The 72,089-nt window shown below is 32.6% G+C and overlaps 2 protein-coding genes and 1 pseudogene across 2 annotated transcripts; 1 reads left to right on the forward strand and 2 right to left on the reverse strand.

Moving 5' to 3' along the window:
• The first annotated feature begins 17,003 nt into the window (after positions 1–17,003).
• LOC139891700 (GABA transporter 1-like) lies at positions 17,004–25,805 on the forward strand (annotated as a pseudogene).
• A 2-nt stretch (positions 25,806–25,807) lies between these two features.
• Positions 25,808–40,554, reverse strand: LOC139866999 (DNA repair protein RAD5A). The gene is made up of 20 exons (XM_071855311.1): positions 39,838–40,554; positions 38,873–39,006; positions 38,650–38,785; positions 38,495–38,548; positions 38,266–38,412; positions 38,017–38,171; positions 37,215–37,299; positions 36,850–37,122; positions 36,432–36,578; positions 36,200–36,355; positions 35,311–35,378; positions 35,119–35,241; positions 34,880–34,979; positions 34,528–34,640; positions 34,150–34,428; positions 26,731–26,931; positions 26,549–26,642; positions 26,373–26,444; positions 26,182–26,280; positions 25,808–26,080 (listed from the first exon to the last, which is right to left on the reverse strand). Exons 1-20 carry the CDS (start codon positions 40,426–40,428, stop codon positions 25,958–25,960), a joined length of 3,150 nt encoding a protein of 1,049 aa, XP_071711412.1. The 5' UTR covers positions 40,429–40,554; the 3' UTR covers positions 25,808–25,957.
• A 2,955-nt stretch (positions 40,555–43,509) lies between these two features.
• Positions 43,510–54,675, reverse strand: LOC139886518 (AP-2 complex subunit alpha-1-like). Its single transcript, XM_071870353.1, has 28 exons — positions 54,659–54,675; positions 54,323–54,533; positions 51,063–51,194; positions 50,849–50,974; positions 50,698–50,760; positions 50,518–50,615; positions 49,881–50,088; positions 49,708–49,779; positions 49,533–49,625; positions 49,349–49,450; positions 49,123–49,220; positions 48,552–48,633; positions 48,355–48,443; positions 48,149–48,254; positions 47,993–48,058; positions 47,515–47,621; positions 47,322–47,426; positions 47,117–47,237; positions 46,455–46,634; positions 46,096–46,350; positions 45,761–45,841; positions 45,500–45,664; positions 45,316–45,402; positions 45,113–45,235; positions 44,856–44,936; positions 44,678–44,749; positions 44,458–44,537; positions 43,510–44,103 (listed from the first exon to the last, which is right to left on the reverse strand). The coding sequence occupies exons 2-28, from the start codon at positions 54,452–54,454 to the stop codon at positions 43,980–43,982; spliced, it is 3,048 nt and encodes a 1,015-aa protein (XP_071726454.1). The 5' UTR covers positions 54,455–54,533; positions 54,659–54,675; the 3' UTR covers positions 43,510–43,979.
• Positions 54,676–72,089: the final 17,414 nt, after the last annotated feature.

Below are 72,089 nucleotides of genomic sequence, written 5' to 3' on the forward strand. Positions count from 1 at the left end.
ATTTCGATAATTCAACCATAGAATGTAGTTTCACGTACTTGTGTCTATTTTGTAAATCATTTATAAAACCTGCATGTATTCTCATCCCAAAAATATTAGATTTTAAAAGTGGGACTATAACTCACTTTCACAGATTTTTACTTCGTCGGGAAGTAAGACTTGGCCACTGGTTGATTCACGAACCTATAACAATATATACATATATATCAAAGTATGTTCAAAATATATTTACAACACTTTTAATATATTTTGATGTTTTAAGTTTATTAAGTTAGCTGTCCTCGTTAGTAACCTACAACTAGTTGTCCACAGTTAGATGTACAGAAATAAATCGATAAATATTATCTTGAATCAATCCACGACCCAGTGTATACGTATCTCAGTATTGATCACAACTCAAACTATATATATTTTGGAATCAACCTCAACCCTGTATAGCTAACTCCAACATTCACATATAGAGTGTCTATGGTTGTTCCGAAATATATATAGATGTGTCGACATGATAGGTCGAAACATTGTATACGTGTCTATGGTATCTCAAGATTACATAATATATAATACAAGTTGATTAAGTTATGGTTGGAATAGATTTGTTACCAATTTTCACGTAGCTAAAATGAGAAAAATTATCCAATCTTGTTTTACCCATAACTTCTTCATTTTAAATCCGTTTTGAGTGAATCAAATTGCTATGGTTTCATATTGAACTCTATTTTATGAATCTAAACAAAAAAAGTATAGGTTTCTAGTCGGAAAAATAAGTTACAAGTCGTTTTTGTAAAGGTAGTCATTTCAGTCGAAAGAACGACGTCTAGATGACCATTTTAGAAAACATACTTCCACTTTGAGTTTAACCATAATTTTTGGATATAGTTTCATGTTCATAATAAAAATCATTTTCTCAGAATAACAACTTTTAAATCAAAGTTTATCATAGTTTTTAATTAACTAACCCAAAACAGCCCGCGGTGTTACTACAACGTCGTAAATCCGGTTTTACGGTGTTTTTCGTGTTTCCAGGTTTTAAATCATTAAGTTAGCATATCATATAGATATAGAACATGTGTTTAGTTGATTTTAAAAGTCAAGTTAGAAGGATTAACTTTTGTTTGCGAACAAGTTTAGAATTAACTAAACTATGTTCTAGTGATTACAAGTTTAAACCTTCGAAAAAGATAGCTTTATATGTATGAATCGAATGATGTTATGAACATCATTACTACCTTAAGTTCCTTGGATGAACCTACTGGAAAATAGAAAAATGGATCTAGCTTCAATGGATCCTTGGATGGCTCAAAGTTCTTGAAGCAAAATCATGACACGAAAACAAGTTCAAGTAAGATCATCACTTGAAATAAGATTGTTATAGTTATAGAAATTGAACCAAAGTTTGAATATGATTATTACCTTGTATTAGAATGATAACCTACTGTAAGAAACAAAGATTTCTTGAGGTTGGATGATCACCTTACAAGATTGGAAGTGAGCTAGCAAACTTGAAAGTATTCTTGATTTTATGAAACTAGAACTTTTGGAATTTATGAAGAACACTTAGAACTTGAAGATAGAACTTGAGAGAGTTCAATTAGATGAAGAAAATTGAAGAATGAAAGTGTTTGTAGGTGTTTTTGGTCGTTGGTGTATGGATTAGATATAAAGGATATGTAATTTTGTTTTCATGTAAATAAGTCATGAATGATTACTCATATTTTTGTAATCTTATGAGATATTTCATGCTAGTTGCCAAATGATGGTTCCCACATGTGTTAGGTGACTCACATGGGCTGCTAAGAGCTAATCATTGGAGTGTATATACCAATAGTACATACATCTAAAAGTTGTGTATTGTACGAGTACGAATACGGGTGCATACGAGTAGAATTGTTGATGAAACTGAACGAGAATGTAATTGTAAGCATTTTTGTTAAGTAGAAGTATTTTTATAAGTGTATTGAAGTCTTTCAAAAGTGTATAAATACATATTAAAACACTACATGTATATACATTTTAACTGAGTCGTTAAGTCATCGTTAGTCGTTACATGTAAGTGTTGTTTTGAAACCTTTAGGTTAACGATCTTGTTAAATGTTGTTAAACCAATGTTTATAATATCAAAAGAGATTTTAAATTATTATATTATCATGATATTATTATGTACGAATATCTCTTAATATGATATATATACATTAAATGTCGTTACAACGATAAACGTTACATATATGTCTCGTTTCAAAATCATTAAGTTAGTAGTCTTGTTTTTACATATGTAGTTCATTGTTAATATAATTAATGATATGTTTACTTATCATAATATCATGTTAACTATATATATAACCATATATATGTCATCATATAGTTTTTTTACAAGTTTTAACGTTCGTGAATCACCGGTCAACTTGGGTGGTCAATTATCTATATGAAACCTATTTCAATTAATCAAGTCTTAACAAGTTTGATTGCTTAACATGTTGGAAACATTTAATCATGTAAACATCAATCTCAATTAATATATATAAACATGGAAAAGTTCGGGTCACTACAGTACCTACCCGTTAAATAAATTTCGTCCCGAAATTTTAAGCTGTTGAAGGTGTTGACGAATCTTCTGGAAATAGATGTGGGTATTTCTTCTTCATCTGATCTTCATGCTCCCAGGTGAACTCGGGTCCTCTACGAGCATTCCATCGAACCTTAACAATTGGTATCTTGTTTTGCTTAAGTCTTTTAACCTCACGATCCATTATTTCGACGGGTTCTTCGATGAATTGGAGTTTTTCGTTGATTTGGATTTCATCTAACGGAATAGTGAGATCTTCTTTAGCAAAACATTTCTTCAAATTCGAGACATGGAAAGTGTTATGTACAGCCGCGAGTTGTTGAGGTAACTCAAGTCGGTAAGTTACTGGTCCGACACGATCAATAATCTTGAATGGTCCAATATACCTTGGATTTAATTTCCCTCGTTTACCAAATCGAACAACGCCTTTCCAAGGTGAAACTTTAAGCATGACCATCTCTCCAATTTCAAATTCTATATCTTTTCTTTTAATGTCAGCGTAGCTCTTTTGTCGACTTTGGGCGGTTTTCAACCGTTGTTGAATTTGAATGATCTTCTCGGTAGTTTCTTGTATAATCTCCGGACCCGTAATCTGTCTATCCCCCACCTCACTCCAACAAATCGGAGACCTGCACTTTCTACCATAAAGTGCTTCAAACGGCGCCATCTCAATGCTTGAATGGTAGCTGTTGTTGTAGGAAAATTCTGCTAACGGTAGATGTCGATCCCAACTGTTTCCGAAATCAATAACACATGCTCGTAGCATGTCTTCAAGCGTTTGTATCGTCCTTTCGCTCTGCCCATCAGTTTGTGGATGATAGGCAGTACTCATGTCTAGACGAGTTCCTAATGCTTGCTGTAATGTCTGCCAGAATCTTGAAATAAATCTGCCATCCCTATCAGAGATAATAGAGATTGGTATTCCATGTCTGGAGACGACTTCCTTCAAATACAGTCGTGCTAACTTCTCCATCTTGTCATCTTCTCTTATTGGTAGGAAGTGTGCTGATTTGGTGAGACGATCAACTATTACCCAAATAGTATCAAAACCACTTGCAGTCTTTGGCAATTTAGTGATGAAATCCATGGTAATGTTTTCCCATTTCCATTCCGGGATTTCGGGTTGTTGAAGTAGACCTGATGGTTTCTGATGCTCAGCTTTGACCTTAGAACACGTCAAACATTCTCCTACGTATTTAGCAACATCGGCTTTCATACCCGGCCACCAAAAATGTTTCTTGAGATCCTTGTACATCTTCCCCGTTCCAGGATGTATTGAGTATCTGGTTTTATGAGCTTCTCTAAGTACTATTTCTCTCATATCTCCAAATTTTGGTACCCAAATCCTTTCAGCCCTATACCGGGTTCCGTCTTCCCGAATATTAAGATGCTTCTCCGATCCTTTGGGTATTTCATCCTTTAAATTTCCCTCTTTTAAAACTCCTTGTTGCGCCTCCTTTATTTGAGTAGTAATGTTATTATGAATCATTATATTCATAGATTTTACTCGAATGGGTTCTCTATCCTTCCTGCTCAAGGCATCGGCTACCACATTTGCCTTCCCCGGGTGGTAACGAATCTCAAAATCTTAATCATTCAATAATTCAATCCACCTACGCTGCCTCATATTCAGTTGTTTCTGATTAAATATGTGTTGAAGACTTTTGTGGTCGGTATATATAATACTTTTGACCCCATATAAGTAGTGCCTCCAAGTCTTTAATGCAAAAACAACCGCGCCTAATTCCAAATCATGCGTCGTATAATTTTGTTCGTGAATCTTCAATTGTCTAGACGCATAAGCAATCACCTTCGTTCGTTGCATTAATACACAACCGAGACCTTGCTTTGATGCGTCACAATAAATCACAAAATCATCATTCCCTTCAGGCAATGACAATATAGGTGCCGTAGTTAGCTTTTTCTTCAATAACTGAAACGCTTTCTCTTGTTCATCATTCCATTCAAATTTCTTCCCTTTATGCGTTAATGCAGTCAAGGGTTTTGCTATTCTGGAAAAGTCTTGGATGAACCTTCTGTAGTAACCAGCTAGTCCTAAAAACTGGCGTATGTGTTTCGGAGTTTTCGGGGTTTCCCACTTTTCAACAGTTTCTATCTTTGCCGGATCCACCTTAATACCTTCTTTGTTCACTATGTGACCGAGGAATTGAACTTCTTCCAACCAAAATGCACACTTTGAAAACTTAGCGTACAATTCTTCCTTCCTCAATACTTCTAACACCTTTCTCAAATGTTCACCGTGTTCTTGGTCATTCTTTGAGTAAATAAGTATGTCATCAATGAAAACAATGACAAACTTGTCAAGGTATGGTCCACACACTCGGTTCATAAGGTCCATGAACACAGCTGGTGCATTAGTTAAACCAAACGGCATGACCATAAACTCGTAATGACCGTAACGTGTTCTGAAAGCAGTCTTTGGAATATCATCTTCTTTCACCCGCATTTGATGATACCCGGAACATAAGTCAATCTTTGAATAAACAGACGAGCCTTGTAGTTGATCAAATAAGTCGTCGATTCTCGGTAGTGGGTAGCGGTTCTTGATGGTAAGTTTGTTCAACTCTCGGTAGTCGATACACAACCTGAATGTACCATCTTTCTTCTTGACAAACAAAACAGGAGCTCCCCACGGTGATGTGCTTGATCGAATGAAACCACGCTCTAAAAGTTCTTGTAATTGGCTTTGCAGTTCTTTCATCTCGCTGGGTGCGAGTCTGTAAGGAGCACGAGCTATTGGTGCAGCTCCTGGTACAAGATCTATTTGAAATTCAACGGATCGATGTGGGGGTAATCCCGGTAATTCTTTCGGAAATACATCGGGAAATTCTTTTGCAATGGGAACATCATTGATGCTCTTTTCTTCAGTTTGTACTTTCTCGACGTGTGCTAGAACAGCATAGCAACCTTTTCTTATTAGTTTTTGTGCCTTCAAATTACTAATAAGATGTAGCTTCGTGTTGCCCTTTTCTCCGTACACCATTAAGGGTTTTCCTTTTTCTCGTATAATGCGAATTGCATTTTTGTAACAAACGATCTCCGCTTTCACTTCTTTCAACCAGTCCATACCGATTATCACATCAAAACTCCCTAACTCTACTGGTATCAAATCAATCTTAAATGTTTCGCTAACCAGTTTAATTTCTCGATTCCGACATATATTATCTGCTGAAATTAATTTACCATTTGCTAATTCGAGTAAAAATTTACTATCCAAAGGCGTCAATGGACAACTTAATTTAGCACAAAAATCTCTACTCATATAGCTTCTATCCGCACCCGAATCAAATAAAACGTAAGCAGATTTATTGTCAATAAGAAACGTACCCGTAACAAGCTCCGGGTCTTCCTGTGCCTCTACCGCATTAATATTGAAAACTCTTCCACGGCCTTGTCCATTCGTGTTCTCCTGGTTCGGGCAATTTCTAATAATGTGGCCTGGTTTTCCACATTTATAACAAACTACATTGGCATAACTTGCTCCGACACTACTTGCTCCGCCATTACTCGTTCCGACACCATTTGTTCCTTTCGTTCTATTAACCCCTGGTCCGTAGACCTCACACTTCGCCGCGCTATGACCATTTCTTTTACACTTGTTGCAAAATTTGGTGCAGAACCCCGAGTGATTCTTTTCACACCTTTGGCATAGTTGCTTCTGATTGTTGTTGTTGTTGCGGTTATTATTGTTGTTGGAATGATTGTTGTAGTTGCTGTTGTTGTTGTTGTTGTTGTTGTTGTTGTTGTTGGGCCGTTTGTTGTAGTTGCGATTGATGTTGCGATTGTTGGGATAATTGTTGCGATTATTGTTGTAATTGCTGTTGTTGTTGTATTGGTGATTCTTATCACCGTTTTCCTCCCACTTTCTTTTGACTTGCTTCACATTGGCCTCTTCAGCAGTCTGTTCTTTAATTCTTTCTTCAATCTGGTTCACTAGTTTGTGAGCCATTCTACATGCCTGTTGTATGGAGGCGGGCTCGTGTGAACTTATATCTTCTTGGATTCTTTCCGGTAATCCTTTCACAAACGCGTCGATCTTCTCTTCTTCATCTTCGAATGCTCCCGGACACAATAGGCACAATTCTGTGAATCGTCTTTCGTACGTGGTAATATCAAATCCTTGGGTTCGTAACCCTCTAAGTTCTGTCTTGAGCTTATTGACCTCGGTTCTGGGACGGTACTTCTCGTTCATCAAGTGCTTGAATGCTGACCACGGTAGTGCGTACGCATCATCTTGTCCCACTTGCTCTAGATAGGTATTCCACCATGTTAACGCAGAACCTGTGAAGGTATGCGTAGCGTACTTCACTTTGTCCTCTTCAGTACACTTACTTATGGCAAACACCGATTCAACCTTCTCGGTCCACCGTTTCAATCCGATCGGTCCTTCGGTTCCATCAAATTCCAAAGGTTTGCAGGCAGTGAATTCTTTGTAGGTGCATCCTACACGATTTCCTGTACTGCTAGATCCAAGGTTATTGTTGGTATGTAGCGCAGCCTGTACTGCGGCTATGTTTGAAGCTAGAAAAGTACGGAATTCCTCTTCATTCATATTCACGGTGTGTCGAGTAGTCGGTGCCATTTCCTTCAAAATAGTTAAATGGAACAAGTTAATCATACAGAATATTAAGAGTAGTTAATAGTATTTCGTAGCATAATATGAACTCATTTATAAAAGCTTTTTCTTCATATTAGCGTTTTATAAGTTTAAATTCGGGTAGTACCTACCCGTTAAGTTCATACTTAGTAGCTAATATACAATTCAACTACTACAATTCCATATGAAAAACTGATTATAATAATATTTCGCGTTCAAACTTTTATACAATATTTTACAAACTTACAATACCGCTTATTTTACATAAAGCATGAAATATAGCACATAATAACTTTGATACAAGATAGTTGTGAAGACAATTCTAGCTAGTACACAAGTCGTTCAGCAAAGGCAATAAAGACACGTAATTCATACGTCCAGAAACAAGTCATGCATTCTGGTTTTACTAGGACTACTTCCCATCCTTGGTCTTGTGCAACATAACCGTTATGGCCGTTGATAAGACAGCGTGTTGTAACGTCATCAAAGGGACGAGGGTTACGTAATGTCCAACAGTCCCGTAATAATCTAAAAACCTCATTTCTTACCCCAATTACAGACTCCGTCACTTGTGGAAACGTTTTGTTTAATAGTTGTAGCCCGATGTTCTTGTTCTCACTTTGGTGAGAAGCGAACATTACTAATCCGTAAGCATAACATGCTTCTTTATGTTGCATGTTAGCCGCTTTTTCTAAATCACGAAGTCCAATATTCGGATATATTGAGTCAAAATAATTTCTTAACCCGTTGCGTAAAATAGCATTTGGGTTCCCCGCAATATATGCGTCAAAGTAAACACATCGTAACTTATGGGTTTCCCAATGTGATATCCCCCATCTTTCAAACGAAAGTCTCTTATAAACCAAGACATTCTTGGAACGTTCTTCGAATGTCTTACAAACTGATCTCGCCTTAAATAGTTGTGCCGAAGAATTCTGGCCGACTCTAGACAAGATTTCATCAATCATGTCTCCGGGTAGGTCTCTTAAAATATTGGGTTGTCTATCCATTTTGTGTTTTTAAACTGTAAAATAGACAAGAGTTAGATTCATAAAAAAAAATACTTATTAATACAAGCAATTTTTACATATATCATAAAGCATAAGAACACTATATTCCATATATTACACCACACGAATACAACTATCTTATTCCGACTCGCTCGTTTCTTCTTCTTCGGTTTTGGTTCGTTTTGCCAAGTTTCTAGGGATATATGATGTTCCCCTAATACGAGCCGTCGTTGTCCACATTGGTTTAGAAAAACCTGGTGGTTTAGAGGTTCCCGGGTCATTGTTACAACTTAAGGACTTCGGGGGTTGACGATACATATAAAGTTCATCGGGGTTGGAATTAGATTTCTCTATTTTTATGCCCTTTCCCTTATTATTTTCTTTTGCCTTTTTAAATTCAGTTGGGGTAATTTCTATAACATCATCGGAATTCTCGTCGGAATCCGATTCATCGGAGAATTGGTAATCCTCCCAATATTTTGCTTCCTTGGCGGAAACACCATTGACCATAATTAACTTTGGTCGGTTGGTTGAGGATTTTCTTTTACTTAACCGTTTTATTATTTCCCCCACTGGTTCTATTTTTTCATCCGGTTCCGATTCTTCTTCCGGTTCCGATTCTTCTTCCGGTTCTGACTCTTCTTCCGGTTCCTCTTCGGGAACTTGTGAATCAGTCCACAAATTATTCCAATTTACATTTGACTCTTCATTATTATTAGGTGAGTCAATGGGACTTGTTCTAGAGGTAGACATCTATCACATAATATCAAACACGTTAAGAGATTAATATATCACATAATATTCATATGTTAAAAATATATAGTTTCCAACAAAAATGTTAAGCAATCATTTTTAAAGAAAACACGGTCGAAGTCCAGACTCACTAATCCATCCTAACAAACTCGATAAGACACACTAATGCAAATTTTCTGGTTCTCTAAGACCAACGCTCGGATACCAACTGAAATGTCCCGTTCTTATTGATTAAAAACGTTCCATATTAATTGATTTCGTTGCGAGGTTTTGACCTCTATATGAGACGTTTTTCAAAGACTGCATTCATTTTTAAACAAACCATAACCTTTATTTCATCAATAAAGGTTTAAAAAGCTTTACGTAGATTATCAAATAATGATAATCTAAAATATCCTGTTTACACACGACCATTACATAATGGTTTACAATACAAATATGTTACAACAAAATAAGTTTCTTGAATGCAGTTTTTACACAATATCATACAAGCATGGACTCCAAATCTTGTCCTTATTTAAGTATGCGACAGCGGAAGCTCTTAATAATCACCTGAGAATAAACATGCTTAAAACGTCAACAAAAATGTTGGTGAGTTATAGGTTTAACCTATATATATCAAATCGTAACAATAGACCACAAGATTTCATATTTCAATACACATCCCATACATAGAGATAAAAATCATTCATATGGTGAACACCTGGTAACCGACAATAACAAGATGCATATATAAGAATATCCCCATCATTCCGGGACACCCTTCGGATATGATATAAATTTCGAAGTACTAAAGCATCCGGTACTTTGGATGGGGTTTGTTAGGCCCAATAGATCTATCTTTAGGATTCGCGTCAATTAGGGTGTCTGTTCCCTAATTCTTAGATTACCAGACTTAATAAAAAGGGGCATATTCGATTTCGATAATTCAACCATAGAATGTAGTTTCACGTACTTGTGTCTATTTTGTAAATCATTTATAAAACCTGCATGTATTCTCATCCCAAAAATATTAGATTTTAAAAGTGGGACTATAACTCACTTTCACAGATTTTTACTTCGTCGGGAAGTAAGACTTGGCCACTGGTTGATTCACGAACCTATAACAATATATACATATATATCAAAGTATGTTCAAAATATATTTACAACACTTTTAATATATTTTGATGTTTTAAGTTTATTAAGTTAGCTGTCCTCGTTAGTAACCTACAACTAGTTGTCCACAGTTAGATGTACAGAAATAAATCGATAAATATTATCTTGAATCAATCCACGACCCAGTGTATACGTATCTCAGTATTGATCACAACTCAAACTATATATATTTTGGAATCAACCTCAACCCTGTATAGCTAACTCCAACATTCACATATAGAGTGTCTATGGTTGTTCCGAAATATATATAGATGTGTCGACATGATAGGTCGAAACATTGTATACGTGTCTATGGTATCTCAAGATTACATAATATATAATACAAGTTGATTAAGTTATGGTTGGAATAGATTTGTTACCAATTTTCACGTAGCTAAAATGAGAAAAATTATCCAATCTTGTTTTACCCATAACTTCTTCATTTTAAATCCGTTTTGAGTGAATCAAATTGCTATGGTTTCATATTGAACTCTATTTTATGAATCTAAACAAAAAAAGTATAGGTTTCTAGTCGGAAAAATAAGTTACAAGTCGTTTTTGTAAAGGTAGTCATTTCAGTCGAAAGAACGACGTCTAGATGACCATTTTAGAAAACATACTTCCACTTTGAGTTTAACCATAATTTTTGGATATAGTTTCATGTTCATAATAAAAATCATTTTCTCAGAATAACAACTTTTAAATCAAAGTTTATCATAGTTTTTAATTAACTAACCCAAAACAGCCCGCGGTGTTACTACGACGGCGTAAATCCGGTTTTACGGTGTTTTTCGTGTTTCCAGGTTTTAAATCATTAAGTTAGCATATCATATAGATATAGAACATGTGTTTAGTTGATTTTAAAAGTCAAGTTAGAAGGATTAACTTTTGTTTGCGAACAAGTTTAGAATTAACTAAACTATGTTCTAGTGATTACAAGTTTAAACCTTCGAAAAAGATAGCTTTATATGTATGAATCGAATGATGTTATGAACATCATTACTACCTTAAGTTCCTTGGATGAACCTACTGGAAAAGAGAAAAATGGATCTAGCTTCAATGGATCCTTGGATGGCTCAAAGTTCTTGAAGCAAAATCATGACACGAAAACAAGTTCAAGTAAGATCATCACTTGAAATAAGATTGTTATAGTTATAGAAATTGAACCAAAGTTTGAATATGATTATTACCTTGTATTAGAATGATAACCTACTGTAAGAAACAAAGATTTCTTGAGGTTGGATGATCACCTTACAAGATTGGAAGTGAGCTAGCAAACTTGAAAGTATTCTTGATTTTATGAAACTAGAACTTTTGGAATTTATGAAGAACACTTAGAACTTGAAGATAGAACTTGAGAGAGTTCAATTAGATGAAGAAAATTGAAGAATGAAAGTGTTTGTAGGTGTTTTTGGTCGTTGGTGTATGGATTAGATATAAAGGATATGTAATTTTGTTTTCATGTAAATAAGTCATGAATGATTACTCATATTTTTGTAATCTTATGAGATATTTCATGCTAGTTGCCAAATGATGGTTCCCACATGTGTTAGGTGACTCACATGGTCTGCTAAGAGCTGATCATTGGAGTGTATATACCAATAGTACATACATCTAAAAGTTGTGTATTGTACGAGTACGAATACGGGTGCATACGAGTAGAATTGTTGATGAAACTGAACGAGAATGTAATTGTAAGCATTTTTGTTAAGTAGAAGTATTTTGATAAGTGTATTGAAGTCTTTCAAAAGTGTATAAATACATATTAAAACACTACATGTATATACATTTTAACTGAGTCGTTAAGTCATCGTTAGTCGTTACATGTAAGTGTTGTTTTGAAACCTTTAGGTTAACGATCTTGTTAAATGTTGTTAAACCAATGTTTATAATATCAAAAGAGATTTTAAATTATTATATTATCATGATATTATTATGTACGAATATCTCTTAATATGATATATATACATTAAATGTCGTTACAACGATAAACGTTACATATATGTCTCGTTTCAAAATCATTAAGTTAGTAGTCTTGTTTTTACATATGTAGTTCATTGTTAATATAATTAATGATATGTTTACTTATCATAATATCATGTTAACTATATATATAACCATATATATGTCATCATATAGTTTTTTTACAAGTTTTAACGTTCGTGAATCACCGGTCAACTTGGGTGGTCAATTGTCTATATGAAACCTATTTCAATTAATCAAGTCTTAACAAGTTTGATTGCTTAACATGTTGGAAACATTTAATCATGTAAACATCAATCTCAATTAATATATATAAACATGGAAAAGTTCGGGTCACTACACAAACCATGTATATCAATGCGTATAGCAATATAAAGACACGGGAGAACTAAAAACACAATAAAACCAAGAGCATAGTAGAAGTAAACTGACTCTTCCGGCGACAAATGAAAAAGAAGCACGATAGATATAAAAGTCAGGACTATATCCAGAATTAGAACTGGATGAAGCATATTGACAAATCTTTTGAAAGTATGAATTGAGGAAGAAAGTATAGAAGTGGTGAAGATAATGAAATGGAAGAAGCTAATTTATAGCGCAATTCCAGACACGACAATCAAGACAATTCACCGCATTTAATCAAAGAAAATCCTAATTTTCTTAATTACCGGAGAATCAAATATTATAAAGATTATAAAGATTTCCTTTATTTCCTTGAATTCCGGAAATCAATCGTGACTACAACAAAAGTTAAGGCGAACATTTAATTTTCTCATTCACTCTTTTACGATAGCTTCGTTTATACTCTTCCTGTAACCGAATAGTTTTATCCATATTATTCAATAGTGATAAAACTTTATTTTTCAACTTATATTCATCATTAAAATATTCTTGTTGTAAACCATGATGATCTCTATCAAATTTCATGACTGTGATTCTCACGAACTCCTCTCTATTTTGTCTACCCTAATATTGTGGCATAAACGTTCGAGGTTTAAATAAACTCACTATTATTCATAACACATTTCATGTGTATTGAAATGCTTGTATAGCGTCATCATCTCTTTTAAGAAAAACCTAATCAATGACACTCGTGTTATTCCTTTAGATAACCTCCGCATTAATGATAAAAAGCACTTCATAGAAGAACCTGTAGAATTTAAGGCTCGTATGATTTAAAACGCTCAAAACAAAACAATATTCTATCCGTTGAAATTCATGCAAGGCCCCGAGTATACCTGGGAACGTGAAAACCAAATAAAACGAAAAATATCCTCACTGTTTACAAACAACGCCGACTAATGGTAACAACTAAAATTTCGGGACAAAATTTCTTTTAACGGGTAGGTACTATAACAACCCGAAAATTTCCGACAAAATTTAAACATAACTTTTATGTAATTTCAACGATTCACGAACAATTATTTGGAAATAATTATGTATTTGTATTATTATTAATATTGTTTTAAACAATATTATCATTAATTATTTTATATCATTTGCAATTATTATTATCAGTAATATAATTTTAATTAGTATGAGTATTAATACTTAACATTAATATTAGAATAATGAAATATCATTATGATTATTATTAATATTATTATTATCAAAATTATTGTTATTATCATTTATCATTTATTATCAATAATATTATTATTAACATAATTATTAATAAATATCATTATTCTTGTTATTTATATTAGTATTCTTATATTAAAAGCATTATTATTATTATTATTAATACAATTATTACTATTATTAATAATATAATTATTATTATTAATAATTATTATTAATTTGTATTATTATTAATATAATTATTAATTATTAAGCTTAATTAAATAAAATACCTAAATTAGGTAATATCACTATATTTTTTTATGAATCAGCAATTTTTTTTTATTTCTTTTCCCATGATCTATTTTTATTTATTTTGTATATATTTTATAAAATAATTAGGTATTCAGCTTATTTTTATATTTTTATAATCTGCTTTTTATTTTTTTATGTGATCGTATCTGTTTTATTTATTTATTTCTTGATCGTGATTCTTAATAGACTTCCATTACTGCATTGTACAGTCAACTAACATTATCAATATCATTTATATAATGATGTTTGATTTCTGCAAATCAGAAAACAAAAACAGCAAATCAGATAATATAAAAAACCCAATACATCTCTGTTCTAGATCCATTTTTACAAAATTCAAAATCGATTTCCATTTTAAAATTCTTAAACGCAGTTTTGTTAGAAATCCCTTAGTGAAACTATGTGCAAAATCTCAGGTTCCAATTTCCATTATCAAATTCAAATTTTCGAGTCAAAGATTTAATATAAAAAGTCAAACGAACCTTCTTTGAAGAAATTCAAGTTACATGTTATGATTCAGGTAAAATTGATATTTTCTAAAGTTTCAATGAATGTTTTCTAACATATTTCATGTTATAATGTTTATCTAAAACGATCTAGAAATTGAGATTGAGTTTTGAGTTCTTTATTTTATTTTTTTCGAACATCAGCAGCTTCTTTATTCATTATTTTTGTTTTTTGTTTTTTTGTTTTCTGTTAATCACCCAAGTCATTTCTGTTTAATTGCAAGTTTTAAAACAAATGGAGAATTCGTTTTTGGATTAAACTCTGGTCGACTTTGAAATTTAGAAGAAGAAGAAGAAACATAAATATGGGTTTAATATAATTAATTTAATATGGGAATTAAATCAGAAAAACAAGCATTGGTGTAATGGTTAAGGGGTGTTAACGGGCTAGCGTGAGGTCGCGGGTTCGAGTCCCATCTTGGGCATTTTTTTTAAGAAAAGCTTTTTAAGGTAGTTTTCCCATTTCTAAATTATTATTATTATTATTATTATTATTATCTTTATTATTATTACTAATGTTATTATAATTATTGTTATTATAATTATTACTAGTATTAAAAGTACTATTAGTATTACTAGTATTATCATTATAATTATTATAGTATTATCATTATAATTATTATTATTATTTATATCATGATTATTATTATTATTGTTATTATTATCAAAAATTATTATTTTCATTATCATTATTATTAAACCTTTCATTTTATTTAAACACTACTAATATCATTATTACTATTACTATTGGAAATATTACAAAAATTATTAATATCATTAGTATTAATATCATTATTATTGTATTATTATTGATATCTTTAATTATTATGATTTAGATTATGGTTATGTTAAGTATTGTTATCAAAAATTATAATTTTTATTATTATTATTATTATTAAACTTTTCATTTTTATTAAAAACTGTTATCATTATTATTATTGTTGTAAGTATTATTATTATTAATATCATTATTATTACCATTAATGAAATCATAAACATTATTATCATTATTGAGTATTATTATTAATATCATTACAAATATTATTTTAGTATTATTATAATTACTATTTTAACAAACAAATGATATATATATAAATATATTTACATATAACATAATAAAATTTATATTTTTATCTATTTAGAATATATAAAATAAATATAAGAAACTTACATGTTATTAATATAAAAATAACATAACTAATAAATTTATATATATAAACTTATTCGATTACGAGTATATGTGTTAATATATATACTTGATATAGGTTCGTGAATCCAAGGACAACTCTACACTTGTTCAGTACCATCATACGCATATTTACTACAAACTATCGTATCGTATCGTGAGTTTATAGCTCCTTTTTTATATATATTTTTGGGCTGAGAATACATGCGCAACTTTTATAACTGTTTTACGTTTAGACACAAGTACTCAAACTTTTATGCTATATACATGCTTTGTCATGCTAAATCCCTGCAGTAATATCGTTAATTGCTGAGGTATAAGATGCAAACTTAGTTATTGTGAGTAGCGCTACTTAGAGTGACGTCTCTAGTCAGTTGACCGTTGGTCTTTGACTACATAATAATGATTCAACGACATGAATAACAAGTGTCACGGGGTAACTTTTGTCTAGTAGCGATATTACAAACAGCAACTCTTTCGATTAATATATTTGGTATTAATCAACTTTAAACTGAAATCTTGTGGTCTAATGCTATATTGAACTATTGATTTATGGTAAACCTATGAACTCACTCAACCTCGTGTTGACTTTTTAAGCATGTTTATTCTCAGGCCCTACATAATGCTTCCGCTGTGTATTTGCTAATTGAAAGCAACACTTCAACAAGTCATTCATGGATAATTTGAAAGACTTACACTTGCTAAATTGATGATGATTGCTTGTTATGCTTGGAGTCTTCATTACATATCATATCAATTAAAGACATTTAATGCGTTGTTCATTATATACAATGTAATCTATTTATCTTCCGCTGCAAAACTCAATATAACGTCTCATATAGAGTCGTTCTCGTTTATACAACTGTGATTTGATATAATTAGTCACAAATAACCCAGGCCCTATTTGGGGGTGTGACAAAGATAGGGCCCGTTATAAATTCTTGGGGAATTAGTTTATTTTATTTTAATAAAATTATATGTTTACACTTTATACCCCTGAAAAAGTGTAAACTTGAAGGGTTGTTGTGTAAATTAAGTCGAATTTGAGGGACTGATTGTAGTGTGAACGGAAAGTCAAAACTACAATTCAAATGAACTTAAACTTTACATTTGGGCATGTGTTTACATTTGGGCATGTGTTTTAGTACATAGGAGTTAATAATTAATGGTAATGTTGCTTTTCAAAAAAAAAAAAAAAAAAAAAAAAAAAAAAAAAAAAAAAAAGATAATTGAAGTCATAATTAACTCTTATATTAGCATATAATCGATGTTTAATATAAGTCCAAACCATTACATAAACGTAGGTCTACAAAGTATTGAAGCTCTCACCACGCTGATCCCATATTACCCTGTATAAATGCGGCTAAGATAATTTATGTTGATTTTGGCACAAATCCCTTCATTTCATTCCCTTCACCATATCAACCTCATCTCTAGTTCTATCTCTTCTCTATAGTACTTGTGCCACTTCTGCTTCTATTTACACTAGTAAAATTATAGTAATAACTTTATACCAAAAACTCGGTAATAAATATCAGACGATATGTTTAGGGATGATAGGTTTAGGTCGTTGTCTAAGTAGACTATCCTAAACCTACGGGCTACGGCCTGATAAAAACAAAGTCATAAATATTATTATTTTTTCCGTTTTAGGAAATTCTACCAAGGGACCGCATAAGGACTACTTGATAGACCCCATAACGTCGATCATGCAAAAGAATTAAACATTAGCTTAGTGCGGAAACGAAGAACAAAAGAAGTTTCTCAAAGTTTAACATTTTATTGAATAAATGAAGAACATAAACAATGAAAAACAGAGGATAGACGATCTCAAAGTATGAGATCGGTTCTTGCTGCAGGCAAAGACAACTAATCTCACCCCAAGACCTCTTTATTTATAGAGTCTTGGGGATAAGAATTAGAAAACTAAATCACCTAGATAAATGCAAATCCCACTAATTAAGGAATTTATACAAACTACAGATTTTATCCAATCAATTCTAATAAATAGGAAATATTTTCCTAACAATAGGAAATCTTTTCCTAACAATCTCACCCTAATTGATTAGGATAAAACAATCGGTTACAAGATGTAAATATAGACTAAAAATAAATCTAATCTTTGTCTTCAAAGCTTTAACCATCTTGTATGATCTTCATAACCCTTGATAAACTGATCTTTCTTTAATCTTGATTCTCCTCCTCTTTATTTATCATTGTTGTACACATAGCCTCAACATCTCATCAGCACTTATGTATCCCGAAGACAAATCATCAACTAACATGAACATAATCATGACAAAACTGCATTTGAAAATATGCATGAAAAACCGCGTTCACCACCGCTTAACCACTTGCGTATAAATGTTGAACATATTTGTTGAATCTTCATCTTCATAAATGTTGATTATGTTGAGCTAACATCCGGTCTTCTTATTGAGGAATAACCACTTCAAAATCTGAGTTCAAATAAGATGAACTCAAATGGGTCTGACCTGATTTGAGTCTGGAGTCCTAGAGTCTGAAGTATTTTGAGTCTGACCTCGTGTAAGTCTGACTTCTACTAAGTATAAGTTCACGCGAAACTGAAGTCTGAATCTGATCTTTATAATCTGTGCTTGAGTCTGATCTTGAGTCTGCATTTGAGTCAAACTCTTAAGTCCGAAATCCAGACTCATATCTCAATCAGAGTCTTGAGTCTGAGTTTCCAGACTCAGAATTACAGCAGAACTAAAAATACATATCTTTTAATATAATTATCAGATCAAGCTAAAAAATTTACACGAGATAGATCTATATGCCGTTAACCTCATATCCGAAAATCATGACGATCCAACGGCCAACGAATCTAAAACAATCGTTTTACATAGACTGCGCATAGCATGACGAATCTGAAAACGATTTTTCTTTTGTATCTTCAATAAGACATCTTTTGCTCGAAAATGACCGGATCATCAACAAGATATGTTAATCCTGCTCTGATACCAATTGATAGACCCCATAACGTCGATCATGCAAAAGAATTAAACATTAGCTTAGTGCGGAAACGAAGAACAAAAGAAGTTTCTCAAAGTTTAACATTTTATTGAATAAATGAAGAACATAAACAATGAAAAACAGAGGATAGACGATCTCAAAGTTATGAGATCGGTTCTTGCTGCAGGCAAAGACAACTAATCTCACCCCAAGACCTCTTTATTTATAGAGTCTTGGGGATAAGAATTAGGAAACTAAATCCCCTAGATAAATGCAAATCCCACTAATTAAGGAATTTATACAAACTACAGATTTTATCCAATCAATTCTAATAAATAGGAAATATTTTCCTAACAATAGGAAATCTTTTCCTAACAATCTCACCCTAATTGATTAGGATAAAACAATCGGTTACAAGATGTAAATATAGACTAAAAATAAATCTAATCTTTGTCTTCAAAGCTTTAACCATCTTGTATGATCTTCATAACCCTTGATAAACTGATATTTCTTTAATCTTGATTCTCCTCCTCTTTATTTATCATTGTTGTACACATAGCCTCAACATCTCATCAGCACTTATGTATCCCGAAGACAAATCATCAACTAACATGAACATAATCATGACAAAACTGCATTTGAAAATATGCATGAAAAACCGCGTTCACCACCGCTTAACCACTTGCGTATAAATGTTGAACATATTTGTTGAATCTTCATCTTCATAAATGTTGATTATGTTGAGCTAACATCCGGTCTTCTTATTGAGGAATAACCACTTCAAAATCTGAGTTCAAATAAGATGAACTCAAATGGGTCTGACCTGATTTGAGTCTGGAGTCCTAGAGTCTGAAGTATTTTGAGTCTGACCTCGTGTAAGTCTGACTTCTACTAAGTATAAGTTCACGCGAAACTGAAGTCTGAATCTGATCTTTATAATCTGTGCTTGAGTCTGATCTTGAGTCTGCATTTGAGTCAAACTCTTAAGTCCAAAATCCAGACTCATATCTCAATCAGAGTCTTGAGTCTGAGTTTCCAGACTCAGAATTACAGCAGAACTAAAAATACATATCTTTTAATATAATTATCAGATCAAGCTAAAAAATTTACACGAGATAGATCTATATGCCGTTAACCTCATATCCGAAAATCATGACGATCCAACGGCCAACGAATCTAAAACAATCGTTTTACATAGACTGCGCATAGCATGACGAATCTGAAAACGATTTTTCTTTTGTATCTTCAATAAGACATCTTTTGCTCGAAAATGACCGGATCATCAACAAGATATGTTAATCCGGCTCTGATACCAATTGATAGACCCCATAACGTCAATCATGCAAAAGAATTAAACATTAGCTTAGTGCGAAAACGAAGAACAAAAGAAGTTTCTCAAAGTTTAACATTTTATTGAATAAATGAAGAACATAAACAATGAAAAACAGAGGATAGACGATCTCAAAGTTATGAGATCGATTCTTGCTGCAGGCAAAGACAACTAATCTCACCCCAAGACCTCTTTATTTATAGAGTCTTGGGGATAAGAATTAGGAAACTAAATCCCCTAGATAAATGTAAATCCCACTAATTAAGGAATTTATACAAACTACAGATTTTATCCAATCAATTCTAATAAATAGGAAATATTTTCCTAACAATAGGAAATCTTTTCCTAACAATCTCACCCTAATTGATTAGGATAAAACAATCGGTTACAAGATGTAAATATAGACTAAAAATAAATCTAATCTTTGTCTTCAAAGCTTTAACCATCTTGTATGATCTTCATAACCCTTGATAAACTGATCTTTCTTTAATCTTGATTCTCCTCCTCTTTATTTATCATTGTTGTACACATAGCCTCAACATCTCATCTGCACTTATGTATCCCGAAGACAAATCATCAACTAACATGAACATAATCATGACAAAACTGCATTTGAAAATATGCATGAAAAACCGCGTTCACCACCGCTTAACCACTTGCGTATAAATGTTGAACATATTTGTTGAATCTTCATCTTCATAAATGTTGATTATGTTGAGCTAACATCCGGTCTTCTTATTGAGGAATAACCACTTCAAAATCTGAGTTCAAATAAGATGAACTCAAATGGGTCTGACCTGATTTGAGTCTGGAGTCCTAGAGTCTGAAGTATTTTGAGTCTGACCTCGTGTAAGTCTGACTTCTACTAAGTATAAGTTCACGCGAAACTGAAGTCTGAATCTGATCTTTATAATCTGTGCTTGAGTCTGATCTTGAGTCTGCATTTGAGTCAAACTCTTAAGTCCGAAATCCAGACTCATATCTCAATCAGAGTCTTGAGTCTGAGTTTCCAGACTCAGAATTACAGCAGAACTAAAAATACATATCTTTTAATATAATTATCAGATCAAGCTAAAAAATTTACACGAGATAGATCTATATGCCGTTAACCTCATATCCGAAAATCATGACGATCCAACGGCCAACGAATCTAAAACAATCGTTTTACATAGACTGCGCATAGCATGACGAATCTGAAAACGATTTTTCTTTTGTATCTTCAATAAGACATCTTTTGCTCGAAAATGACCGGATCATCAACAAGATATGTTAATCCTGCTCTGATACCAATTGATAGACCCCATAACGTCGATCATGCAAAAGAATTAAACATTAGCTTAGTGCGGAAACGAAGAACAAAAGAAGTTTCTCAAAGTTTAACATTTTATTGAATAAATGAAGAACATAAACAATGAAAAACAGAGGATAGACGATCTCAAAGTTATGAGATCGGTTCTTGCTGCAGGCAAAGACAACTAATCTCACCCCAAGACCTCTTTATTTATAGAGTCTTGGGGATAAGAATTAGGAAACTAAATCTCCTAGATAAATGCAAATCCCACTAATTAAGGGATTTATACAAACTACCGATTTTATCCAATCAATTCTAATAAATAGGAAATATTTTCCTAACAATAGGAAATCTTTTCCTAACACTACTCTTTGAGTAATAACCAAGAAACTCGGATTTTTGGGATCTTCAACGCAATGGCGATTATTACCACCACTTATGGAAATGGAATCATTCCAGAAATACAAGTAAACTATCTTTAACTACTAAAATAATCGAGCCTGGGTGCACGAGGTCACCAGACCTGGTGTGCACCCAGGCGTTTGCATTTTGTATTTCGACTAATATTTTTTGTTCATGTGTGTAGGCGGCACTTGCGCCGCCTGTCAAGGGGAAGATGTTTAAGGGGTTGTGTGTTTGCTACCCGGTGGTCACAATAACATTTTTTAGTGTTGCGGTTTCTGGATATTGGGCATTTGGTAACCAATCCGCGGCCTTGTTTTAAGTAACTTTCTTGATGATAATGATAACCCATTGGTTCCAATATGGTTCATTATGTTGACTAATATCTTCACCATACTCCAACTTTCAGCTGTTGCAGTAGTGCGTTCATTTCGCCAACCGATATTATTGAAATGTCCCGTTCTTATTGATTAAAAACGTTCCATATTAATTGATTTCGTTGCGAGGTTTTGACCTCTATATGAGACGTTTTTTAAAGACTGCATTCATTTTAAAACAAACCATAACCTTTATTTCATCAATAAAGGTTTAAAAAGCTTTACGTAGATTATCAAATAATGATAATCTAAAATATCCTGTTTACACACGACCATTACATAATGGTTTACAATACAAATATGTTACAACAAAATAAGTTTCTTGAATGCAGTTTTTACACAATATCATACAAGCATGGACTCCAAATCTCGTCCTTATTTAAGTATGCGACAGCGGAAGCTCTTAATAATCACCTGAGAATAAACATGCTTAAAACGTCAACAAAAATGTTGGTGAGTTATAGGTTTAACCTATATATATCAAATCATAATAATAGACCACAAGATTTCATATTTCAATACACATCCCATACATAGAGATAAAAATCATTCATATGGTGAACACCTGGTAACCGACATTAACAAGATGCATATATAAGAATATCCCCATCATTCCGGGACACCCTTCGGATATGATATAAATTTCGAAGTACTAAAGCATCCGGTACTTTGGATGGGGCTTGTTGGGCCCGATAGATCTATCTTTAGGATTCGCTTCAATTAGGGTGTCTGTTCCCTAATTCTTAGATTACCAGACTTAATAAAAAGGGGCATATTCGATTTCGATAATTCAACCATAGAATGTAGTTTCACGTACTTGTGTCTATTTTGTAAATCATTTATAAAACCTGCATGTATTCTCATCCAAAAAATACTAGATTTTAAAAGTGGGACTATAACTCACTTTCACAGATTTTTACTTCGTCGGGAAGTAAGACTTGACCACTGGTTGATTCACGAACCTATAACAATATATACATATATATCAAAGTATGTTCAAAATATATTTACAACACTTTTAATATATTTTGATGTTTTAAGTTTATTAAGTCAGCTGTCCTCGTTAGTAACCTACAACTAGTTGTCCACAGTTAGATGTACAGAAATAAATCGATAAATATTATCTTGAATCAATCCACGACCCAGTGTATACGTATCTCAGTATTGACCACAACTCAAACTATATATATTTTGGAATCAACCTCAACCCTGTATAGCTAACTCCAACATTCACATATAGAGTGTCTATGGTTGTTCCGAAATATATATAGATGTGTCGACATGATAGGTCGAAACATTGTATACGTGTCTATGGTATCTCAAGATTACATAATATACAATACAAGTTGATTAAGTTATGGTTGGAATAGATTTGTTACCAATTTTCACGTAGCTAAAATGAGAAAAATTATCCAATCTTGTTTTACCCATAACTTCTTCATTTTAAATCCGTTTTGAGTGAATCAAATTGCTATGGTTTCATATTGAACCCTATTTTATGAATCTAAACAGAAAAAGTATAGGTTTATAGTCGAAAAAATAAGTTACAATTCGTTTTTGTAAAGGTAGTCATTTCAGTCGAAAGAACGACATCTAGATGACCATTTTAGAAAACATACTTCCACTTTGAGTTTAACCATAATTTTTGGATATAGTTTCATGTTCATAATAAAAATCATTTTCTCAGAATAACAACTTTTAAATCAAAGTTTATCATAGTTTTTAATTAACTAACCCCAAAACAGCCCGCGGTGTTACTACGACGGCGTAAATCCGGTTTTACGGTGTTTTTCGTGTTTTCAGGTTTTAAATCATTAAGTTAGCATATCATATAGATATAGAACATGTGTTTAGTTTATTTTAAAAGTCAAGTTAGAAGGATTAACTTTTGTTTGCGAACAAGTTTAGAATTAACTAAACTATGTTCTAGTGATTACAAGTTTAAACCTTCGAATAAGATAGCTTTATATGTATGAATCGAATGATGTTATGAACATCATTACTACCTTAAGTTCCTTGGATAAACCTACTGGAAAAGAGAAAAATGGATCTAGCTTCAATGGATCCTTGGATGGCTCGAAGTTCTTGAAGCAGAATCATGACACGAAAACAAGTTCAAGTAAGATCATCACTTGAAATAAGATTGTTATAGTTATAGAAATTGAACCAAAGTTTGAATATGATTATTACCTTGTATTAGAATGATAACCTACTGTAAGAAACAAATATTTCTTGAGGTTGGATGATCACCTTACAAGATTGGAAGTGAGCTAGCAAACTTGAAAGTATTCTTGATTTTATGAAACTAGAACTTTTGGAATTTATGAAGAACACTTAGAACTTGAAGATAGAACTTGAGAGAGATCAATTAGATGAAGAAAATTGAAGAATGAAAGTGTTTGTAGGTGTTTTTGGTCGTTGGTGTATGGATTAGATATAAAGGATATGTTATTTTGTTTTCATGTAAATAAGTCATGAATGATTACTCATATTTTTGTAATTTTATGAGATATTTCATGCTAGTTGCCAAATGATGGTTCCCACATGTGTTAGGTGACTCACATGGGCTGCTAAGAGCTGATCATTGGAGTGTATATACCAATAGTACATACATCTAAAAGCTGTGTATTGTACGAGTACGAATACGGGTGCATACGAGTAGAATTGTTGATGAAACTGAACGAGGATGTAATTGTAAGCATTTTTGTTAAGTAGAAGTATTTTGATAAGTGTATTGAAGTCTTTCAAAAGTGTATAAATACATATTAAAACACTACATGTATATACATTTTAACTGAGTCGTTAAGTCATCGTTAGTCGTTACATGTAAATGTTGTTTTGAAACCTTTAGGTTAACGATCTTGTTAAATGTTGTTAACCCAATGTTTATAATATCAAAAGAGATTTTAAATTATTATATTATCATGATATTATGATGTACGAATATCTCTTAATATGATATATATATACATTAAATGTCGTTACAACGATAATCGTTACATATATGTCTCGTTTCAAAATCATTAAGTTAGTAGTCTTGTTTTTACATATGTAGTTCATTGTTAATATAATTAATGATATGTTTACTTATCATAATATCATGTTAACTATATATATAACCATATATATGTCATCATATAGTTTTTACAAGTTTTAACGTTCGTGAATCACCGGTCAACTTGGGTGGTCAATTGTCTATATGAAACCTATTTCAATTAATCAAGTCTTAACAAGTTTGATTGCTTAACATGTTGAAAACATTTAATCATCTAAATATCAATCTTAATTAATATATATAAACATGGAAAAGTTCGGGTCACTACAATTATCATATATACTTATGATATCATAAACTATAAAAGTCATTTTTATGCAATTAACCATCTTTATTTACAGGTTTATTTGCAGCCGACAAATGAAGTTTCAGAAAAAACATTTTCAGACCCAACAAGTGGTGAATTTTCAGCAAGAAATGTGATTCCAAGGATGATTTCCAGATCAATATCTGTGATTTTGGCTACAACAATAGCAGCAATGCTTCCGGTTTTTGGTGATATAAATGCGATGATTGGAGCATTTGGGTTCTTACCGTTAGACTTTGTGTTACCGGTTGTGTTTTATAAAGTGACGTATAAACCATCGAAACGAAGCTCTGTTTTTTGGTTAAATTCAACAATAGCAGTGGTTTTCTCTTTGGTTGGAGTTATTGCAGCAGTAAGACAAATAAGTCTTGACGCCAAGACTTATAAATTATTTACAAATGTATATGATCTAATCATCTTTTTAACTCGAATGTTGTAGGATTGCAAGTCGAATATTTAGCTTGGTAGTACTAAATACTAGGAAAGTAAATATATGTTTTGTAAACGTTCAACAAAATATGAATTGAAATGTGTGATTACCAATTGAAACTATTTGAAAAACACAATTTTAATTGAAATTTGAAAACTATATCAAGTGAAAAGCATCTTAAGCTCTTCAATTCGTGCAGTGCGAACCTCTTGGTCTGTTAAAGCACCAGAAATCATCCGTTGTTTACGTGCTTGTACTGCCACCATTCTTTCCTCAACTGTACCCTACACAGTTGACCAAGTTTTAATAAGTCAACAATACTAGTTTCGATGTGCAATTTGGAGATCATAAAAATAAAGCAAACAAAAAATGAACCAAAGTATACCTTCACTATAAAACGTTTGATATGAACACTTTTGGTTTGTCCAATTCTGTGAATGCGCATAACTGCTTGTTCCTCCACAGCAGGATTCCACCAAGGATCCTAAAAAGATAAAACCAAACAAAAATAAAATTATCATTTTTTTTTTAATCATTTTGGCAGAATAAAAATGTAACTGAAAAATTCATAAGTACCATGACAAATGCATTAGATGCTGCTGTAAGGTTAATTCCAACTCCTCCTGCTTTCAGTGACATTAATAATACCTGTATAATAATAATACAAACATATTATTATTACAAGACTTATGACAATTTTTCATATATTCTAATGATTTCAAATATATAATAAAGGTTTAACAGCAACACACCATAATGTCACGTTCTTCTGAAAACTGTTTAATGACTTTCTCACGCTGTTGCTGGTTTAAAGTCCCATCCAGACGAACAAATGATATATTATTCCTGTACACATATTATATAATAATTATAATCACCAAAACTTATTCATAAACTAACTCCACATATGAGCACACGTTAATCAATAAGTTACCTAGAAAAAGGAATCTGTAAAAGGTCCAAAAAGGCTGTCCACTGACTAAAAACAATGCTTTTAGAGCCTGATGAGCGAAAATTTTCTAGTTCACGTAACAATGCAGACACTTTTGATGATTCAGTCCAGTTCTTGTCAACATCAACACGAAACCGACTGTCAGTTGGTGCTGTAATAAGTTCTTGCTTGCTCACACTCTTTCTGCCAAACAGATATATATTACCATCTTAAATAACAAACACCACAAAACAAATTGTTGGGTTTATATTTAAGTTTTCAAATATGAGGAATACTTAGCCCAAATGTCAAAGCCCAACAAATTAGGCCCAAAAATGCTTGTTGACTTGGTCAAGCATTCTAGGCATTTTGAACTCCAAGTGTAGATCCATTTTTCATTAAGAGATAGATCAGAGAGTTTTAAGAAAAAGGGATTAAGAAAAAGGGAGAAAACCCCAATTTCCGTTTTTAGCTACAGCAGTCCATAAAATCGACGATCCCCGGAGATCCGACCGTTGAATCTTCTCAATTTTTGGGGCTGTGTCTTCCTGACATCAGTGCCAACATTTTCAACCGTTGAATTCGTCTAATAAGGTCTGTAGGTCGTGATTTTTCTGCTGGAACAGAGAGCAGATTATTGGGTGATTCATTCATCTTTTGTCTTTAATTTCTCCATATACTTGTTGATTATTGTTGTTCAAGAGTATGATGATGTTGTATGCCTCTAGTTGATCTAGAGAAGGATTATTGTATTGCTCTCCTTGTTGATGATAGTGAAGTTTAAGTGGCTTACGAGTCCCGTGGTTTTTTACTCTCGATTTTGAGAGGTTTTTCACGTAAAAAGTCTCGTGTGTATTGTGTGTGCTTGATTATATTTATTTGCTGATTTGCTACTGATTTGGGGACATATTTGGGTTGGTTTTGGTATAGCTTATTTGTTAGCATCCTCACGGTTTCATACGGGTCGGGAAATGCTTGTCAAACGGGTTTGTTTCCGCTTTGTAGTTTAACCGTTGTGACCATTTTCCCATCAAATTGGTATCAAGAGCCAGGTTATTTGATTTGACTTGTGTGAAAGATGGAAGCTAATACAAGTAAAATGATTAGTTTAAATGGTTCAAATTATCATGTTTGGAAAGGTAAAATGGAGGATCTTCTTTATGTGAAAGATTATTATTTACCTGTTTTTTTAATCCTGTCTAACTTGAATTTTCAAGTTCCGCGGTGTCAAAATGTTTTGACTTATTCATGAAGTCGCCATTTTTATTTTTCGTTATCATCATATTGTATAGAAATTATAGGGCATGTAATTTTCCATTATATAAATAAATTTTCTTGCTTTTCAAAAAAAAAAAAAAAAAAAAAAAAATTATTTACCTGTTTTTACTGAGGGTATGCCTGATGGTAAGTCTGAAGCTCAATGGAAAATTTTGCATAGACAGGTATGTGGGTATATTCGGCAGTGGGTTGATGATAATGTTGTGAACCATATTAGCGGGGAGAATGATGCTAAAGCCTTATGGAAAAAGCTTGAGCAGTTATATGAACGAAAGACTGGGAATAACAAGTTGTTCTTAATTAAGCAGATGATGGCTTTGAAGTATCATGATGGGACTCCTATTACAGATCACCTAAATGCATATCAGGGTATTATTAATCAGCTTGCAGGAATGGGTATCAAGTTTGAGGATGAGGTTCAAGGTCTCTGGTTACTTGGTACATTACCGGACTCTTGGGAGATTTTTAGGACATCTTTGTCCAACTCTGCACCGAATGGTATTATCACCATGGAATTGGCTAAGGGTAGTATTTTGAATGAAGAGATGAGAAGAAAGTCACAAGGTTCCTCTTCACAGTAAGATATCTTGGTCACAGAAATGCGGGGGAGAAGTCATAGTAGAGGTCATGGTAAAAGAGGCAAGAATCGTAGTAGCTCAAGAAAAGGAAAGTTTTCTAATGTTGAGTGTTATCATTGTCGTGAAAAAGGGCACACAAAGTGGTATTGTCCACAGTTAAAAAATGAGAAGAAAAAGGCATATGACAAGAATAAACAAAAGAAAAGTGATGGTGGTGATGATGATAAGGTTGAAGTTAACGCTATCACGGATGAGTTCTTTGTTTGTATTGATTATGATATGATCAATCTTACTCATGATGACACGAGTTGGATTGTTGATAGTGGTGCTACATGTCATGTTGCAATATGTAGAGATCACTTCTCATCTTACACTCCAGGTGACTATGGATTTGCTAGGATGGGTAATTCTGGGTTATCAAAGATCGTTGGTATTGGAGATGTTTGTTTGAAATTTGACACGGGAATGGAGTTAGTTTTGCATAATGTAAAACATGTTCCGGATATGAGACTTAATGTTATTTCAACAGGCATTCTTGATGATGATGGTTATTATAACGGTTTTGGTAATGGTATTTGGAAACTAACTCTTGGTTCTATGATAGTGGGAAGAGGCAAGAAAGACTCAAGATTATACATAACGCGTCCGAAGATCATCCAGAACATTGTTAACGCAGTGGACAATGTTGATTCTACCGAGTTGTGGCATAAAAGACTTGGCCACATGAGTGAAAAAGGAATGTCTATCTTATTTAAGAAGAATGTATTGTCGGGTGTTAGTGATATTAATTTGAGTAAGTGTTCTCACTGTTTGGCAGGGAAACAGACCAGAGTTGTGTTTAAGAGTCATTCTCCTTTTCGAATAGAGAACGTACTTGATCTAGTACATTCGGATGTGTGTGGGCCCATGAAGACTAGGACACTTGGTGGATGTTCCTACTTTGTTACATTCATCGATGATCATTCCAGGAAGGTATGGGTTTATACCTTAAAGTCAAAGGATCAAGTATTTGAAAAGTTTAAGGAATTTCATGCACTAGTTGAAAGGCAAACGGGGAAGAAGCTCAAGTGTATTCGGACTGATAATGGCGGTGAATACATTGGGAGCTTTGATGCTTATTGTAAAGAGAATGGTATTCGGCATCAAAAGACTCCACCAAAGACACCTCAGTTGAATGGCTTAGCAGAGAGGATGAACAGAACTTTGGTTGAGAGAGTTAGATGTTTGCTTTCACATGCAGGGTTGTCTGATTCCTTTTGGGGTGAGGCTTTAAATACGGCAGTTCATATTATTAATCTAACCCCTTGTGTACCTTTGCGTTTTGATGTTCCTAACAGGGTTTGGAGCGGCAAAGATGTTTCTTACTGTCATTTACGAGTCTTTGGATGTAAAGCATTTGTTCATGTTCCCAAAGATGAAAGGTCAAAGCTTGATATGAAGACTAAGCCATGTGTATTCCTAGGTTATGGTGAAGATGATTTTGGGTACAGGTTATATGATCCAGTTCAGAAGAAACTTGTACGAAGCCGAGATGTTTTTACAGAAGATCAGATGTTAAAAGATGTTGAGAAGACAGATTCAGTTCCTCAACCTAGTACTGATCTTGCTGATTTGGATCCAGTTACTCCACAACATGTTGGAGATGATGTTCAGAATGATGAACATGGTACTGATGTTGGTGATGCTCCGGAGCAGGTAGAGATTCCAGTACCAGATGTGCCCCCATTTGTCCCACTTAGGCGGTCTACCCGAGACCGTCATCCTTCTGTTAGATATTCTGCTGATGAGTATGTATTAGTTACTGATGGGGGAGAGCCAGAATGTTATTCAGAAGCAATGAAAGATGAGCATAAGAAAGAGTGGGGTGAAGCTATGCAAGATGAGATGAATTCTTTGTATGAGAACAATACTTATGACCTGGTGAAGTTACCTAAAGGCAAAAGAGCTTTGAGAAACAAATGGGTGTTCAAAGTGAAGACAGATGAGCTTACTTCACAACCAAGGTACAAAGCTAGGTTAGTTGTTAAAGGATTCAGCCAGAAAAAGGGTATTGATTTTGATGAGATTTTCTCTCCGGTCGTGAAGATGGGATCTATTCGAGTGATTCTTGGGTTAGCTGCTAGTCTTGATCTTGAGGTTGAACAGATGGATGTCAAGACTGCTTTTCTTCACGGTGATTTGGATAAGGAAATCTACATGATGCAACCTGAAGGTTTTCGGGTTAAGGGTAAAGAAAATTATGTTTGTAGACTTCAGAAAAGTCTATATGGGTTGAAGCAAGCACCGAGACAGTGGTATAAGAAGTTTGAGTCGGTTATAGGAAAGCAAGGCTACCGAAAGACAACTTCGGATCATTGTGTTTTCTTTCAGAGGTTTGGTGATGATGATTTCATCATATTGTTGTTATACGTTGATGATATGTTAATTGTTGGTAAAAATATTAAAAGAATTGCGCAGTTGAAGCGAGAATTGAGCAAGTCTTTTGCTATGAAAGACTTGGGACCAGCAAAATAGATTCTTGGCATTCGGATTTCTAGAGATAGAGGTGCTAAGACGTTACATATATCACAAGAGCAATACATTGAAAAGGTGCTTAGTAGGTTCAACATGAAGAATGCTAAAGTGGTTAGTTCCCCTCTTACTACAAACTTTAAGCTAACAGATAGAGATTGCCCTACTTCAAAGGAGGATGTTGAGGAGATGGACAAAGTTCCATATGCTTCAGCGGTTGGTAGCTTGATGTATGCTATGGTGTGTACTAGGCCTGATATAGCTCATGCGGTAGGTGTTGTTAGTCGGTTTATGTCAAATCCGGGTAAGAAGCATTGGGAAGCAGTTAAATGAATTATGAGATACTTACGAGGTACTTCAAAGTTAGGTATCACATTCGGAAATGGAGAGCCGGTGCTTGTTGGTTATACAGGCTCAGATATGGCAGGAAACAAAGATAACATGAAATCCACTTCTGGATATTTGATGACTTTCGCAGGGGGAGCAGTTTCATGGCAATCAAGGTTACAAAAGTGTGTTGCATTGTCTACAACCGAGGCTGAGTATATGGCAGCAACAGAAGCGTGCAAAGAACTATTGTGGATGAAAAGGTTTCTACAAGACCTTGGGTTTAAGCAATCACGATACGTGGTTCTTTGTGATAATGAGAGTGCGATTCATTTGGCTAGAAATTCTATGTATCATAAGCGGACAAAATATATTGATGTGAGGTATCATTGGATTAGAGAACGTCTTGAAGATGGTTCGTTTGAACTTGATAAAGTTCATACCGATGATAATAGTTCCGACATGTTCACAAAGGCTTTAGCAAGTGAGAAGCTCAAGGTATGTTGCTCGATCGCCGGGATGGCGATCCCTTCCTCATAATTGGAAAGGAGGAGATTTGTTGGGTTTATATTTAAGTTTCCAAATATGAGGAATACTTAGCCCAAATGTCAAAGCCCAACAAATTAGGCCCAAAAATGCTTGTTGACTTGGTCAAGCATTCTAGGCATTTTGAACTCCAAGTGCAGATCCATTTTTCATTAAGAGAGAGATCAGAGAGTTTTAAGAAAAAGGGAGAAAATCCCAATTTCCGTTTTTAGCTACAGCAGTCCATAAAATCGACGATCCCCGGAGATCCGACCGTTGAATCTTCTCAATTTTTGGGTTGTGTCTTCTTGACATCAGTGCCAACATTTTCAACCGTTGAATTCGTCTAATAAGGTCTGTAGGTCGTGATTTTGTTGCTGGAACAGAACAGAGAGCAGATTATTGGGTGATTCATTCATCTTTTGTCTTTAATTTCTTCATATACTTGTTGATTATTGTTGTTCAAGAGTATGATGATGTTGTATGCCTCTAGTTGATCTAGAGAAGGATTATTGTATTGCTCTCCTTGTTGATGATAGTGAAATTTAAGTGGCTTACGAGTCCCGTGGTTTTTACTCTCGATTTTGAGAGGTTTTCCACGTAAAAAGTCTCGTGTGTATTGTGTGTGCTTGATTATATTTATTTGCTGATTTGCTACTGATTTGGGGACATATTTGGGTTGGTTTTGGTATAGCTTATTTGTTAGCATCCTCACGGTTTCATACGGGTCGGGAAATGCTTGTCAAACGGGTTTGTTTTCGCTTTGTAGTTTACCCGTTGTGACCATTTTTCCATCAAATTGGTATCAGATCTAGGTTATTTGATTTGACTTGTGTGAAAGATGGAAGCTAATACAAGTAAAATGATTGTTGGGGTGCAAACCTATCCCACATAGGAGGGAGACAAAAAACAAATGTATGTATATAAGTCTAAGGGGAAGTCCCTCTAATACCAATTGGTTTTAGAAAAGGATGGACTCTTGGACTTTTATTGCAGGACATTGTGTTTGGGCTATGCGATCTTACAAATGGTATCAGAGCTAGGCTATAGCCCGATGTGGTGAACGACGCAGTGGTGGTGCACCCCTAAGCGCACGGTGCGACATGGCACACCCCTCAGTTTGCCAACGATAATGGAGCCATGGTGCCTATATCGAAAGTCTTCCTTCCCAAGGCGTGGAAGTGCGGCGTGTCCCGATGGTGAAAGAAAAGTGAAAGAAAGAGATCGGCGGTATAAGAGGCGTGTCCCGGTAGTGAAAGAAAAGAGACCGGTGATATAAGATGGCGGGAGTATCGTTGAAGGGGAGGCTCGGTGATGTGGTCTTCGGTTTGAGGGGAGGATTGTTAGGGTGCAAACCTATCCCACATAGGAGGGAGACAAAAAACAAATGTATGTATATAAGTCTAAGGGGAAGTCCCTCTAATACCAATTGGTTTTAGAAAAGGATGGACTCTTGGGCTTATATTGCAGGACATTGTGTTTGGACTATGCGATCTTACATAAATAACCAACAACTTATGTCATAACAAAAGGGGGGTATAGGTATAAATACACCTTATACTTTCACTTCTATTCCAATGTAGGCTATGTACCCAAAAAAATAAAAATACCAGTGTAGGTCACATAGATACTTTGAAAAAGTGTGCCAATGTAAACAAATGGTAACCGGTTACCTGCTGAACCGGTAATATTAATTATTTAGCATTTTTTTGAATTTTATATATGGCTACGAACAGGTTATATACTTTCAGTTTTGTTCCGATGTAGGTTATATAAAAAAATGATTTGTTCCGATGTATCACGAACTTCATTTTCCATAAAGATGCCACGTCAGCAAGTTTTTTTTCCGGTTAATAAGTTCAATGTGTTCATATTGATACACTTTTTGAAAGTGTGTGACCTACACTCGTGTGTAGCCTACATTGGAACAAAAGTGAAGTATAAGGCGTATTTAAAGCTTTAACCCTAACAACAACAAAAAAACTACTTTTGGGTAATTAGTGTACTTTTAATAAAGATAACAAATACTTGGTAATTCTGTCTAACTATGAGTGAAACAATACAAAAATATGTGTCAAATGGGTCAAAATAGGCAGGTACACTATTGACCCGAACCCATCTTGACCCACAACCCAAGTCAGCAACTTTTTCCAGCTAAAAACAAGAATTAAGTTGACAGTCAATAGCAGGAAGATGCATATACCTACAAACGGGACAAATACCCGAATTGGGTGTTTTCCAGCTTGATAAGAGACATTCACGACATAATCTATGAGCACATGGTGTCAAAACTGCATCTTCAAAAGCTTCAAGGCAAATAGGACATTCACCTTGTTCCCCTTTTTGCAACTCTTTCACAACCTCCTGTATATAAGCTTTTGAAGGTGTTTCTTTACTTTCATCAATGGCGTTTTTACCGCCACCCTTTAAGAAACGTTTTGCTAATTTACCTAAATCTGAAAACTCTTGAGTATCCCCTCGACTGTCAAAACAATTGTTAATCATTAGTTATTCACTGGTTAAAAAACGAAAAGAAAACAATTGTAACATCAGAGTTAAGTAATTTTTGTTTGCTTTATACCTCATCACAAGAAAAGGGTGATCACAACATTGCCGAAGTCGCAAGAGGAGTTCCAAAATGGAAGCATAATTGTGAAGAACCCGACCTTGCTCAATAAATTGATCAAATTTAACCTATGATAACAGGCAAGCAGATTATTTTCTTAAGTGATGAATATAAACCTAATCTAAATATAAAATTTTTAAGGTAATTTGCATCAAAATGCATTTGCACAATTTCAACCAGTTTGGTCCATTTAACCCATTTGAGATTAATAATCACCCAAATCTACATGTTCATTTGGGTCAAGATTGCCACCTTTAGGTAAGATACAAGACTACAAAGACTATTAATTAGGACTCATGATAAGTACCTTGGATCTCTTAAATAGAGCATCATAAAAATCTTTTTCGACTTCTGTTTGTTCGCAATATATGACTTGCATCTCAGCAGGTGGAAGGACTAATATCGGCCTGACACAAAATAAAAGTATGTTGAACAATATTACTCAGTACGATACTTCTAATTTTTTTCGAACGCCAAAAACAAAATATTACATTAATTATAATTAGGACGGAAGTAAATGAGAAATTGTTATCTTAAATTGCTCACCTGCCTTCTTTGTCTGTGCTAAATTTAGTTCTTCTTAGCATAATCGGCTTTAGTATGTTCTGAACCAAACTTAAGCCTCTTGCATCACCATCCTCAAAAGGTTTCTGAATTAGCTTGTTCCACCTATTAAAGATATGTCTTATCAAATTTAAAAATTATATACACACATGAGAAATAAACACCAAAACATACCATGCCCAGCTTCCCCATGGTTCAATTCTTAAGAATCGAATAAGACTGTAAATATCCTCCAAATTGTTCTGTAAAAATTTAAAACTAGTTAAGATTCTGGAACAAATAGTGAGGATTACATCATCATAACATAGAATTAACAAGAGAGCTTAACGAATTAGTAAAATATTACACGTGGGCCAGGGCCTATCATCTACCTAGAGAAACCTGAAACTCAGTTCTAAAAAAAGGGTTAAAGTCAAAAATAGGCTACAAACTTACACAAATGTACCGATATCGCCCACAAACTCATTTCCGTCCTACTGTCGCCTACAAACTTATAAAAAATGTGCTAATATAAACAAAATACTTTTTTTAACCGTCAACCAAAATGGTTGATTACGTGGCTTCTAAGTAGTCATGACACGTCGGTGATACATCGAAACAGAACTGAAAGTATATGGGTGACATCGGGACACAACTGAAAATATATGGGCGACATTGGTACACAACTGAAAGTATATGGGCGACATCGGGACATATAAAATGAATAAAAAAAGTTAAGTAATTAACTTTACCGGTTCAGCAAGTAACCGGTAACGAAATGTTAACATCATCACATTTTTTATAAGTTTGTAAGTGACAGTAGGACGGAAATGAGTTTGTGGGCGACATCGGTACATTTATGTAAGTTTGTAGCCTATTTTTGGCTTTAACCCCTAAAAAAATTGTAAAGTTGTATCGCAAAACACAAAATAAACATTAATAATGTACTTCCAACTGAACGGATCAAGTGGGTAAAAAGAGCATAAAAGGAAACTCAACAAAAGTCGTCCAAATCTACTCAAATGCAAACTTACTTTTTCTTTCAAATAGTAGAACTTTAGTTGTAAGGGTATAAATGTCATACTTGGATAGGGGTACCAGTAAGACACCATCGACAATCAGCGACAAGTGTAGCTGCAGCCATTGAAATCTGACTTTTAGAAGATTTAATTGTATGTGCTTCATCAAGTACCACCCTAAACCATCTCACTGAATAAAGCCCGCCACGTTCTTCAACGTTCTATAAAAAACAGATATATTATATACTGGAATATATAATGAAAATAAAATTAAATTAAATGAAACTAGTAGGTCACCTCAGATGAGAATTCTGAAGCTACCACTCCATAGGTAGTCAACACAACGTCACTCTGAGCTAATATTTTGGCATCTTTTGGACGACTTTGCCCATAGTGAACATATATAGATAAAGACCCTGGCTCCACATGACTCTCAATTTCTGCCTATAACCAATATCCACAAATATTCAAGTTTCAAGCTTTTCTTTGGTTAACAGGTTTTTTAATGTATAAACTTAACAATGTAAAACAAAGGTGGCAAAAAAGGAAAAGGGTTCAGGTTAGACAGGTTGTTGTTACTTGTTAGTGTAGGTTAACCCACAAGCAACTTTTCATCCCTTTTATAAACTATAGATGAATGAATATGAATTGAAGTGTCTCATTATTACAAAAAACAAAACTCTGATTATAATAATCTAAACATACAAGGTATTACCTTCCATTGGCCTATGAGAGTCATGGGACATATGATCAGATTACCGCCACCAATAAGCGACTGTTTCTGCTTTCTAAGCTTATCAAAACCAGAGAATTTAGCTACTTTCTTAGGTGACGAAAGAGATTGATCTGAGCCATTTCCGGCTTCATTACTTTCACTAGATGCTTGACTGGTGGAGTCTTTATCAAACGATCCACCTTTTTCAGTATGAGCAACAAGGAGTGATATTGTCATGATGGTTTTTCCAAGTCCCATAGCATCTGCCAAGATCTTCAAATGTGTATTATAAGTTTGATTCAGTTGTAAATTCTTAAATATAATATGATAAGGCTAGTGACATTAAAAATGGGTTGAACACATACTCCTCCTCTTGACATTTGTAGGGTACTAGGAAATTCAACTGTAGCTTCTCCTGAAAATGCATTTACATAGACTATGAATTTCCTCCTGTATGGAAGTAAGAAAATAAAAATGTAAATATGTGAATTAAATATTTCTATACACACACATATACACATGTACTGATATACTTGACAAACTAGCTATCAAGCAAAGTAACATGACACTAAAAACAAAAGTAGTAGTTTTGACCCGATAGTATGAAAGGGATGACTTTGATTATGCTCAATCTCAAACGGGTCAAAGATTTCGAATTGGTTAAAAGTCTCCCCATATGAAGTACTTAAGCATAAAAGCTAATGAATCAATTTTATTCTAAAACTTAAAAAGGTAAAAGGTAGAAGGTAGAAGGTTTTCCCTGTTCGGGCTACCCGGGGGCGCAAGTAATCCGACCACATACTCTGATCACATCAGGATTACTCCATGGCTGTTTCCTACCCATCCCAGGCCACCACTAAATATTCGCCCTAGACGGGATTCGAACCTGATACCTCTTGCAAGGAAAGGGCCCCAACCACTAGGTTATTTAGTAATGGTTTTATTGTAAAACTCAACTTATACTTGCAATATCCTTTTTGTTAAATGTCATCATATTTACTGCATTAGTAACTTTTATGAAATTATATTGAACAGATACACCATTGTAGGTCAAGCCAACCCAACCAGTCCCATGTTAACCCGTGGTAGAAATGGTCCCATCACCTGACCCACTCAGGTGCTCATCTTGCCACCTCTATAAAGAAAGGCATATAAAAGATAACATACTCGTCTGCAAGGTGATAGGCATCCCAACATGGATGAAGAGTTGTGGCTGCATCATCATCAATGGACGGCCCCTTTTCCAAACGCACCATCCAATGAAGTGCCTGTTTTTGGTAGGGGCGGAGATCACACAGTAAAGCACTAGGTGGCTCCATTTCCTATAACAAAAAGATGATTTGAATGATAAATTCTTCATTATATACAACACTTACATGGTTAAGAAGATAACTATAACATAATACAATCTCATACCTCTAAATCAGAGCCATTTGCAACCCCAACAATATGGTCAAGATCGTTATCTGAAATTGTTGCCTCATTTTCAACTGCACTTTCATTTGAAGATGAGTTCTTGTTTTTGCTAGCAGTAATTAACCGAGCAGAAACACCAGAACCGTCCTGTTCAAGTGAAAATGTAAACCACCCATGTCTAGTGCAGAGTAAACAAAACAAAAACTAGATGCAAAAAAATTGAACATACCTTTACATCTAAAGGTCGCTTCTTTGTATATAAGTCGTCAGGTGTGAATTCTGCCTAATTATCATCCACAAAAGACAGTCAAAAATCAAAATTCTCTAGCTTTTTAGAATGAACATAATGCAATTCTTATTTTTGAGAATTATGAAAAAATATACCTTTTTGAAAGGAATTAATCCAAGTAACCGAAACAAAGTTGGAAGGGGATGAATGGAGGTTTCATCATTGGAACTAGTAGGTACCTTGAGAGATGTCTTATGGCTTTTGTGTAAAATGGAACTATTTATGTAAACACTATTGCAACAAACCAAAAACATATATTAATGCAGTTCTAACACATATATATAACATTATTTTAGATAATGTACACCATATGCATACCTGACACACAGATTGATGGTATCCATGAGTCCTAAATTAACAGGAGCCGATTTGCAAAAACCTTCTATCTGAATCTTCTTATCTCTAACAAGAGGCAAAAGGCAACGTGACCATTCATTTGGAATCCGACCAATCTGCACAGCACAATTATGGTGACATAAAACGCCTATTTAGACAACTTTTGCATATCGAAATTGGTTGCCAAATATTTCGTTTCCAGGTCGCAGATACACAGTTATTAATGTTTGGGCAGCATAAAACTGATTCCCTGATTATTAAAGAAGTTAACTAATCATACTAGGAATAGCTGCAACAAAACTAGCTCTGATTATCAGACCTGTTTAGACTTATCTTAAATATACATGTTGTAAATTGTAATTAGCAGAATTTGTCGAACACTCAACAACAGTGTTATCACAAGTTCAAATGACAAAAAGCACATCCAATTACCAAACACTATGTCAAACTGCACATTTCATTTCATTACAAGTTAAAACATATTCCAATTATTCAATATCTCACATATTCCAATTAACAAATGAGGTAGCAGTGGGATGGTTTGGGTGAGTGTACATTGAACAAGAGGTCATGGGTTCGAGCCCTGTCTGGGGCATTCTTTAAACCATCACTAGATAGCCCAGTGGTTGGGGCCCCGAGTTCCTTGCAAGAGGTCTCAGGTTCGAATCCCGTCTGGGACGAATATTTAGTGGCGGCCAGGGAAGGGTTGGAAACAGCCAGGGAGTAATACTACTGGGCTGCGTACATTAGAGTATGGGGTCGGATTACTCGCTCTCCCGGGTAGCCCGAACAGGGAAAACCTTCTACCTTTTACCTTTTACCTTTATGCAATATCTCACATAATCGTTTCCAAGATGCAATGCCATATAAGACTTGCATCAAGAGCATTTCAAATATAACATAAAAAACTAAAAACAAACAACACAAACATTTTATGATATATATACCTCCCCAGAAGCTGATGTGGAGAATCTCACAATCTCCGAACACGCAACCAGCTGCCTACCACGTCCACCACCCCTACCCAGCAACCGCCCACCCAACCGTTTCTCCGATGGAAACATAAAATTCACATGATCACCACTCCTTATTTTCATACCTTTACATGTAGAAGTCGCAATTACTTCTGAACAGCCTACAAACCACCACTTACTACTCCCATTCAATTCACCATTTACGACATCGTTTTCCTTCTCGATTTTACACTCGATAGGCCTACTCGTACTCGGCTCATCATCTAAAGTCATACTAATGCTTTTCGGCTTCGAATTCGGAACCGATACTTGTGATTTTACAGATGAATTACTATTCGAAACTTTAGGGCTTTTTGGAGGTTCTGACCTTTTAATAGTCGAAACTTTAGGGCTTTTTGGAGGTTCTGACCTTTTAAAACTTGGTGTGTCAAAAATGATGTTAATTGCAGCGGTTGCATCGTTGTTTGCCATATGTAAAGCTCTAATTACTTCCATTTTGGAGTAATCATGGCCTACAATTGATTGAACGGTTGTGATTAGCTCATCGGTGACTTTGTTCCCCATTATACCTAAACCCTAAATGAATACAAAATTGATAACTCTACACTCGTCAATCATGAATTGACGTGTATCGAATTGAAATTGTAACTAATTAGGTTTTAAGGAAGAACCTAGGGTTTTGGGGATTGATAAACCATAGCATCGGAGGTAATTATCGTCGGTCGGATGTTAGATATTTCCCGCCATTATTAATTATTTTATTTTTCCTTTTCTGTATTTTTTTTTCTTTTTCTTTTTCTTTTTCTTTTTCTTTTTCTTTTTCTTTTTCTTCTTTACATATTTTATAGAAGTTTTTTACATATTTTATACTGTATTTTATATTTCTAAAAATGACAGCCCTTATATTTTATGGTTAAAAATCAAATTGTATACAAGTTCACTGAGATAAAGTCGTGTGTATTTTAACATGATTAATTTACATTAAAGGCCTGTTTCTTTTTAACTTAATGGGCTGAATTGTTTTGAAAGGATTATTCGGTCACTAGGTGGCCCGTTTACTTTCACCTTTTTGATTCACCAAATCTCTTACAAATGATTATTCGCACACCTAAAAAACTTGTGTAGTCCCCATATAGATGCACCAGTTTCCAAAGATACCCATCTTCCCTTTCTATCTTCCCTTTCTATATGTGTATTATATTTATTTATTTTATTTTTATATTTATCTATTATACGTGAAAAGCAACTTGACTAATCGAGTTATAGGCGTTGGATCGATTTATTAGAATAAATCAATCGTTAACGCAATATCGAGTGCGGAATCCTCGATATTGAAATTTAATATCAAAAACACTTGGAAAGATTAGATCGATTTGCAATAGAATGAACAATTTAGGGTTAGATATCGATAGAAACGAATGCTAGACGATTGGGAGAGTGAACTTGCGGCTGGGGTTATGCAAAAGTGAGTACCCTTGAGTTGGAACTCGAAACCCTATATTTATTGGGTCTGTTATCTGATTCGTACATATATATGTCCTATCCATACGGATGTGTCCTAACCGTATCACTTGGAGCTTACTGATATGTCGCTCGTCTGTACGGATGTATATGAATAATGGTTTAACATTTACGAATACATGTTTGACTAACTAGCAAATCAATAAACATAATACACCATAATCAATCAAACATCAAGTACCAATGTTTATTTACATACGTACTATCAATAAACGACTAATGAACTAGGGAGTTACACGATTATGCACTAACAATAGGAGAGGATCTTAACTCAGTTCACGGACAACCAGTTTGGAGGGAGTTGAAGAATCTTTTGCTTAACTAATTTTATGAATTTATATAAAGATAGTCATAAGTTTACTATATTTAATTTAATAAATTTAAACATGAAAAAGGTTTGTACTTTAATAATAACCATCAAGTCACTACACTTAACTACCTCAATGCACATGAAGTTTATGCTTAAATTTAATTCTTAAATATAAGCCTTAGAATTATGATTAGAAAATTCCTATTATTACTTTACTATATTAACTATTAGACAAAATCCATGAATAGTATCGAGGACGTTTCTGTCTTTTCACTTTTTTCCCATTTTTCAAAAAGCCCCCCACACTTTATTCGAAATTTAAAATCGACCCCCAAACAGGGGGGTAAAGTGTCAAACCAACATTTTCATAAAAAATCTTAACTAAACGCCACCCAAATATTAAACGGGTCATATCTTCTCGCTCGAAACGAGTTAAATTTTTCCGACACCATCGTTAAGCTCGAAATAATTTTACGAACACAATGTCACTAACTATACGCAAAACGGACGCTTTTTTAAAAACGCTAAATATTTGAGTTCACCTTTCATACACGTTGATTTTTTCCTCACGGGCTTCGTACCTATTTTCATCTATTAACAACATATACATATGGGTCTTATTATTTTTTTTAAAAATTATTTAGTAATTTTTTTGATATTACTCGGTATATATTCTATTCTTAAATCATACGGAGTGTTAATATAAGCTAACGAGTTAATTGAGTTAAATTTTAAAAAGTCAACAACTCCATAGCGAAACGCGGAAATACACATATATTGTTAATTTAAGATAACATCTAAATCTTTGACGGGTTATACCTTTTCGTTCGACTCGAGTTGCGCTTTAACGACATCATCGTTAGCCACGAAATAATTTTGCAAAATAAACATAATAAAATAATTGAAAACCGAACCCCGGCGCTAAGCGGGGGTTGAAAAACTAGTTTATATCAAAGAACCGTCGTTGAATAAAACTTCCGTTTTTCTTTCTTTTTCTTTTTTGAGGACAATTCAACAACTACTTCATAGATTCTACTTCAGACAAGAACAATAGTTTTGCAATGATGTTAATTTCTTTCCTAGAAAAATGATGTTCAACCTTTATAATACTTGATTTTGAGAAACGCAAGACTAACGCAAGACTCGAAATTTGATAAATCAACGAATAATTACCATATTAACTATTAGACACAACTTATGAATAGTACCAGGGGTATTTTCGCTTTTTCACTTTTTTTTCCCCAAGTAACCCCACAAAAGGCCCCACACTTTGTTCAAAAATTAAAATCGACCCCCAACACAGGGAGTTAAAGCGTCAAATCAAAATTTTCATAAAATATCTTAAATAAACTCCACTCAAATATTCAACAAGTCATATCTTCTCGCTCGGAACGAGTTAAATTTTTCCGACACCATCCTTAAACTCGAAATAATTTTATGAACACAATGTCACTAACTATACGCAAAACGGACACTTTTTAAAAAAAGGCTAAATATTTAGAGTACTTTTCATATATATGTTGATTTTTCATTCGCAGGCTCCGTAACTAAACACAATAAAATACATTAAAAATCGAACCCCCGGCGCGAAGTGAGGATTCAAAAACTAGTTAAAAACTAATAATGCTATGAGCGCCATTTTTTGGCAAATTTTTCTTAGGATTTAAAAGTTTAAAATGCTGTCCAAATAAAGGATTGATTCATTTGTTCAATTGTGTGTTGTATATACATTTCGTTCAAACTTCGCGTGTAATCACGTGATCCTGCAGAAGAGATAAATACTAGGAAAGCTGAAAAGTAATAAAAAAAAAATATAAAAACAAACATCATATCATTTTTTTTTTCCTCCACAAATTAAATATGCAATCAAATACTTATGCATCAACAACCAAATGCAATAATGTTACAATCAAGATTAACCTTCTTCACACCCTATCCATATCACATAACCAATTTGATACAACCTCTTCCTATTTATCAAGCCAAATGTGTAAAAACCAACTTAAAATCAAAAACAAAAACATGTATGAACAAATAAACCCTCACCAAAAATGAGAAAAGTATATACCCTAATAACACAATACTGAAAATAAATAAAACATTCCCTCATGTTACCCTCTGATAGCCAGTTCTAACACTACGCCGCTCTCATTTGTAAGCTTACAATAATCCGGCCAGCCCACACTTATATCATTCCATGGCACGTTTGTAGCAGCTTGTTAGAATCATTGTACAGTTTCTTTGGCAATGGGCCTGTAATTGATAATATATTGTTTAGAGTTTTCTAAAGCAAACCAGCAAGCAATGCTCCCGGGTCTGATGATGCAATCGGTTGTTGTGGTACGGGTGCAGGAGGCTTGGCAGCTGTAGGAATGCTAACTAAATGTTCCTTGATGAACTCCTTCAACCTGTTTATAAATATGAAGTTAGTCCACAAGTTATTTATAATGGAAGGCAAAGTGTGTGAGTTGGAAAAACATGTTTCAGACCAAAGAGGTTATTTTGTTGGTTCGGAGAGCATCGAGTTAGACTTTTCCGAGTATGAATAATTAGTGTCACACATATGTTTACTAAATTCACATTTTGATTAAAACTAAATTAATAGATTTTGTGCATTAAAAACACACAGTGGGCGACCTTCAATCTCTGATCTATTTAACCTGTTATAAGCCAAATCTACCCATTTGAAAATAAATAGGTTGTAACTGCGATCACTATAATTTATGCTAGTAGTAATATGGAATTTGAAAGTGAAGACATACTCGAATGTTAGTGTCGGATCCCCAGAAGCCACAGTCATACGGAGCTGTGTTCTGTCAGCTGGATCAGTTTCGATTCTCACCTGAAACCATACTCCTATGTTAGTATACTGTATTGTAATTTTTGCTCTATTTATCTTATATACAGATAAAGATGATGGATTATCTCTAATAACAAGGTTTAAGCACTAAACAAATCAGTGTTATAACAAAATGTGCTTACCAAGCATAACAGGGCTTGCGTACTTTCCGAATAGAAGGTTGTGCTTGCAACTAAATTACTAGCATTTGGATCCTGAAAAGAAAGAAAATTAAAGTAAAAAAAAAATTGTTTCTTTTTTCATTATCAATCTACAAGTTTAAAAAAAAAAAAAAAAAATGTAATATTATAAAGAACTAACCAATCCAGGACAAACTAGCAACTTCAAACTGTTGAGCAGACTTGCCATTTCTCCCAATGACATCGGTCTCACACCTCTAACCTGTTTGATTTTACATAAAAGAAAAAAAAAAGTTGAAGTTAATCTCTTACACAAAATCAAAATACGAAGAAAGAAAACATGCGCTATAGTATTATACAAATTAACTACTGTGACTGATATTGTATTTGAGGTCAAAATTATATATGAAGACTGAGGATGATGTAAAATGCACAAACCACTTCTTGAAGTTTCAACGGAGGTGTTAGCGCTCTCCACTGGGAGAAAAACTCCTCAGCCGATACTTGAACAGGCTGAAGAAATTTGTTCAATACTGCAGGAAGCCGAAGTCTATTATTCACCTGCAAAAAGGAAATAAGGAAATATTAATATCGTTATAACAAAACCTCGTATATGAGAAGTATCCAAGAAACTGCCATACCAAATTGGTTCCAAACTTGTAAGAGAAGTCGAGAACAGCAACATCCCTACTTGGACGGAGATTAACAACTTCAAGTGGGCATTGGACCTGAACGATTCCAATTTTGTTTTTTTTTTTTTTTTTTTAATCTAATTTTTATAAAGATTCATAGAAAAGGTAATATCAAGCATCAGCAGTATCTGACCTGTGCCCGGGGAGGTATAACTTCTGGTACTAACGAGAGCTCCAACTTGAGATGGGATGGAGGTAATATAACTGCTTGTACCGAATCAAGTGGAGCAGTATTCTTGTTTCCCAAGAAAAGGACAAAACGACCCTGGTATCCTCGCCATTCTGCTTTGATACCAATCTGGGATAAAATGCAATTAAAGTATTATTACGTAAATACCAGCAGGATATGAAAACCATATATATTAATGATCAAACTGCAATATATATGAATTACCTGAACATAAGGATCTTCGTATAGCACCCCACTATCTTTAAGACATAATGCTTGAAATCTTTCTGCAACATCTCCTATTGGCTGTGACAAGCAAAAAGCAAGGTTGAATCAGATAATCAATATTGAGGACTGGAGAAGGATATATAAAGACCCTTTGTGTTAGGTTTTATTTTTAAGGTGTCAAACATGTTAAACATAGCCTACACAATTAAAATAGAAAATTAGCTAGCGGAAAGCATTTTGGCACAACCCGACCGGTATCAAAATGATGTGTTTTAATCCGAGCAAGTATTAACTATTGACCCATTTTGCAATAAGCAAGTAAGGGGCGGTACCTTGACAGTAGAATCCTGGTCTTCAATCGTTGCAAGTGCTAAAGCATCACCTGCCCCAAGTGTACCTTCATGTCCATGAACGTTATTATATTCTGATTGAGCGGATACTCGAGAAGGACCTTCAATAGCCAGTGGGCTTAAAAGATCCCCAAGGATATCGCCAGAAGGTGCATGATCCTCAGCAGTAGGTTGCGGATCAACAACAGTCAGAGACCCATTGGCCTGGGTCAACCGTTGGTCAACAACATTATGATCCTGTAAAAAACAAAATTTGTAGACCAATAAGGCAACATGCAAACACAAAGAATAAAATAAAAATAAAAATAAAAATAAAGAGCTTAATAGACAATAAGAGATACCACATTGCTCGTGCTGGGAACCAAAACCATGCCGGGTTGGCCCACTTGAGAAGCTCCATTTTCAGGACGCTGATCTGTCACCACCAAAGCATTAGATGACTGCTGCTGTGTGCGCAACTTGATAGCACTTAGCTCCGCCGTATCAGCATCAGTATCTTCAGCTTTCTTAATCAGTGAGGACTTCAAAAAAAATATGTAAGTTATAAACAATTACCATAAAGGGGCTCTACAAAATTGTGGGTTTATTGACAGTTCTAAACTACACCGGAACTTTAAAACATTTGTGAATGATAAATAATAGAAGGTGATACTTATAATTGGGTCAATTGAGCTGTTTCAAATATCCAACAGGTCGACATAACTATTGTATATTTAAAAACCAAAAGTGTTGGAACATGTTAAAAGTCATCAAGAGACTTCTAATTTATACAACTTCCTAAATTTAGCATTATTGAAAGCTTTAGATTGTAAAAGTATAGTTTTTGTAAACATTATTAACACATTAAACACTCAAAAAAAAGAATGAAGAAAATGCATTTGCAATTCGACCCACACATGACCAGCCTGACACGTATTAAGATTAATGGTTTCAAACCAAACCAAATTTGACCCGGTACCCTATTGATGCCACCGCTTATAAACAGATCCAGCTAAACACACACCTGTCGCTCTGGAAATTTTGGCATTTCAGCTAATATGTCCATTAGAACTGCACCTTTCCTACTCAAAGCAAAATATTCTACAGCTCTTTGTTGTATTTCAGCATCAATGCAACTTTCATATCTGAACAGATGAAAAACTGTATTTAACAATACTGTAAACTAGATAATAGAACATGAAAGGAGTTTAAAATGATAATTATCGGACTTGCTGTAAACTGCCCATATTTGATTCTGCAATTCGGGATCAGGTGGCTGTGAGTGCATTAAAATCTTCGCATATGTTGAAAGTAGAATTGGAATTGTAGGTGTCCTGAACAAACAATAGGTTATAAACGAGATAATAATAATAATAAAGATTATCACAAAAAGGCATAACCGCATAAAAATAGATATCATACGAAACGGTAGGAAGCTTCTCATGTATTATGCCAAAAATTTCTTTCGGACTACATCCAGGTCGTCTGGCTAAAAGGTGGCTGTATTCTCCAAGAAGATAAGCGCTAACCTGTTCAAACAAAAAGCTATGTTTCAAGATATCTGAAAATCGATCTTAGATCGAGGTGAAAAATAGGTGGGTGTGTAGCGAGAAAACGGGTCCAGGTCTAAGAATTAAGTTTTTGCTAAAGGTCCCCTATGTCAAATACAGTAATAAAATATTTATGCGTCCATATATGATCGAAGAAGCTTTATTCTTTCAATCATTATTAGATCTTACTTAAAAGATTTATGCATAATATATACACTTTGGGTCAATTTCTAAACGTTAAGGATAAAGTGTAACCCAAATCAATCATTCATAAGAAAGTGGCTCCAAATCGCTACTATCTTGAGCTCTTAGCCAATACAACATAAAGATACAGATGAGAATTAACATACCTTCACCATTGTTTCATGTATGGCTGGCTTGTCAAGATACTCTCTGGCTTTCAGTGCAGCGTAAGGCTATTCAATTATGGCAACGAGTGAGTCGCACAACTTTAAAATGACTTGTATAAAAATCTCAACTATTAAGTTAGAGTAACACGAAGGTACCTGAAGGTCCTCATTATTTGTCACAAACTGCACAACACGAAACCAGATGTCATCACTGACAAAATCACCTGCTTTGTCAATCAACTGTAGTATCACATCCACATACCTGAAAGAAAAGTACGAAAATGAAAACAAATATACATAAGTTATAAGTATGATAGTTTAGTCAAAAGGATATGGAACAATTATGTGAAAAAAACACATACCATGATAAATCAGGGGCAAATTTCTCGGCAAGAATAGCTGCTTTCAAAGCCAATTCTTCACGCATTGCAAAGTCGGCTGTGGCAAGGTACTAAAAAAATATATGTCAGTGAAACGCTGAATTTGCATTTGAAAGATCAAACCTATGATGATAACGAGCAAAAAGAACTGAGAAAGTGCGTATCTTGACATTATGTACCTGCAATAGTTCTTCGACAATGTCTTTCGCATTCGATACATCACACATGCCATAAAGCAGGTCCAAAGAACGTCTTCGAATACTACAATTTGGGAAGAGTCAGATAAACAGCTAAGTGGGCAACTGTTGATCTCGTACACTAAAAAGCAATATGACAGCCAAATATACAACATGTTTTCTAATCAAGTAAGTTTAAGATGGTCTTCTTGTCTTTTGATAATATACAGGATTTCCAAAAATAATACACAGGTAAAAGAGTTTAACCAACTCATCAAATATCCAAGATGGTCAACTTGTCTATTTGATAAGACAACATTATTGCAACAAGCAACATTTAGGAATATCGAGGTACCGTTTTCAAACACAAGAACTAGATATCAAGCCGGGTAATCCAATTTGATAACGGTAGTATAGGATGTGTGATAGAAAAATTTCAGACAGTGAAACAAAGTAGGAGAAACAAGTTTACAGAACATTACTGCAATTCTGTTTGTTGTTTTTCGTCATGAGATCAACTACCAAGTGTAACAACATAGATAACAACGGGGTATCAAGATCAATCATGTCTCACCTGATGTCAGGATCTTTCAGCGAGGTGATAATTTGTGCTTGATGTCTTTTGATTATGTCATGAACATCTGTAACCATCAACATTCGAGTCATATTCTCCTGCATAATCCAATTCCATCATCTATGCGCATCAGATTGTTGTAAGAAGTAAAATGCAATAATCTGTAATAAATGCTCAAATTTTAAGTTAATGATTGTTGACATAACTCTACTGCTTTATAACTTACCAGACCCAAATACCGAATATTCGGCTCACGCACAGCTATAAACTTTCCAAGAAGCGCCACACATTGTGACATCATCTCCTTCTCAGAGTCAAGATGCATGACCTGTCCGCAGATGGTCAAGATAAGTCAACGAATATAATTAAGGATTATTTACAAGGGCAATAATGTGGAAATATGAACTCACGAGAGCAAGAGCTTCAAACAATACAGCATGAGAAGCATTGTTCTTATTAACATTTTTCACCACATCTGTTCCCATGAGTATGCGTTGTAGAACCTAACCATCACGAACAAGCTTTATCAGTGTTATCTTATCTAGAATTGTGCCAGAAATGGAAGTTTTTTTAACTAATATATACCTCAAACAACGCTCTTCTTATGCTTGGATCTTCAACAGTTGGAAAATACTGAAGGGCCCTCATTGTTTTAACCTACATGAACCACATATGCATTAAAATATTATTATATATGTACATACATCACCTCCTAATTTTTAGTGAAGGGAAGATATTGAAGTAGAAGAAGGCACAACCTGAAGCCATGGAGAAGGGATACCATAATATGTATACTCTTGAGGAACATCCTGATTTCTAGCAAGTCTTTCCATAATTTTAACACACTTTGGAAGACAATTCCAATACGCTTCATGGTTGTTAGACACTAAAGCAACAAAAAGACTCATAGAAGATGTTAAAACACCAAGATCACGTTCATCCAAAAGTTGCGACATCCGATCAGACCTGAAAATTTGAACTGAATACAATTAGAGAGAAAGCCTAAAAACAATCAGCAACAATATGTGGCAATAAGGGCAGGTTGGGTAGCAAGTCAAATGGGTCATCAGTAGTGTGATCAAAACAGCGCAAAGGTCAGGTCGAGGACCCAAAAATACTTGTTTGTCCTTTTTCTTAACTTCAAAAAAATAGTGTGTTGATAATGATTATGAAAGAAACTTATTATAATAATAGTCTAGATTATTAGATTAAATAAAAAAAATAGACTGTATGGATTAATACTTAGCAAGACAAGACTCGATTTATGTGACACTTTTTCATTTTAGCTACCTCCATTTGACCTGTTTGAAATAAAACACAACCCAAATTGACCCATTTAAATAAAATGGGTCAAACTTTCCACATCTAGGAAACATTTTCTACGATAAAGCATACCAGCCATCTACATTCACAACATCAGAATTCTTCCTGAACAACCGTAGCAGACATAATGCAGCTTTCTTTCTCACTAGTGGTCTGCAACTACTTGATAGCTGAGGTAAACCGAGTAAGTACCAATATTGATTGAAAAAAAAAAAAAAAAAACCACATGTAAATATGTAATTTTCAACTTACAAGCAGCTTCTGAACATCGGGTGCTAGTGACTCAGCAAATTCTCTACCACCGATATTCCCAACCTGTGCAAAACAGATATCTTTTAATATAAAAATAGGAAAAATCTTTTTAACAATAAAAGTAGAAATGATAATGCTACTATATCCATACCAGGGTCAATGCCAGGCACTGGAAAGTTTCATTACGACCGATAATATCATTGCGAACTGCGTTAATAGCTAATCTTAAAAAATCATGATTCTCATTGAGTAAACATGATGTTACTATGTACCCGACCTGCGTATATCACATCACATTAAAGAAGTAATTAAAGAACTAAAATATATATAGATATGGGTAGATATATGCTAGCGTATGCCTATACCTGCTTTTCTGGATACTTTGGTGCAGATATTAAGGAAACAGCTTCCATGTGACCAAAGTCTACATCATATCCTAGCATATATATGTATAGCATCTTCCACACATATTTTTTCTTTTCATATGGTGTCAAACCCTACAAATAAACAAGTAAGAAATAGCTTTTGCCCAACCGTTATCCAAATATTTTATGCATCCACTTGTAGAAAGTATATAAAGGAAAATAGTACTGCATAACATGAAAAAAATTTATATATTTATAGATCGGTTCTTTCATGACAACTAACTCTTTTCGCCTGTCAAGTAGATAGCAATGCCATACCTTTTTTGTATGATCCTATCAATTATTTTCTATGTTATACGCTCTCCACATAACGAGCTGATGAAAATTTGCAAGCATGCATGAATAGCTTTACTATCTTATAAACAATGTTCATAGACCTCTATTTAGGAACATTACTGTAGTTTACATTAGGAAGTAGTCATGTAACCATATTTGCACCTTATGGCATGTAGTTACATCAGATCTTGAAGTTATCTCACGATAATCACACATGTCTCACTATATTTTGCTGGTTTTTGTAATAGCTTATCAATGTAATTTAACTTGTTCATATTTTCCGACAAACTCTAGGTCCATCATAATAGTAAGGTTATAGTGATAACTAGAGAAGCGGCAGGCACACCGAATTCAATTATCTATATTTTTAAGGATTCTAATTAACTACACTAATTACATATCATATGTAGACTAAACTCATTCAGTTATTTCTGGTAAGACCCAACAGGTAGGACAAATTTTAAGTCAACTGAATCTGCATAACCAACTTATAGAAACAAGCATAGATACGGCGTTTCTATTTGGGTTAACCGAATACTAATTGCACGACTAAATTATTTGAATAAACCATATACAGATCCAAATTCCAAATAAACTTATATAAATTCCTAAAAGGTTCGAGCTTATATTTAAGTAATTCAAGTATCAGAATAAACTAGATCTAAATTTAAAATACACCACATTTCGCATAATGTGAAACTAAACTAAATAAGCCAAACCTTTACCTAGGTGGTGCAGAAGGGGTCACAGGTGGATAGAGGTTCACAACCCTTAAAATCGATACATGTAATATATAGTATATTCATATTATATTAATTTATCTAAATCTACACAATCAACTTATGGTAACAGGCATAGATACGGTGTTTCTATTTGAGTTAAAGGATTACTAATTGCACGATTCTAATTATTTGAATAAATCGAACACAGATCCATTATTCCAAATAAGTTAATATAAGTACCTAAAAGGTTAGAGCTTACATTTAAGTGATTCAAAATTAGAATAAACTAGATCTAAATTTGAAAAACTCCTAATTTTGCATAATATGAAACTAAACTAAATAAGCCAAACCCTTACCTGGGTGGTTCAGTTGGGTTCACAAATATAGAGGTTCACGACCCTTAAAGCCGATACATGTCTGATTGAACCTCCATAATAGATAGTATATTCAGATTATAAAACAATGATTAAGTAAATAAGTGTAACATGAAGATGACCCTCATTTCATTAACTAATATACACTTTTGAATACAGCTATGTAAGATTTACCTTTCGTAATGTGATAGTGATACAAAACTCGTTTATTATCATTTAATGTCATAGGTAATCCAGCTTGGTTCAGATTGGTTACATAGATTTTTATGTCCATATAAACCTCTTAAATTGTAGCTTAACCTAAAAGTTTCTCGAGTTACTGCTACTTATGTTAATTTTCAAATCGCCTTGGTGTAGCATCACCATTATCAGGAACACGTCCACAAGAGTAAAATATTGACAAAACATCTCGCGTAATATGTCAATTTTTAGATATCATCATTTCTATGTTGCCGTTTCTACATGAACATATACATGTCAATTTTTAGATATCATCATTTTTAGATAGTCTCCAATCTAAACAACCATCAATCTTAAGCATGTGTTACCTTCAATTTTATTACACCTAAAATCTGCTGGAAATTAAGAGCAATCAATACCCTAAAACAATGTCACAGGTATGTAGTAGTATGCACATCCGTCCCCGGTCCCCCTAAAAAGAAGCTCAATTTGGCTCTGGAGAGATACTAACATTGATGTTTAATGACTAGTAAAATCTCTGGAATAGCATTTCATCACTACGTATTACAGAATAAAAATGACTATATGAAATTTGCTTTTCATAGCACACTTCAAAAGTTATCTTACATGTTAACTTTTAGGTCTGGTAAATCAGTCAATATCAAAAGAACTTAAGGGTGACAATATCCTAGATGCTTGACAAAAAGATAAAAGTATAGTAACATAAGATATAGCCTATCGGTAATTGTTGAGCATTACTCGAAATATCATGCTCAAGCAATCCACCCAAGTATAATAAACACTATTATGAATATATATACCACAGATACCATGTTAGCTCAAAGACCAAAAAACCTAACTTGTTTTGCCACAGCTACATTTGCAGCACTAATCCCTCTTATATACTATCTGCAAGACTGCAAGTTTCTATAATCATAGAGTTTAACACTTCCTTATCAAACTTGAGAACGTCGCACAATGAAGTCAGTTTGTAGTCACTTCCCAAATATTGGCCTAATAACACGTTTACAACCCCAAACAAAATCAAACCATAACTGACTATGCATTTAACAAGAAACTGCACTTTTCACATACATTTACCTTTCATCAACGCATACTAAGCTTCCAACATTAACTAATACACAATCACAATTCGAATATAACTACGCATCTTCGAGTTAGTTAAAAGTCACTTCCCCTAATGTGACCTAATAACACATTGGCAATCCCATACACAATTCAATAGCAACAACTCGTACATTATAATCACACCTTTCACACAAACGTAATTTAGTAAGCTTCTAATAATTTTTAATAACACATTCTCCATCCATATATAACTATGCATCTTCAATTAGTTTGAAGTCAATTACCCTAATTTGACTCAATAACATATCCACAACACAGTTAGTCAATTCGTACATTTTCAATCCAGATACAGGTATACATCTTCAAGCCATTTTGAAGTCACTTCCCCATCATTTGACCCAATAACTCATTCAAAACCCTTAAACAACATTAAACTACAACAATTCACATGTTAAATTAACAATTACACATTTCATAAGCAATTAAATTGCATACACGTATAGAAAACATATAGTTACAATATTAATAATAATAATAATTTACAATTCAAAACCCTAACCTTTTCATTTTTGAATCGAGTACGGATATTACCGAGCTCTTTATCAACACGAAGGCGTTCCTGCTCTTTATTCCGGCAATTACGTACATCGGAGATGAATACAGATAAACCTCTCATACCGGATAACGCCATCTCCGGTCAACTTCCGATCAATTACGGTCAAGGTGCGGTTGTAACTCTAGATCCTAGCCGTTGATTTCTCGATCGTAATCTGAATATCAGTAAGTATGAAACGATCGTTCGAAGGTCAATTAAAGTTAGGGTTAGTAACGAGTAAGTAAAAAATGAGGTGCGATCTAGAGAGAGAAAGTGAGAAGAGCGAGAAGATGGACTGACTGAGGTGAGTTTGGAATAGCCGTCGGCGGGCGAGAAAGACGACTTTTTCTATTTTCTTATTTTATTTTTAATTTTTATTTATAGTGAAATGAAATGAAATGAAATTAAGTTGAAAATTAACGGTTATTAAAGGACTTTTTCGAGTGTCATTATTAGTCCGTATTACATACGATACGATCTTCCAGCTTTGTGTGACGTGTTTATCTCGTCAGTCGTCACTAATATACTCTAGAACTAGTAGAATTTATTCAAAAAGTGTAATGATTATAGAAAAATTATACTACCCCCGTCCCACTACAAGTGTCCACTTACTTTTTGCACACAGTTTTAGGAAATCCCACTAACTCTATTATCAACCTATCAGAAATCTTCTCTCTCCAGAATAACCTCTTCTCATTGGTTGAAACACAAAGTGGACACTTGAAATGGGACATCCCAAAATGGAAATGTGGACACTTGTGGTGGGACGGAGGGAGTAAAATTTAGTTTATACTGTAAAAATTAAAACTAGTTTAATACCCGCGAATTCGCGGGATCGTAAAAGTAAAATAATATAGTCGATGTAATTAAATTGAATGGTGATATGAATTAATTGTATTGTTATGTTTAAAGAATTTTTTTCACAAGCAAGTAAAAAGTTCAGATTAAGGCAAGATTAAGGTAGTTTTATGATATTAAAATGTAGTTGTAAGGTAGTTATATCAAGAACAGTGATGTAAATTGTACTTGACATGGAAATTGTTATATACTACATTTATTGAGGAATCAACAAAACCTACAACTAAGTACATAAGAGAAGGTATATCAGTCAAAAAGTTGCATATACTTTATTGTGTGGTATCAAAATTTGTCTTATGAGTTATGATATGTATAAGCTTATGACACTCATATGTTCGTAGAATTAATCGTGTGAAAAATAATGTTGGGACATAAAAAAAAATCTTACGATATGTATCGGTTTACATTTGTAGATCATCTACTTTTCCACGCTTGCCAACAAATAAATGTTCGGTCTTGGAGTAGGAATGGTAATGACACAAAATCCCTTTTGAGCCTTTTTGTTCCTCTACTTGCTATAATCCCAATTCAATTTGAAAGCATTTGACTTCAAAGCCATATAATTGAAACCTTCTCCATCAACAAATCCTTTGATGATCATGCTGACCTTGACCTATACCAAAGTCAAAACCTCTTCAAATAATGAATCATCCAAAATCAATATATTTTTAAACATAACGCACAAATAGCGAATTACCCAAAACATAACATAAAGAAATTGCACAATACCTGATTAAGGATGCATAACCATGAAAAATGAACTTTTGTTGCTGGTTACAGTACGATCTTCACAATGCTACCTATTGGGGTTAATTACATATTAAACATCTAATAATACCACAACCAACACAAATCATGTCCCATTTATTTATCCATTTCCAGAATATGTATAGGCTAAGAATGTGCAAACTTTAATTACAAAAATGATACTTTTATAAAATTTCCCAACTTTCACAATCGAAATTAGTATGTCTTGTATACACTTTGACGCATTCCCCACATTCGTGGGATTGGAAATGTTGTTATTGTTGTGTACACTTTGAATGCCATTTAGCCCGTTTGACATTATTCCTTTTAGTTAAATTCTTCAAAACCTTTCTAAAAAACCAATGAAAACTAATGAATAACTGAAAAAGAAAGATAATGAACCGTTTGATTGTTTAAAACCTTCATTGATTGCTTATATTCACAATTTAAATACCTGCCACAATAGATCGACCTTTAGTGAAATGAAACTGGTGAGGGAAATAAACTCAAAATGCACAGAACCATGTATAAAAATACCAATCCAGAAAAGGACAAGATTCAAGTCTACCTCACAAGTAGTTTAACGTCAATCCATCAAACAAAATTCATCAGCCAATTAATTCTCGCAACGTTGGCCACCACAGTTGAAACAACATATTTTTGAAAACTCAAAAAGCTAATTGTGACGACCCAAGAATTTCCGACCATATTTAAACTTAATCTTAATATGATTTCGACAAGATAAGCAAAGTCTTTAAAGTTGAGTCTCAAAATTTTGGAACTGTTTATATGAATTCAGTTAACCTTTGACTATTCCCGACGATTCACGAACAATAGGGTGGAAATAAATAAGTAAATAAATATATATATGTAAATATAAATATAAGTGTTGAATTAATATAATACCATTTAATCTTTTGAATTAAATACGTAGAGTAATATACGAAATAATTAAGATGTTATTAAAATAAAAATATATAAATATATATATGAATTCAGTACACAATTAATATGATATGTATGTAGTAGTATATCTAATATAGATAGATATTAAATGTTCAAATGTGTTACTATAGGTAGTACTTAATCAATAAAACGTAATATCATTACATTAAATTTAATTACGAGTTAAAAATATAGTTACTATATTACTTTCATTATTGGTATTAATATTATTATTAGTACGATAATATTAATCGTATTATTATTTATATCATTTTTTTATATAGATTATATTATTGTTATTAGTATTTTGATTATTAATAATATATATTTATATCTGTAACTAAATACGTATAAATATATAACAGCTAATGAATATATAACAGATAAATAAAGGAACTCAGTTATATTGCATAAAGCTATACACATGACACTAATACAGCACATAATAGTTAACCACAATCAATTTAGTTTAATTACTGCTCCTGATTGGTACTAATCTGTTAACGATCCCTTTCTCATTTTGTTTTATTTTCTTTGTTTTACTTTATTCTTTGATTCGTTCTCTGCATCTGATTAAGAGTGTCAACCACCAACACACAATCAAATATACTGTTTCAAAGATTAGATTAAGATCTTTATTATCATTTATATACTGTTGGTATTAGCTGCAAATCAAAGAAAACAAAACAGAAAATTTAGAACACACTTGTTTTCTTTTTTTTCCTCTGTTCGCGAAAGTTTTTAACCATAACCCAAGTTCGAGTCAATTTTCATAATCCACTAATGCCGTTCTGTTCTAAATCCATCACTTAAACTCTCTGTAAAGTTTGAGATCTCAATTTTTCATATCAAATTCAAAATTTTGAGTCAAAGATTTCGAAGAAAAAGTCAACTGTGTGTCAAAGATTAAATTGGCGTTTTATAAGTCGTGTCTATTGAAATTAAGGATTCAGATAGTTTCCATGAGGGATTTACTACAAATTTTATGTTGCAAGTATAACCTAAAAGAGTATAAAACTTTAAAACACGATTGGAGTTTGGTTGGGTTCTTCCTGCGTCTGCTGCTACTGCTTTACTTCTTATTATTTATTTTTTTCTGTTAAATTGAATCACTTCAATTCATTATTTCTGTTTCGTCTATAAAAAAAAATCCTAAACATCAAATAATTAACCGGTTGATGATTTGTTTTGGACTTAAGTTGAATTAATTGTGGAAAAGAAGAAGGAATAAGAACCAGAACAGTAACTGGGTTATTAATATTAAGTTACGGTTTAAATCCTAAAAACAATAATGGTCAAGTGGATATTGGGGGTGTGGGACTAACAGAAGGTCGCAGGAACGAGCCCTAGTGTAGTGACCCGAACTTTTCCATGTTTATATATATTAATTGAGATTGATATTTACATGATTAAATGTTTCCAACATGTTAAGCAATCAAACTTGTTAAGACTTGATTAATTGAAATATGTTTCATATAGACAATTGACCACCCAAGTTGACCGGTGATTCACGAACGTTAAAACTTGTAAAAACTATATGATGACATATATATGGATATATATATAGTTAACATGATACTATGATAAGTAAACATATCATTAAGTATATTAACAATGAACTACATATGTAAAAACAAGACTACTAACTTAATGATTTGTAAACGAGACATATATGTAACGATTATCGTTGTAAAGACATTTAATGTATATATATCATATTAAGAGATATTCATATATGATAATATCATGATAATATAATAATTTAAAATCTCATTTGATATTATAAACATTGGGTTAACAACATTTAACAAGATCGTTAACCTAAAGGTTTCAAAACAACACTTACATGTAACGACTAACGATGACTTAACGACTCAGTTAAAATGTATATACATGTAGTTTTTTAATATGTATTTATACACTTTTGAAGGACTTCAATACACTTATCAAAATACTTCTACTTAACAAAAATGATTACAATTACATCCTCGTTCAGTTTCATCAACAATTCTACTCGTATGCACCCGTATTCGTACTCGTACAATACACAGCTTTTAGATGTATGTACTATTGGTATATACACTCCAATGATCAGCTCTTAGCAGCCCATGTGAGTCACCTAACATATGTGGGAACCATCATTTGGCAACTAGCATGAAATATCTCATAAAATTACAAAAATATGAGTAATCATTCATGACTTATTTACATGAAAACAAAATTACATATCCTCTATATCTAATCCATACACCAACGACCAAAAACACCTACAAACACTTTCATTCTTCAATTTTCTTTATCTAATTGATCTCTCTCAAGTTCTATCTTCAAGTTCTAAGTGTTCTTCATATATTCTACAAGTTCTAGTTACATAAAATCAAGAATACTTTCAAGGTTGCTAGCTCACTTCCAATCTTGTAAGGTGATCATCCAACCTCAAGAAATCTTTATTTCTTACAGTAGGTTATAATTCTAATACAAGGTAATAATCATATTCAAACTTTGGTTCAACTTCTATAACTATAACAATCTTATTTCAAGTGATGATCTTACTTGAACTTGTTTTCGTGTCATGATTCTGCTTCAAGAACTTCGAGCCATCCAAGGATCCGTTGAAGCTAGATCCATTTTTCTCTTTTTCAGTAGGTTTATCCAAGGAACTTAAGTTAGTAGTGATGTTCATAACATCATTCGATTCATACATATAAAGCTATCTTATTCGAAGGTTTAAACTTGTAATCACTAGAACATAGTTTAGTTAATTCTAAACTTGTTCGCAAATAAAAGTTAATCCTTCTAACTTGACTTTTAAAACCAACTAAACACATATTCTATATATATATTATATGCTAACTTAATGATTTAAAACCTGAAAACACGAAAAACACCGTAAAACCGGATTTACGCCGTCGTAGTAACACCGCGGGCTGTTTTGGGTTAGTTAATTAAAAACTATGATAAACTTTGATTTAAAAGTTGTTATTCTGAGAAAATGATTTTTATTATGAACATGAAACTATATCCAAAAATTATGGTTAAACTCAAAGTGGAAGTATGTTTTCTAAAATGGTCATCTAGACGTCGTTCTTTCGACTAAAATGACTACCTTTACAAAAACGACTTATAACTTATTTTTCCGACTATAAACCTATACTTTTTCTGTTTAGATTCATAAAATATAGTTCAATATGAAACCATAGCAATTTGATTCACTCAAAACGGATTTAAAATGAAGAAGTTATGGGTAAAACAAGATTGGATAATTTTTCTCATTTTAGCTACGTGAAAATTGGTAACAAATCTATTCCAACCATAACTTAATCAACTTGTATTGTATATTATGTAATCTTGAGATACCATAGACACGTATACAATGTTTCGACCTATCATGTCGACACATCTATATATATTTCGGAACAACTATAGACACTCTATATGTGAATGTTGGAGTTAGCTATACAGGGTTGAGGTTGATTCCAAAATATATATAGTTTGAGTTGTGATCAATACTGAGATACGTATACACTAGGTCGTGGATTGATTCAAGATAATATTTATCGATTTATTTCTGTACATCTAATTGTGGACAACTAGTTGTAGGTTACTAACGAGGACAGCTGACTTAATAAACTTAAAACATCAAAATATATTAAAAGTGTTGTAAATATATTTTGAACATACTTTGATATATATGTATATATTGTTATAGGTTCGTGAATCAACCAGTGGCCAAGTCTTACTTCCCGACGAAGTAAAAATCTGTGAAAGTGAGTTATAGTCCCACTTTTAAAATCTAATATTTTTGGGATGAGAATACATGCAGGTTTTATAAATGATTTACAAAATAGACACAAGTACGTGAAACTACATTCTATGGTTGAATTATCGAAATCGAATATGCCCCTTTTTATTAAGTCTGGTAATCTAAGAATTAGGGAACAGACACCCTAATTGACGCGAATCCTAAAGATAGATCTATTGGGCCTAACAAACCCCATCCAAAGTACCGGATGCTTTAGTACTTCGAAATTTATATCATATCCGAAGGGTGTCCCGGAATGATGGGGATATTCTTATATATGCATCTTGTTAATGTCGGTTACCAGGTGTTCACCATATGAATGATTTTTATCTCTATGTATGGGATGTGTATTGAAATATGAAATCTTGTGGGTTATTATTATGATTTGATATATATAGATTAAACCTATAGCTCACCAACATTTTTGTTGACGTTTTAAGCATGTTTATTCTCAGGTGATTATTAAGAACTTCCGCTGTCGCATACTTAAATAAGGACGAGATTTGGAGTCCATGCTTGTATGATATTATGTAAAAACTGCATTCAAGAAACTTATTTTGTTGTAACATATTTGTATTGTAAACCATTATGTAATGGTCGTGTGTAAACAGGATATTTTAGATTATCATTATTTGATAATCTACGTAAAGCTTTTTAAACCTTTATTGATGAAATAAAGGTTATGGTTTGTTTTAAAATGAATGCAGTCTTTGAAAAACGTCTCATATAGAGGTCAAAACCTCGCAACGAAATCAATTAATATGGAACGTTTTTAATCAATAAGAACGGGACATTTCACCTAGCTGTGACATTTCCTTTTTAGAATGCTGACTTTCTTAAGGTAGTTTATTTAAATAACATTATTATTATTATTACTTGTATTATTATTATTACTATTATTATTAATTATGTTATTGTTATTGTGTTAATTATTATTATCACTAGTATTAATATTATGAGTATTATTATCATTAACGCAATTAAAGTTATTATTATCATTATTGTTATTATTATTATTGTTATTATTATTATTATTAATATTATCATTAGTTAGTTTTATTATTATTAATATTATGATAATTGATTATTATTACTCCTAATATTTAAAAGAATCATTAATCAAATTAAGAGTATTATTATTATTAGTATAAGTATTATAAATACGATTAGGATTATTATTATTACTATTGTTATTATTAAAATTATAATTATAATTATCATTATTATTATCATATGTATAAGTATTATTATTGATAATATCATTCTTATTATTAATATGATTAGTAGTGTTGTTATTATTAAACGTATTATCATTATTACTAAGATTATTATTTTAATATGTATAAGTATTATTATTGATAATATCATTCTTATTATTAATATGATTAGTAGTGTTGTTATTATTAAACGTATTATCATTATTATCATTATTACTAAGATTATTATTTTAATATCACTAAAACTATCAATATTATTACAAATAGATATTTTTTTATATATATAAATACATTACACTATTTTTTTAAAAAATACATATATATATTAACTAAACTATATATAAAAGATATCAAATTATATATAAATATATAATTTTACCATATATAAACCTTAATATACAGTTTCATTATTGATAGTGAATTATAGATATATATAACATATAAATTACATTTATCTAAATAAAATATAAAATAACAAGTATATTATTAGTAATATATATATATATATATATATATATATATATATATATATATATATATAATAACAAGTATATTATTAGTAATATATATATATATATATATATATATATATATATATATATATATATATAATAACAAGTATATTATTAGTAATAATATATATTACTAATAATATACTTGTTATTATATATATACATATATATATATATATATATATATATATATATATATATATATATATATTATATATATATATATATATATATATATATATATATATTACTAATAATATACTTGTTATTATATATATATATATATATATATATATATATATATATATATATATATATATATATATGATTGCTCGATTACGATTATACGTTTTAATACATACAAATGATATAGGTTCGTGAATCCGAGGCCAACCCTACAATTGTTAAATGTCGTCATATGTATTTTTACTACAAAATACAGTTTGGTGAGTTCATTTGATTCCCTTTTTCTCTTTACATTTTTGGGACTGAGAATACATGCACTACTTTTACAACTGCTTTATTAAATGCTTTTGAAATACATTTTGAACTGCGAATACATGAAATACTTTTATAAATGTTTGACGAGATAGACACAAGCAAAACATTCCTCGAATGAATTATGTGGACGTGATAATTGCCACCATTGAATTATGTGGACGTGATAATTGCCACAATTGATATGAATATTTTTCCCCTGATTATTATTGCTTGGTAACCTAAGAATTAGGGAACATCACTAATTTTGATAATTAGTGCACGCCTAATTGACGCGAATCCTAAAGGTAGCTACCGGGTTTAACACCCCCACCTAGAATGTTCACTAGACGGAAGGGCTAGTGGGCGTGGTGTTTAGTACTTCGAAGTTTATATGATTATTATACAGACGAGATGTTCTGTTTTGGGGATATTATTATGCGCATTATATGTTAAGGTCGGTTACCAAGCCAAGCTATGAAAGAAATGAAAAGTGAATGTTATGTATCGAGAGAATGATTTTATACACAGGTTATGTGTATGTTATTTTTGTGCACGAGATATGTGTACGGTTACTAAGATTTATGAAAGATGATTTCGTACACAAGAAAGGTGTACTGTATTTAAAAGATATCGCATGTACATTACAGGTGGGTGTAGGATTCGGGCCCATTTGTACCATGCAGCATTTAAATTTTGTGGTCTATCAAAATGATGAATTTTATTGTTTACGATAAACTTATGAACTCACCAACCTTTTGGTTGACACTTGAAAGCATGTTTATTCTCAGGTATTAAAGAAATCTTCCGCTGTGCATTTGCTCATTTTAAAGATATTACTTGGAGTCATTCATGACATATTTCAAAAGAAGTTGCATTCGAGTCGTTGAGTTCATCAAGATTATTATTAAGTCAATTATAGTTGGATATATTATGAAATGGTATGCATGCCGTCAACTTTCGATGTAAATGAAAGTTTGTCTTTTAAAAACGAATGCAATATTTGTAAAATGTATCATATAGAGGTCAAGTACCTCACGATGTAACCAAATGTAATGTATTCGTCCAGATGGATTAGGATGGGTCCTTTCACTAATTTCTCAAAGTCACAAGTTATATTCCCTAATCCCTATCACGCTTAACACGAGGTAAGTTAATATGAGTAAAAATTTAGTGTGTTAACAAATATTTTTGTACTCTACTCATAAAATTAAAGGTTTGGCTTCTTTTATAACCAATATATACTGAAAACTTCCCATACAATTTAATATACAAGTTTACACAATTTAATATACATATTTTTGATGTGCGTGATCGTGTCCTTTTATTTTGAACGGATTTGAATTTATTTTATTACACGAATTGGTTGTGATTATATGGCTTTTTTATGATTTCGAATTGATTTCACACATATAGGCAACTTTGTCCTATCCGTATAGTAATATTTTATTTGGTAAATCCGGTTCGTTCCACAGGGAAATGGAGTTTTCAGGTGTTTTAATTGCTAAAAGTTAAACTATTAAAATGGTGGGTTTTGGATTAGGCTTTAATTATAACTAAATGCAATTTAAATTTAACTAAAACGAAATAACTAAATTAACGAAACTAAATAAAACTACAATTTATACTAATTTGTAAAAAGTAGAGAAATAAGATTTTTCATGGCAATATAGTAAAATAGTAAAAAGTAATTAAAGTTTACAATATGGTAAAAAGTAATACGGTAACAGTAAATAAAATTTATATGCGTAGTAAAAAGTGAAATTGATGAGATTTAAAATAGAGTAAAGTAGTGGCTACTAAAATATGTCCCCTCTGGATTATGGATTGTTTTTAAGTCCGATTACGATGTTTTAATATATATCCTTATATTTTATCTTTCGATTTATAAAGATTTAATTAACTAAAATTAAATCTAACTTTCGCTAGATCTTGTTTTAGCGAATTAAATTATACCCCGACTATTCAAATTGAGATTTAATCCGGTTTTAACTTTCGCTAATACCAAAATTATAATGGTCTTCCCTTTTTATAATTACATGATTATATAAACTATAATATTACCCAAACCACCGAATCACACTTCTAAATTGTTGTCAATAATTTGTCCATATGTCCGTCTAGATCATTGAGGTGTTGAAGCACAATTTATGTAAATTTAATTAACTTTCGCTTATCAATTTAATAAATTATGTGATAGGGGTAAAAATATTAAATTATATAACAATGGGTCAGTGATTAAACTTAATATTAAATTAAATAGTCAAAGTTACATCTAATATTATAATATGGTTCAATCCATTTGTCCAGAGGTTCTACATTTTAGTCACCACTATGGGTAATTAGTTGGACATTATAACGGCATAAAAATATAAATTATATAAAGTGGACATGGATACAATAATAATAATAATAATAAATGATAACAATAATAAAAATAAATAACGATAATAACGACGATAAATATAAATAATAATAATAATAATAATAATAATAACAACAATAATAATAATAACAATAACAAACGATAATAATAACAAAGATAATAACAATACTTAATAATATTAATAAAGTTGGGATGTGGAGACTTACAATGAGTTGGAATGGTAGAAAAGCAGTACTACAATACCCATAAACTTGAATTACACTACTTAGAACTTAGAACTTGGATAAAAAATAAAAACTATAATCTATAATATATTGAAAGTGAGAATTGAGATGCTCAGTGAGTGTTTAGATGCTCTGTCTCGCTTCCTTTTATAGGCATATAAAACACTGTGCATACTTTGAAAATTTGGTGTAGATATTACAGCCTGTGATTCAATCTTTCAACGATTGATTTATTTATTTATATTATATTTATTATTATATATCACGTTTCCATGGAGTATTATTTATATTTATTATTTTATTATTATTATTATTATGAATTATTTATATATTATATTATATTCTTGTGCATAGTTGACTTGTAATTTTTGCTCCGTTGAGTCGTACGTTAATAGTTGGTTCATGTCTCGGTTCTGGATTTTCGAACGCCTTTTCGTATGCTTAGATATCTTGTACTTTGCGTTCCGCGGCTTGTACTCTTGTCAATTTTTAGCCGTTAGTCATCGATAAATTAAACCACTTGGAGTGTAACTTGTACGTTTGAGCATTTTGGATGTTTTGGTCGTTCAAATCTTCATTTTCGTCTTTAAATCTTCATTTTAGAGCGATCTTCATCTTTCCTCTTCGCACTTATTTATTTAAACGATTACAACTAAAAACAAGGAAATTACCATTAAATTCTGTACATATTGGAACGATATTGCGACTAAATATATGTTCATTTTAAGCAATATCAATTCTCATATCTCAATTTTTCAGGATATAGATTTTAAAACAAACTGCACTTTTTGACACATTCCAACTCTCATTTCCTTCCAACGTTTCGCCACTCGGTTCTATTTATTAGAGTTGGTGTTTGATACCACTTTAAGTTTTCAATATGGTTACCATATACTTTATTGGTGAGTATAAAGTCAAGTGATTTGGAGCTGTATTTCCAGTAGCAAGAGGATGCTCTAAAGTATATATATATATATATATATATATATATATATATATATATATATATATATATATATATATATATATATATATATATATATATATATTACTAAAATGTATAAAAACCTAACCTTCAGAGGTGGCTATTTCAACTTATGAGAGCCCAACTCAACCCATTTATGACGTGTTTTCTAACCCACTGTTTTTTCCAACATTCACGATTCAACAAATATATGCACCTCTTCACATGATCAGATTTTGTTTACATTTACTCCCTACCTTAAACTCACTAAGTCTGTATTCTAAAATTCGAGCTTAAGAGTACATATATGCCAATACAAAATCTATAAGCGATGTCTGTAAAAATCAGATGCCATGTATTACGCACAATAATATTTAGGGTAGCAGTTTTATTCTCTAATGAAATAAAAAAAAATTATAGTTCATTTACGATATAAAAGAGATTATCTAATGAGATTTTCCAATTTCATCTGGAATTCTAATCCATATACTGGAAACTGAGTTGTCATAATAATCGTTCAACTGTTTATACTCGTTAAAATCCATGAATCGGTCAATAACATAAAAGTAAAACTGTAGAAACATAATGAGAAACACATAGAGATTGATAATTAGAGAAGTATACAAAGAGTGTGGTTGGCTAGATAGTAATTTTGGCCCACTCACAGTTGTTTGATTTGGTTTGTATTTCATTAGAATCGGGTCAATATGCCAATATATCAAAGTGGTTGACAGTCATGTTTTCAATCTTTAAATTGAAAAAGTGATATTATTACTGTGAATGTCCTGTTCATGTATAACTATATACTGGATCAACTATTTAAACATACTTTCTAGATTTGATTTAGTAAGAAGCAAACTTACCTTGGTGCAAAGCTGTATTGTCCAATGGGGCGAATGAAAACATTGACATCACAACGAAATGATCCTCCTTGCATATTTCCATTACCAACTCGCCAATATCTCACCACCCTCTGTACATATTGCTACATATGAAAGATAAATACATTATAAATGAACATAATAAACTCCATGTTGTATCCACAAATAGGTTGTCTAATATGCAAATGACCCAACATATAATCAGTTATAACATAAAAATATTTTCATACTTGCAAATTTAAATAATATTCATAGGTACACAGTGAATAAGAAAATTACACCACGAATGTCAATTATACAGCTTAGCAAGTTCAAGGAAGTAAAACATCCCTTGACGATATAAATATTGATTATAATTTTCATAGTAACAATAAACTTTTGCTTTTATACTTGCTAAGTTCAATTTGATTTTTCAATTAATGAACATCAAAAGTGGATAATACTTACTGTTAGTTATGTCCCGAATAACTGAACGCGTAACAACCGGAGCTTTTACATTTGAGTTCCTGAACTGTTTTGTTGCTGCAAATGTAGGTTCACTTCTACATGTGGCAGTTCATTAGCAAGTAGTTTCGTGCTTAAAGTATACTGATAATGCTAAAAACGAACATATATTTCATAGCATTATTCCCCAAGAAAGACAAGCTTTTAGTTGCAATTGTTCTATTTACAAGTGATATTCGTTTAAATATTAAAAGGTGAAGACAAAAGACAGATTCGACGAATTGAAGACACAAACGACCAAAAAGCTCAAAAGTACAAAATACAATCAAAGAGGTTCCAATTATTGATAAGAAACGTCTCGAAATTACAAGAGTACAAGATTCAAAACGCAAAGTACAAGATATTAAATTGTACGCAAGGACGTTCGAAAATTCGGAACCGGGACATGAGTCAACTCTCAACGCTCGACGCAATGGATTAAAAATTACAAGTTAACTATGTATATAAATATAATATAATATATAATTAATTATATTAATTATATATATATTATATTTATAAAATAAGCCGTCGGGAAAGAAAGAAGCCAAAGTTGTGAGCTGGAATTTCAAACTCCGCAACTCGCGGAGTTTGAAGGAGGAAATGGCCGCAACTCGCGGAGTTCCCCTGGACTCAATTCCCTATAAAAGCCAACGCAGTTCGACGAATTTTAATATCCATAATTCAATCTCTCTCTCAATATATACGTAAATATATATATAATTTATATTTTAATTTTAATTTTAATTTTAAATCCTAATAATAAGGGTATGTTAGCGAATGTTGTAAGGGTGTAAGTCGAAATTATGTCCGTGTAACACTATGCTATTTTTAATCATTGTAAGTTATGTTCAACCTTTTTACATTAATGTCTCGTAGCTAAGTTATTATTATGCTTATTTAATCCGAAGTAATCATGATGTTAGGCTAATTACTAAAATTGGGTAATTGGGCTTTGTACCATAATTGGGGTTTGGACAAAAGAACGATACTTGTGGAAATTAGACTATGGGCTATTAATGGGCTTTATATTTGTTTAACTAAATGATAGTTTGTTAATGTTAATATAAAGATTTATAATTGGACGTACCCATAAATTACCATATACACTCGATCGGACACGATGGGCGGGGTATTTATATGTACGAATAATCGTTCATTTAACCGGACACGGGAATGGATTAATAGCCACTAGAATAATTAAAACAGGGGTGAAATTATGTACAAGGACACTTGGTATAATTGATAACAAAGTATTAAAACCTTGGGTTACACTCAGTCGACATCCTGGTGTAATTATTAAACAAAGTATTAAAATCTTGTTACAGTTTAAGTCCCCAATTAGTTGGAATATTTAACTTCGGGTATAAGAATAATTTGACGAGGACACTCGCACTTTATATTTATGACTGATGGACTGTTATGGACAAAAACCAGATGGACATATTAAATAATACAGGACAAAGGACAATTAACCCATGGGCATAAAACTAAAATCAACACGTCAAACATCATGATTACGGAAGTTTAAATAAGCATAATTATTTTATTTCATATTTAATTTCCTTTATTTTATATTTAATTGCACTTCTAATTATCGCATTTTATTTTATTGTTATTATATTTAATTACACTTTTAATTATCGTACTTTTAATTATCGCAAGTTTATTTTATCGCACTTTTATTTATCGCAATTTCATTATCGTTATTTACTTTACGCTTTAAATTAAGTCTTGTATTTTTTTTTTTACATTTGGTTTTAACTGCGACTAAAGTTTTAAAATCGACAAACCAGTCATTAAACGGTAAAAATCCCCCTTTATAATAATAATATTACTTATATATATATTTGTATTTTTATAAAAGTAAACTAATATAGCGTTAAGCTTTGTTTAAAGATTTTCCCTGTGGAACGAACCGGACTTACTAAAAACTACACTACTGTACGATTAGGTACACTGCCTATAAGTGTTGTAGCAAGGTTTAAGTATATTCATTCTATAAATAAATAAATATCTTGTGTAAAATTGTATAATATTTAATAGTATTTCCTTGTAAAATATAAGCTATTTTATATACACCTCTGCTTTGACATCAAGTTATTTTTGGCGCCGCTGCCGGGGACAATCTAGCTTAAAAGCGGGAAGCGCAACGCTAAATATAAAAAATATAAAAAATTTATTTTTAGTTTACTTTTATTAAAATACGCTTTTGTAAAAATTCGTTTTTAATTATTCGAAAACATAAAAAGAAAACAAAAATATAAATATTTTTAAGATTTTGTTAAATATTTAAGTTTTATAAAGTTTCTTTATTTTTATTTTATAAAAATATAAGTTTTATTTAAATATTTTGTGTTTATTTAAAATATAAAATCAAAAACCGAAAAAAAGAAAAAAAAATTATATATATATATAAATCTAGTTTTAAGATTTTTATTTATAAAATTATAAAGTAGTTCTATTTTTATTTTAGTTTTTAAATATAAGTTTTTATTATATAAATATTTTTATTTAAAACAGAAAATATAAAGCATAATACAGAAAATATAAAAAAAAAACGCGTCGAATTAAAAACTGTACCAGAGTTGAATTTTAGAACCCCGCGACTCGCGGAGTTTTCCTGCTTCGGGCACCGCAACTCGCGGAGCAGCCCTGACACACGTGACAGAAACCCTAATCAACATTAATTACGGGTTTTATATTAATTAATTAACTTTTAACCCTAATTAGGTTTAATTTTAATATATTAATTAGTTTTACTTTTTATTTAATTTATATATTTAGTTAAATTAGTTTAATTAATGTAAAATTAATAGTTTTAATAAATAAATATTATAAAAATAATATTTTTATAAAAATTGTACTTTTTACAACTTTTTGTATATTTTTATATTTTATCCCTTTTTAATTGTTTTAGCGTAATATTTGTGTTTTTCGCTAGTTTTTAGTGTTAAACTTAGTTTTTGCCATAGTTATATTTTTATTTCTAGATTTTTAGGCTTTGCCGTAAAATCTCTTAAGTGCTTTTTCTTTAGACTAAGATTTAAGTGCTTTAGAATTCTGCGACGCCTTTTTAAGTTTTAGTTTTTTTTTTAAGTTATTGCCATTTGGGATATAGTTTTACTTATAAGCTTTAATATTTTTAGACGCTTTTTACCTATGTATCAATTATCATTCCAATTAGTAATCTCAATTTGCGATTATAATTTTAAGTTAGTGATAGTAATAAGGTTAGGTTAGTCGAGTGTTTTTAAGTTCTATAAGTTACGCTTTTTCTTTCTTATTTTTATTTTTCGATCTTTTTCCGACACGCTCTTTTTCTTTCTTATTTCTCGCTATTCTAGTTTTAGGACATAGATTTTTATTCTACTTCTTATCTAAATTTCTTAAAATTACGAAAATTTATTTTAAGTGGTTAAATTGATAGACATCAAAATTTTCTGGTTCGTAGTAATAGTTGGATTTGTACGTGGACCGGGTTATTGGAGCCAAACAGTCCTCAATTATATTGAGACCAAACGAATCCTGCCCCTCTGCTGGATCTTTTGGCTATTCGAAACGTGGGCAAAATCAGAAAAGTCTATTAATTGGATAACTTAAATAATTTTTCTTTCCTTTTAAAAAACTAATAGGATATTCAGTGAATGCACCGAGCAAGACGTTCACCACCTTTTGTACGTTCACCACCTGTAACTAGATCAAGACATCAAGCTAATATTGTCGCCGTTGATAATCCATTTTTTGAACCCGACCTCACAATTGAGAATCCGGAGAATATTCAGGGACAATTCATAGATCCTGAACCATTAAATTTTCCTCCGGAACCACCAATCATTCAAACAGAGATTGTTGAGGAACGAACCATTAAATCAGAATCCTCTAGTGATTCCTATTCTACAAATTCAATTATGGAAGTAACAGAACCTTTAAGTATGGAAGACCGAATGAGAGCTAAACGCACTGGCCAAGGTCACGCAATTACTCATCCAGACATTAATGCGCCAGATTATGAAATCAAAGGACAAATTCTACACATGGTGACTAATCAATGCCAATTTAGTGGTGCGCCGAAGGAAGATCCAAATGAACATCTTCGTACCTTTAATAGGATCTGCACACTATTTAAAATAAGAGAAGTAGAAGATGAACAAATATATCTCATGTTATTTCCCTGGACTTTAAAGGGAGAAGCCAAAGATTGGTTGGAATCGTTACCTGAAGGGGCGATCGAT

This window comes from Rutidosis leptorrhynchoides, chromosome 1, assembly GCF_046630445.1.
Source record: "Rutidosis leptorrhynchoides isolate AG116_Rl617_1_P2 chromosome 1, CSIRO_AGI_Rlap_v1, whole genome shotgun sequence".
NCBI classification, from domain to species: domain Eukaryota; kingdom Viridiplantae; phylum Streptophyta; class Magnoliopsida; order Asterales; family Asteraceae; genus Rutidosis; species Rutidosis leptorrhynchoides.

What these genes read in the sequence shown, in the direction of transcription:
- LOC139886518 (XM_071870353.1), bottom strand. Translation starts at nt 54,454, where the DNA reads ATGGCGTTATCCGGTATGAGAGGTTTATCTGTATTCATCTCCGATGTA. An exon ending in ATATGGGCAGTTTACAGCAA is followed by an intron (nt 47,238 to 47,321) that starts GTCCGATAATTA and finishes TCATCTGTTCAG; the next exon opens with ATATGAAAGTTGCATTGATG. An exon ending in ACGAAGATCCTTATGTTCAG is followed by an intron (nt 45,665 to 45,760) that starts GTAATTCATATA and finishes ATTTTATCCCAG; the next exon opens with ATTGGTATCAAAGCAGAATG.
- LOC139866999 (XM_071855311.1), bottom strand. Translation starts at nt 40,428, where the DNA reads ATGGGGAACAAAGTCACCGATGAGCTAATCACAACCGTTCAATCAATT. An exon ending in CAAATGGCTCTGATTTAGAG is followed by an intron (nt 38,172 to 38,265) that starts GTATGAGATTGT and finishes TTTTTGTTATAG; the next exon opens with GAAATGGAGCCACCTAGTGC. An exon ending in TTACTGGTACCCCTATCCAA is followed by an intron (nt 35,379 to 36,199) that starts GTATGACATTTA and finishes AAATTTTTACAG; the next exon opens with AACAATTTGGAGGATATTTA.